This window comes from Solanum stenotomum, chromosome 1 (assembly GCF_019186545.1).
Source record: "Solanum stenotomum isolate F172 chromosome 1, ASM1918654v1, whole genome shotgun sequence".
Classification (NCBI taxonomy): Eukaryota; Viridiplantae; Streptophyta; class Magnoliopsida; order Solanales; family Solanaceae; genus Solanum; species Solanum stenotomum.
The window spans coordinates 66,700,372-66,772,460 of NC_064282.1; the positions used below are offsets into that span (position 1 = coordinate 66,700,372).

Sequence of the window (72,089 nt, forward strand, 5' to 3'; positions counted from 1 at the left end):
AAAGGTGAATCAATTATTCTATGAATAGTGAATATTATGAGGTAAATTAATATTTTCAATCAAACATATATTGTATATTCAAAGATGTCGTATATGTTTGGTTAAAAATATCTAAGTGTTTATTAAAGATAAAAATGACATTTAAATTATGATAGTGTGTCGTAGTATCTACCCAAAGGAGAATTACAATATACTTTTATCGTTTTACTAAATTTACATTATTTTCTGATTTGTGAGCATGTATATCTATGTTGCAATTATTCTTCTTTATTCGCATGCTTCACCTGTAACTATGTTCAATGAATTCAACTTCTAACTATGTTCAATGAATTCAACTTCTGAATGACATGAACAATATCTGTTTCACTTAGCTGTGATGGATCTTGACTTGGCTCTCCAGAATAACAAAACTGTTGTCATTACTGATAAGAGAAGTGATGATGAGAAGTTTTTTCATAAATCATGGAAGCTCTCTAACATATGAAGTCGTATGTTCATGCGAATGATTGTTGCTAAAAACATTAAGAGTACTATTCCATAAATAGAAAGTGTCAGGGAATATCTGAACTTTGTGGAAGAACATTTTCATTCTACTAATAAGTCTCTTGTTGGTACACTAATGACTAAACTCACTACCATGAAGTTTGATGGGTCGCGTAGTATGCAAAATCATATCAACGAGATGACTAGCATTGTAGCAAGACTTCAGACATTGGGAATGAAAGTGGATGAAACATTCTTGGTACAATTCTGAACTCATTGCTTCTTGAGTATGGACCATTCCAAATTAACTATAACACTATTAAAGATAAGTGGATGTTAGTGATTGTCGAGTATGCTTACTCAAGAAGAGTCAAGACTTGAGAAACAAAGATTTCATTCCATTAACCTCATGGGTCAAGGAGATGGTAAATGACTCAAAGTGAAGGCCAACAACTTTAAGAAAAAGAAAGCACCTGCTAAAGTTCCATAGGATGTTCATAAGGTACTCAAGGCTGGTGTGTGCCATTACTGTAGAAAGGAAGGCCACTATCAGAGAAACATAAAGATTGGTTTAAAAATAAAGTTACATTTAGTGCTTTTGTATGTTTCAAATCAAATTTAGTAGAAGTTCCTAATAATACTTGGTGGTTTGATAATGGTGCAACAACTCATATATCCACTATGTTGCAGGGATTTACTACAATTCAAACTACAAATCAACATAATGATTTCTTATTCATGGGAAATCGCATGAAGGCTCAAAATTGAAGGCATCAAGACCTATCAGTTGATCTTGGAGACTGGACATCACCTTGATCTATTACAGACTCTTTATGTTCCTTCAGTTTCTAGGAATTTGATTTCTCTTTCAAGACTTTATTTTTTAGATTTGATTTTATGTTTGGACATGGATGTTTCAATTTATATAAGAATATTGTTTTTTTATAGTTTTGGTGTTTTTATTGAGAGTTTATATAGGCTAAAACTCGATAATAATTTTTCTGAATCCCTTCTTACTATTCATCAAAATGTTCGAAGTCAACTTAGTTCACTAAATGAAAGTTCTGCTTATTTGTGGTATAGGCATTTGGTTCATGTATCCAAAGAAAGATTAAAAAGATTAGTAAAGAATGAGATTCTTCCGAATATGAATTTTTCTAATCTTAATATATGTTTGGATTGCATTAAAGGAAAGAAAAAGCATACAAAGAAAGGTGCCACAAGGAGCAATCAGTTTCTTGATATTATACACACTAATATTTGTGGGCCCTTTGATGAGAAAAATATTTCATTACCTTTATCGATGATTTTTCATGTTGTGGATTTATCTATTTTTTGGAAGAAAAATCTCAATAAGCGGACGCTCTCAAAGTGTATGTTAATGAGGTTGAAAGACAATTAGATAGGAAAGTGAAAATCATTAGGTCAGATAGATATGGTGAATATTATAGAAACTATAACAAATCAGGACAATATCCAGGTCCATTTGCAAAATTTCTCTAAGAACATGGCAATTCGCATATATGCACAATATATTATGTCATGAACACCTCAACAAAATGGTGTTGCAGAAAGGCATAATCGAACACTTATAGATATGGTTAGGAGTATGATGAGTAATTCCTCATTGCCCAAATTATTGTGTATGTATGCTCTTAAAACTATTGTATATTTTATTAAACAAGATTCCTAGTAAGGCAATTCCAAAGACCCCTTTTGAACTGTGGGCCGGAAGGAAACATAGTTTAAGACACCTGCATGTTTGGGGTTGTGCAGCTGAAGCTAGAGTTTATAATCCACATGAAAAGAAATTAGATTCTCGAACGGTAAGTGGTTACCTTATTGGTTATCCAGAGAAATCTAAAAGTTATATGTTTTACTGTACAAATCATAGTTCAAGAATTGTTGAAACTGGCAATGCAAGATTCATTGAGAATGGTGAAGTTAGTGAGAGTGTTGAACAACAAAGTGTGAAAACTAATGAGGTAAGGGTAATTATTCCATTGCCCATGAATGTACCTACTTCCATATCAATAACAAATGTTGTTTCTCTTGTTGAAGAACACTTTAATAATGTTAAACAACATTTGGGTGAAACGCTTCAAGGAAAAACTAACTCACAAGTATTTGACGCACATGAACCACAAACAGTATCATTAAGAAAATCTCAAAGAGAAAGAAAATCAACCATTTCAGATGATTATGTGATTTATTTGCAAGAGTCAGATTTTGACATTGGACTTAAGAAAGATCTGGTTTCATTTTCATAGGCCATAGAAAGCATTGAGTCTGATAAATGGATTAATTCCATAAATGAAAGTTAAAATTCATGGAATATAACAAAGTCTATGATCTCATTCAATTACCAAAAAGTTCAAAAAGAATCGGGTGTAGATGGGTCTTCAAGACCAAACGTGATTTAAATGGTAATATTGTATGATATAAAGCCAAACTTGTTGTTAAGGGATACACTCAAAAAGGATGCATTGATTATAAAGAGACTTTTTCGTTGGTCTCAAAGAAAGACTCATTAAGAATTATTTGGACTTTGGTAGCTCATTATGATTTAAAGTTACACCAAATGAATGTGAAAACTACATTTCTTAATGGATACCTCGAGGAGGAAGTTTATATAAACCAACCCGAGAGTTTTGAAATTAAAAGAAAAAATCAAATAGTGTGTAAGCTAAAGAAATCAATATATGGACTCAAACAAGTCTCACGGCAATGGTATATTAAGTTTGATGATGCCATAACATCTTTTGGATTAGGGAGATTACCATCGATTGTTGTATATACCAAAAGATCAGTGGGAGTAAGTTTGTATTTTTAGTCCTGTATGTTGACGAAATCTTACTTGCTACTAATGATTTAGGCTTATTACGTGAGACGGAAACCTTCTCTTTATGAACTTTGAAATTAAAGATATGAGTAAGATATCCTATGTGATAGGGATAGAAATATTCCGTGATAGATCACAAGGATTACTGGGACTGTCTCAAAAAGGCTATATCAAAAGAGTTCTAGAGAGATTTAACATGAACAACTATTCAGCAGGAATAGTTCTTAATCAAAAAGGGTACAAATTTAATCTCATGCAATGCACAAAGAATGATGTAGAACAAAAGAAAATGGAATTAATTCCCTACTCTTCTATTATTGGAACACAAGATCTCATATTAATTTTGCGGTTGGAACTCTAGGAAGATATCAAAGTAATCCTAGAATTGATCATTGGAAAGTTTCAAAGAAAGTCTTGAGGTACCTGAAAGGAATGAAGGATTACATGCTCATGTATAGGAGATGCAATCAGTTAGAAGTTACTGGATACTCGGATTCAAATTTTGCTAGATGTGTTGACACTAGAAAATTCACCTTTGGTTACTTATTTCTATTAGTTGAAGGAGTAATATCGTGGAAGAGTGTTAAACAATCTGCCATTGCTACATCCACAATGGAAGCAGAATTTGTGGCATGTTATGAAGCTGCAATTTATGCATTATGGTTGCGGAACTTCATATCAAGACTTGGTGTTGTCGACACCATTACCAAGCTGCTGAAATTTTATTGTCATAATACTGCAACAATATTCTTCTCCAAGAACGATATGTACTACAAATGGGCCAAACATATGGAATTAAAGTACTCGACTGTCAAGGAAGAAGTTCAGAAACAAAGAGTGTTACTTGAATATTAGAACAGATCTTATGATTCCAGATCTGTTAACAAAGGGCTTACAACCAAATATATGTAAAGATCATGTTCAAGGTCTTAGTTGTACTTATGATTAATATATTTATGATGTTATTACATTCTAAGCTCAATTGTATGTTTATGATATACATTAATGAATCTCTTATTTCTCATAATGGTGTATACATTATTGTTTTGAGATACTACAAGATAAGTCTCTATGAGACATTATTGTGGACCGTAATGTTATATGTTTTTATAGCTTATGAACCTAGTATGATAAGTTGATAATGTAGTAGTATATGAAATGAAGTATGTACCTTAAAATTTATGTACAACCGCCGTAACTCGCATAAGTAGTTTGTTATATTGTGGTATGTATGATGGGCATTATATAAGAGATTTATTGTATCCGCGACTAATGTTTATGAAATATTAATGTTATATGCTCATTGAGCCAAGTGGGAGAATGTAAGAATAGTTTTTACTTATGGCCCAAGTTTACTTGTGACCCAAGGAATACCATAAATAATTAATGAAGAATATATCTCGTTCGTACATCGGCTACTTGATGGACGTACCGGATTAAGTTATAACCTCTATGAATTGATCTTCCCTCCACCCATTAGGGTGGCTGTTGGAGAATAAAGAAAGAAGAAACAACGTATAAGAAGATAGAAGAAGAGTTGCAGAGAACTTTCACGTTATATTTCTAATATTAATAACGAAAATACATAAGACACTTTAAATAGGAATTAAGACTCAACCACCTAAGAGAAACATGACCCACTAACTTAACCACAACCTTATCCACTAAGCTAAATATTAGCAACTAACAGGAGATATGCTTTGACTGAACTAGGACTCCTAACAAACGTGTTACTCTGCCAACTAAATAGGAACCTCTAATTACTTTTGATCAATATTCAACACTCCCCCTTGATTCAAAATTACAAACTCCAAGTTTCTGCCGGAACTGATCATGCTTGGCTTGTGGGAGTGCCTTGGTGAGAACATCTGCAATTTGATCCCTTGTACCGCAAAACTTCAACTCTACATCACCTCTTGCTGTGTGGTCACGAATGAAATGATAACGGATGTCTATGTGCTTTGTTCTGCTGTGAAAAGCCGGATTCTTTGTCATTGCAATTGTTGCCTTGTTATCGCAAAATATTTTTATCGCACCCTCTTGCCGATAGAAAACATCAACTAACATTCTTCGTAACCATAAGGCTTGACAAGCTGCTGAAGTTACAGCAATATATTCTGCTTCCGATGATGATAATGCAACCACATCCTGCTTCTTTGAGCTCCAAGAGATCGCTCCAGATCCTAAATTGAACACATTTCCAGAAGTACTCTTTCTGTTATCTATACTTCCTGCCCAATCACTATCACTGTATCCTGTCAAGCTGAAATCAGCATCTTTGGAGTACCAAATCCCGAAGTCAACTGTCCCAGCAACATAACGCAAAACTCTTTTGGCAGCACCAAGATGTTGCTTGGTAGGACTATGCATATATCTAGACAACATACTAACAGAAAACATAATATCAGGACGAGTATGTGTTAGGTAGTTCAAACCTCCAATCAAGCTTCTATAGTGACTAGGATCAGCGAGATCTGTGCCATCTTCAAGCTGAAATTTTTCATTTGCATTCATGGGTGTGGCAGCCGCTTTACAATTATGCATACCGAACTTGAACAAGAGGTCTTTTGCATACTTCGTTTGAGAAACAAAAATACCATCTTCTACCTGTTTCACTTGAAGACCAAGAAAGTATTGCAAAACACCTAAATCTGACATTTCAAACTCCTTCATCATGCAAGATTTAAATTCAGCAACTAAAGTTTCACATGACCCCATATAGATCATGTCATCCACATAGAGAAAAACTACCAAAAAATCACTTGTACCTTTTTTCTTTACATACAACGTAGGCTCATTCTCGCTCCTTTCAAATCTATTCCTCAGGAAGTACGAGTCAATTTTGTTGTACCATGCCCGTGGTGCTTGTTTTAGCCCATAAAGAGCCTTCTTGAGCTTGTATACTTTGCTCTCATTGCCACCAACACCAAAACCCTCAGGTTGGGAAACATAAACTTCCTCTTCCAAATCCCCATTTAAGAATGCAGATTTAACATCAAATTGATAAACGGGCCAGCTCAATTTAGCAGCCAAAGATAAGAGTATTCTCACCGTTTCAAAGCGAGCGACAGGTGAAAACGTCTCATCATAATCAATACCTTGATGTTGTGCATATCCTTTAGCTACAAGCCTTGCTTTGTATCGCTGTATGCTCCCATCTGCATGACACTTGATTTTGAACACCCATTTGAGTCCAATGGGTTCCTTTCCTTTCGGTAGATTCACCAATTCCCATGTTTGATTCTGCTCAATTGCTTGCATCTCTTCTATCATTGCATTTTTCCATGCTTGACTTTCTACAGCTTCCTTGAAACAACTGGGTTCAGTAACATACAAAGCAAAAGAACAATTTTCATAAATCTCCATTAACGATCTGAATTTCGCTGATGGAGTCTCACTGAAAGAATCACTTGAAGACGAACTGCTGCCACTTCCTTGGGGGGTTAAGCTATGATCACTTGCTAGAGCAGAGGTTCTTGATTGATGAGTAGCACGGCTGCTACTTGATGGAGAAGAGCTAGATGTGTTCCCTGGAACAGAAACTGCTGCAGGTTCTTGCTGAAAAGCTTCATCAGTAGGCAGCAATTTAATATTTGAACTAACATTCTCAGAATCAAAGTTCCAGCTAGCATCTTCATTAAACATAACATTTCTACTGATCACAATTTTTCCACTCAGTGGATTATATAGCTTATAAGCTTTGGATTGTGTGCTATATCCAACAAAGATACATTTCTTTGATTTTTCATCAAGCTTATATCTAGCTTGGGAATTCACCAAAGAATAAGCTATACATCCAAAGACACGTAAGTGGCTTAGCTTGGGCTTGTTACCTCTCCATGCTTCATATGGTGTTTGATTAAGAACAGCCTTGGTGGGTGAAATGTTCAGCATGTAGACAGCGGTAGCAACAGCTTCAGCCCAGAAATATTTTGGTACACCTCTAGCTTGCATCATGCTTCTACCCATTTCAACGACTGTCCGATTCTTGCGTTCGGCAACACTATTCTGCTCTGGAGTATATGGTGTTGTGAGCTCTCTGTGAATACCATTTTCCTCACAATAGGTGTTGAATTCATTTGATATAAATTCACCACCTCTATATGTTCGAAGAGTCTTAATTCTACAGCCACTTTGTCTTTCAACAAAAGACTTATATTTCTTGAAATTCTCAAATGTTTCTGATTTAAATTTCAAGAAATATGCCCAACTCATTCGACTATAATCATCCGTAAAAAGCAGAAAATATCGACTTCCACCTAAGGACTCAACACTCATAGGACCACATAGATCAGCATGCACCAATTCAAGACAAACAGATGCTCTCCAAGACTTACCTATAGGAAATGAATTTCTAATTTGCTTCCCATACACACATCCTTCACAAAATTCAAGAGCATCAATTCTAGGCAAACCAAGAACCATATTTCTACGACCTAATAATTGTAACCCCTTTGCATTCAAGTGACCATATCGCAAATGCCACAAATTGGCTTCTGTATTGCCTTTGGTAATTAACGCAAAACTTTTAACATCAGAAACTTCAAGAGGAAACATTCTATTTTGAGTCATTTAAATGTCAACAATTTTGTGTCCTGAATTTTTATCTTGAATGCTACAAGAATTGTCATCAAACAAAATAGAATATCCACAATTCATCAGTTGCCCAACACTCAACAAGTTATGGGCCNCTAATGATTTAGGCTTATTACGTGAGACGGAAACCTTCTCTTTATGAACTTTGAAATTAAAGATATGAGTAAGATATCCTATGTGATAGGGATAGAAATATTCCGTGATAGATCACAAGGATTACTGGGACTGTCTCAAAAAGGCTATATCAAAAGAGTTCTAGAGAGATTTAACATGAACAACTATTCAGCAGGAATAGTTCTTAATCAAAAAGGGTACAAATTTAATCTCATGCAATGCACAAAGAATGATGTAGAACAAAAGAAAATGGAATTAATTCCCTACTCTTCTATTATTGGAACACAAGATCTCATATTAATTTTGCGGTTGGAACTCTAGGAAGATATCAAAGTAATCCTAGAATTGATCATTGGAAAGTTTCAAAGAAAGTCTTGAGGTACCTGAAAGGAATGAAAGATTACATGCTCATGTATAGGAGATGCAATCAGTTAGAAGTTACTGGATACTTGGATTCAAATTTTGCTAGATGTGTTGACATTAGAAAGTCCACCTTTGGTTACTTATTTCTATTAGTTGAAGGAGTAATATCGTGGAAGAGTGTTAAACAATCTGTCATTGCTACATCCACAATGGAAGCAGAATTTGTGGCATGTTATGAAGCTGCAATTCATGCATTATGGTTGCGGAACTTCATTTCAGGACTTGGTGTTGTCGACACCATTACCAAGCCGCTAAAATTTTATTGTCATAATACTGCAACAATATTCTTCTCCAAGAACGATATATACTCCAAATGGGCCAAACATATGGAATTAAAGTACTCAACTGTCAAGGAAGAAGTTCAGAAACAAAGAGTGTTACTTGAATATTAGAATAGATCTTATGATTGCAGATCCGTTAACAAAGGGCTTACAACCAAATATATGTAAAGAACATGTCCAAAGTCTTAGTTGTACTTATGATTAATATATTTATGATGTTATTACATTCTGAGCTCAATTATATGTTTACGATATACATTAATGAATCTCTTATTTCTCATAGTGGTGTATACATTATTGTTTTGAGATACTACAAGATAAGTCTCTATGAGACATTATTGACCGTAATGTTATATATTTTTATAGCTTATGAACCTAGTATGATAAGTTGATCATGTAGTAGTATATGAAATGAAGTATGTACCTTAAAATTTATGTACAACCGCCATAACTCGCATAAGTAGTTTGTTATATTGTGGTATGTATGATGGGCATTATATAAGAGATTTATTGTATCGCGACTAATGTTCGTTTATGAAATATTAATGTTATATGCTCATTGAGCCAAGTGGGAGAATGTAAGAATATTTTTTACTTATGGCCCAAGTTTACTTGTGACCCAAGGAATACCATAAATAATTAATGAAGAATAGATCTCGTCCGTACATCGGCCACTTGATGGACGTACCGGATTAAGTCATAACTTCTATGAATTGATCCTCCCTCCACCCATTAGGGTTGCCACATATTCTCAACATTATTTCCATCGCTAACGGTTGTGGTAACGTAAGGCTAGGGTAAGGAGGTAGAAACCAATTTACGACTAACGCTTCTGCTTTTCTCTGTGATGATGTCTTTCACATCAGGTATGTGTCCCTAACGATCTTTATATAAGATTATCATGTTCAAGATCTTGATGTATATTAAAGTATTAAATCTTACATGAAATTCTTAGCACTCGCACAACATCAAGAAAAAAACCAAAATCAAAGATGTCTGTGTAAAATGAAAACCCCCGATAGTAGGATACAAACTTAATTGTGATGGTGCAGCTTCTAAAAGTGTTGATAAGGGAGGTATAGGTGATGTGATACGAGCAGAACAATAGATAGTTGGCTTCATGGAAAATCTATACGAAACTAACATTTTAGAATCTTAATTATTGGCCTTACTATAGGGTTTAAAGCTCGCAGTCAAGTTTGGACTAACTTCTTTGGAGATAAATGTAGATTAGAAAGATCTCTTAAATTATATTGAACATGATGAACTAGCTTTCACTAATATTTTATTTGATTGCAGCAAAATGTTCCATTAGCTAGGGACCCCCCCCCCCTCTCCAGCATAGTTTTAGAGAGGAGAACCAAGTGGTAGACGTGTTAGCCAAGGAGGGTACTAGGATGCAATATGCTAACTCTTTTGGTGCACTGAATTGTTCCGTCATTATTTGCTTTGAGTAAAATAGAAGCAGTCAGAGTAGGAATTCTCTTTGTTAGGCTAAAAAAAATCATCTACTAAGTCAGATAATTGTAATTAGTACCATAGTTCCTACGGTATAACACCAACCCAAAATTCATTGTAACACTCTATCACTTAAGTAATATGAATATATTATCTAGTTTGCCTAAAAAAAAAAAGAATGGAGCTTTTATAATAACAATTAACATTTTGTCGACTTTCAAGGGAGTATTGTATTTCCAAAAGCAATGGTTGACATTCTACAAATATATTGATAAAATATCTGAAAACGACGGGCTTGAGAGATCACTTCAATAACTTGGAGATCGAGCATAAACCGGAGAACTAGAGAGAGATGAGGGTTTAAATGGTTTGATTGGCAACAATGAGAGAGAAGAAGGGCCTAAAGTATATTTTAATAAACTTGAAACATAACCCTAAACTCTTAAGAATTATAAAAGGGACCCCGATGAGCATTAAATCGATTTTTAAGTATTTATTGAGCCGAAAATAAATTGAAAAGAAAAGAATGTATAGTTTCTCCATTAAAGACATATCGAGTCCCTTCCGCTAATTTTTCTCGAGTTAGTTGCTACAATATGTTAAATACACTTCTAGTGAAAACATTATCAATGCTATCGTTGCATATGAGTAATGTTGGGGATATCACTACAACTACAATAAATTATATGCACATTAATAAAGAGTGTAAAAAGTATTTATCAACATTGATTAATCGTCATTAGACCCAATGTGACTATAAATTTTAGAGACATTTACAAAGAGTGTTATCTAAAAAATACATTTAGCAACAATTAAGTTATTATCATTAACTAATTAGTGCTAAAAATTATTTTTGGTATAGTGTATATTAGGGACCATATCATAGGTTACTGTATAGATTACGATTAGGGACCATAGTATAGGTTAGTGTATGAATCCCGTTGCACAAGGTCACAACCTAGGAAAAGTAGGTAATAGTATGGGACCACAGCATAAAATAGTTTTAGGTATTTAAGCAAAGCAATTGAATAAAATATGTTCTTGTTATTAGGGTAGTTTTCGTAGGATGGGATGAGATTTTCTTGTGGCCCATTCATTGGTTGTGTTGACGTGCTTTGCAAACTTGAAATTTGTCTAACCAAGACAAGATAGCAACCCAAATGGTAAGGTTTTACTCCATTCTTATTTCTTATCTTAGATGTGCAATTGTAGGGCTCACACTTTCAAGATTGACAAGATCATACATTTGTTGGTTGGTGAGTGATGTTGTTCATACCTAATATAAACCTAAGATAGTGTATTTCCTCTAACAATGTGCACTGCATAGTGAAGATTTTACTAGGGATCCATCCCAACTCCTATAAAAATATGACTATTTCTCTTTTTTATCACTACGATATGATTTATATATATAGAAGATCTATTACGATGCCAGTACACTATTTATAGTATCTTTAGCTCAATATCATGGCACTATTTGAGGAAAAGCGTTTTTCTAGATATATATATACTCCTAAAGTAACGAAGAGTTAAAATAAATAAATTTTTTCTACTTTATCGATTTTAACTTAGATGCAAATTCAAAATATAAATGTCCGACTAAAGCAAGGAAAATACTCCTTCTCAATTTATATCACCACATTTTCCTTTTTAATCTGCCCAAAAATAATGACATATTTTTATATTTAGTAACAATTTAACTTTAAAATATTTATTTTTACCTTTAATTGATGAAATAATTTGTAGTCACAGAAACATTTATAACTTTCTTTTACCACAACTAGTTTCAAAAGTTTTTCTTTATTTCTTAAAAATTTGATCAAGTCAAACTACATTACATAAACTAGAACAGAGGGAATAGCATTTAACGGAATGGGGGGTCAAGCCTTCAAAGAAGAAACAAGGTGATCAACTGAATTTTTGAAATCCTAATAATCATAAAGACTCTCGCTATCTCTCTCACATACTATATGCAGTGGCAAATTTAGAATTTTATACAAGTGTGCTTAATCAGTAAGTAGGAAATGATGGTGATAGCTGATAGTGTAAGCAGCGTCAAGCACAACAAATAATTTGCATGTTGCACTTTTATTTATTCTTTTTTGTTAATGATATAATATCAAAATGATTTTATTAATCACGACAATTTTTTTTATTTAACAAAGTTGAGAAAAAGAATAAGAATTTACAAAAAAAAAAAAAAAAACTATTCACGTTACTTTAAACTAAAATTAAAGTAAACTAAGAATTACTAGATATAATTTCATCGAAATTGCATTATTCAGCAAAAAAAAACTATGAAAGGAAGTACCAAAAATCAATTATAAAAAATAAAATGCTTTTTGGACTGAATTAAATAGATTTCAAAGTTTTATTGAATGTGAGTAAGAAAACAAAATATACAAGGTGAAATAAAGAAAATAAAATATAGGTGATAATTTCATCAATTCTTTTTATCATAGGTAAAATAATACCCAGATTGAACCAAAAGGCAAATGCATTTGATCGAGGAGATTTGAAGTCACATAGTGACCGCTAGTTTGAACCCACTCGACCATTGTCCAACAGCCACACTTTATTCAATTTGGCTTCAAGTGAGTAGTTATAATCGTATTTCACAATAATTCTTCTTATATAAACAAAATATTTTCCGACCAAGTGGGTTAAGTTAAATCCACTTGGCACCACGTGAGTCTATTATACTTTTTTCCTATCTAGAACAGGGGACTATATATTACTATTGATATAATTACTAGTTATTTATTTATCCTACGATAGTAAGGATTAAAGAAAAAATTAAATGAGGTCATTAGAATTGAATGAATCATCATTAGGAAGTCAAGTACTCTGTGGCTAACAAATCAACACGTCTAACCTTCTACTTTCTACGAGTTAGAAAACGTAACAATAGCTAAAGGAACTAGAAGCTAGAGAGAAATACTTATAACGAGTAATTAGGAATTAACAATTTCACTAAGTTTCAGATAAAATAGTATGAGTTGTAAAAGCATACAGTTATATAGAACTCACATTTAATTTGGCTGATTTCACTTCTTCACATTTTCTACTTAATTGTCTCAGTTACATCGATGCTAAACTACATGCATCCAAATATTTTTGTCCTTACTATTTCAGTTAATACATTGCTAAATTCAAGCAACTTCATACCACTCCATCCTTTTTACTCTATCCTTTATCTTCATTCATAGCTTGCTCTTATAAGTTGTATGTATTGTATGTATATAATGTTAAAAATGGCAAGCACAGTCGCAACAAGAAATAAAATTCTTAACGAGGACCTTTTCTCAATTGATGTTTGGGGTTAATAGAATTACAGACTATCATGCATATAAAAAGTGTTGTCTCATTAGGTTGGAGCAAATATTTATTAATCTTAATTCATACAGTATAATCATATTCAATGTTTTAAAAACCGGTTGCAAAGCGAGATATTTTAGAAATGAGGCGTAAGTCTCGAGATGTTGGATGTTAATCCCATAATTTTTTAATTTTAAAGTTAATAATAGTAAATATTAAAATAATGTAATCAAATAAAATAACATAGAATTAATTTTAAAAAGTAAAGAAAATATAAAACAGGTGAAAATGAATATTATAAATACTTATTCTTAAACCGCTTAGTAGAATAAACAATTGGCTTAAAATAATTAGATCCGTTTCATAAATAAAGTAACTACGTTTTAAAAGAAAATGAGTAAAATTTTATAAGGGAGCTTGATCAAGCAAAATAAGTTGAAAAGAAATAAAAGAAAAGGAAGAGGCTACATTCAAAAGTGTCAAATCATAGCAAATTATGGAGGATGAAACACTTTTGCTTTTTAGTGTGTAAATTGATTATATTTTCATTTAAGACTAAAAGAAATAATTAAAGTTAAAGGCTATGAATAAAAAAATCTTATCATTCTTTGTTTAATAATTTTTTTTTCAACTAAAAGCCCCAAAAGGCATTAATAAATAAAAAGGAAATACTACAAAAGTTATAGGCCTAAAAGTGAGGTATATTACCAAACAAAAACAGACTAAAAATTATTTTTAGAAATTTTTTAAAATTCTTTGTTTAATAATGTAATATCAAGTTGATTTTATATTTTTGGTACTAAATTAAGGACTTGTTGAGTAATTTTAATTTTCTTTATTTATATGTGCTTTTTTTTAAGAAATAAGAGGAACATATGTCCTAATGAAATGGGTCCCGACTAGCGTCCTTATATTCTCTCTCAACTCTCAAGTCTCAACCAAACACAAGTAGTACCTTTTTTTTCTCTCTAACTCGTATTCTATTACTCCCTTCCCACTTTATATGACTACTTTTCTTTTTAGGTTATCTAAAAAAAATAACATATTTTTATATTAAGTAATAATTTAATTTAAAATATTTATTTTATTTTTATAAAACAATTTATAGTCATACAAAGATTTATTATTTATTTTAGATCACAAGTTTCAAAAAAATTTCTTTATTTTCTAAACTTTAGTGTGAAATCAAACTATTATATAAAATGAAACAGGAGTAACATTTACAATGTTTTGTGAATTATTTCTCTCTTGGTCAATCATACATTTGAGTAATTTTTTTTTTGTCAAGAAGCCAAAATCCAAACATGTGTATTATTGACACCTGAAAATAAATGTAGTGTCTTGATGGAGATGACATTAATTATGAATCCATAGAATTATTTGTGTAAAGGGTGCTCCTATGATGACCAATTAAAGAGCTTATATTATTTAAGTTGGAAGATGGTAATAATGAGAGATCTCTTAATGAATCAATTCATTCTTCTCTCATGGGAATGAAAACACACCTAACTTGTAAGTGGGTCGATTCAGTTCGTGGAATAATGAAGGCCCTGCAATCACAACAGCAACTACCAGATGACAATAAGACATATGAAAAGAGTAATAATGAGGCTGCCATTTCAAACATTAAAGGTAAATTCATCATTATAGATTTTGGCTGTGTAAATTTATCTCATATACATCACATGCATATCAGGTGAAGTTGAAGTATTATATGATTGCATTAAGAAACTTAACTTACAGAGGAGGAAGCTTCTTAATGACCTCTTCGACTTGAAAGGTTAGTCACTTGTTCATTCAAATTTCAAATGCAGCATACCAAATTATTATTATCATTTCGTATCGCAGTTTTATACTTTAAAAGTTACATTTAGAAAAAAACACTAGTGTTTCAGGTAATATTCGAGTATTTTGTCGGATAAGACCCATAAGCATTGGCAATCAAAAGTCAGTTGAAGCTTTGGATTCAAATGAAATGATCATAAATTTGGTTGACAACAAGTCCAAAATTTATAGCTTTGACAAGGTTTTCCATCCTTCTTCCTCACAAGGTACTCTCTTTTAATTACATTTATATCAACTAAACTGAAACCTCTTTCTCAATTCGATTGTTCCATCACCATACTTTCTTTCGTTGCATCTTTTTTTAATTTACCACCTCCTACTTCGGTAATATAAATCATTTTTATTTTAAAATAAAAACATTCTCTGTAGCAACTATATAGAGTTCATTACTAAATAAATTGTCATTTAATTATACAAAAATACCTTATAAAGTTATAATTCTTTTATTTGTAATAGAAAATTTACTTAATTATGCATAAACTACTTAGTGTCTGATTCTCTCTCAACCCATTTTTTATTTTATTTTTTAAAATAACACCATTTATTATAGCAATATGCTCTTTGTAAAATTACTCCTATATTTAACAATCCTCTTCAAATATTTGTCTGATAATATTTTGTATAGCAATAGAATATTAAAATATTTATCATAATCATCATTAATGTCATACACATAATAAATTTCATGTTAGGAATACATAAAGGTAAATATTTTGTTTAAATAATTTCCATTACTGATGGACTTATGGTCATAACTTCACGAAAAAGACAATTGGTATTTCCATTTTTTACATTCATACTCTTTCTATTTTATTTTTTTTGGTTAAATTGGTCAAAAAAAATTTTCTTTGTACACAGAATCATGAAACTATTCTTTTGTTTATACAATTAGCTAAATGACATCTAAACATCAAATATCAATATACATATATAATAACACCCCACTATAACCACCAAAATTTTCAAACAAATATTGCCACCATTAAAAAGTTAAACTGTATTTGAGAATGCACTTAGATTTTATTTGTGCTTAAATCAATTTTGTCTCCTCCATATTAGATGCAATAGTTTTTTTTGAGGATGTTGTTACTGACAATCCTCATTGTCTTTCTATTTCTCTGATTTACAAAATAATTTTGATAGAAAATGTGAAATTCAAAATAGTGACAAAATTTTTAGTCTCATCTACGTTCTTCTAGGTGAAATCACAAATCCTAGGAACATAAATTATGACCATTAAAAAATTCGAGCCAATTTAAACTAAAATTAATGTTAGAATCTCAAAATCACACAAAGCACAGAAAACAAATCACACAATTAGGTTACGGACAAAAGCAAAATCACACTTAGAAAGTTAATGAACTTATATTGAAGGTAAACGTGTATGCTGCAGCAAGATAAAAGAAACCCCAAAATGCAAATAATCTACTAGTTTAATAGATTAAAGATAAAAAATAAAAAAATAAAAAGGATGAAGACTCCTAGAATTACTTGGATGGTATTGTTTGACTATTCCTTAGCATCCTTTTGAATCATGACATTGAAGGGATGAACATTCCTAGAATAAGACAGTTTTTTCCTTCATTTGAAGTTGGGGACAAGTGCTCTTAATTGTTTTAAATTAAAAAATCCTTCATTTAGCTATGTTACTGAGCTAGTATTCAATTCTCTGTGGAAAAGAAAAACGAAATATTGCTTTCAATTTAATGAACCAATCCAGGACATAGACAAGGTGTCATAGTCTCTTCAATACTGATGATTAAAGAAACTGAATATCACAACTAACACAAAATGCAGATAGCTTCTCTGGTTCATTATGCAAACCTGGTTGTTGGTTTCTTATGGCAGGTGAGGTGTTTTCAGAAATAGAACCAATTATCAAGTCCGCGCTGGATGGTTATAACGCCTGCATATTTGCTTATGGACAGACCGGCACAGGGAAAACATTCACAATGGTATATCCTCAACTACTTAACAAGCAAAGCAAAACATCTTATCAAAAATATATTACTTATACCATGTTTGGTTTTCAGAAATCAGAATAAACCACTAATATAATCTTAAGTTATGCGGAGTTTAATTTCAGAAACCAAATGTTATATTACTTTATACCATATAGAGTGTGGAATATGATACATCAATCAGAGCACCTACAAACAAGAATGCCCTTAACTACTAAGGGTAAACAAGAAATTCTGCATTAGTATTCACTGCATAACAACACTACACAAACAACTCATACATTATAATATAACCAAATTGAATACGCAAACGGTTTATTAGGATTACTCAACTAACAGCACAGAGTTAAATGGAAACCGGTCAGGAAAATTAGCAGGTGATATCTAGAGTCTCTACTATAAAATTTTGGAAAGCATTTTGTTGCATTATCTAAGTACAATGTTTTCGGTAACTATACCTGCCAGGAAGGCACAGAGGAGTTTCCAGGGGTTGTGCCCCGTGCGATTGAGGCACTTTTTAAGCACGCTGAGGACAATAACCATGCATTCCTCTTCAGTTTCAGTATGCTGGAGATATACATGGGCTATTTAAAAGATCTCCTCACCCCACATAGTCAGACTACAAAGTCAATCTTTCCTTTACCACCATGGTAAGTCACAGAACTAACTTGTTAATTTGTTGTTTGATTGCATAGCTTGCATGCTTTACTGACACTGAAGGCCACTGTTGCTAGTGTTTATTGTTGAGACAAATAGCAAGCTGATGCAAGTTCTTGCATCAACTTGCCATTCTTGTCAAATGAACCTAGTCAACTGTAAATCATACTTAATTCTGTACGATCAATACTTAATTCTGGTCAACTTCCTACTTTCTCGACGAGGTTAGCTACGTTCTCATGTAAATCATAATTTTTGCATGCAGTCTATCAATACAAACACATCCCAATGGAGAAACCGAGATTGAAAACCTTGTGACCATCCATGTATATGACTTGAACCAAGCCATGAGACTGTACAAGTTAGGATGTGGTTTCAGATCCACTGCTTCCACAAATTCCAACCGAACATCAAGCAGATCTCATTGGTAAATCAATTCATTTTTTATACAAAAATGAATAGTAGAAAGGTTTTTAACTTTTATCAAGTCCAGCTACATGACTATTGTTGAAGTGTGCAACTATCTCATCTAAAAGCTTAAGCTGTTAGAGAGAGCACACATTTATTATTTAATTGTATTCTCAACATGCTCCCTCACGTGCGGGTCTGATTCTGTTTAATGGGTCAAGCGCGTGAAAATTCTTTTTGATATGGGTGGCGGTGAGATTCGGTCACAGGATCTCTGTCTACTCTAATATCATATTGAATTAGGTCTTGGGCCTAACTCACACCCCAAAAACTAGCGCAAAGAGAGGAGGATTATTGTTTTGTTTTTTTTTCTTGTACATCAGAAATTTTGAACTAGTTTTCCACAATGCTTGCCATTCAGTTATAAATTCTCAAACTGCACTAGGTGGCAATAATCAGTTCTATAGACCTAATTTTACATGGTATCAGAGCAGGACTTGTTTCACCCAATGTTGGGCCCTCGAAATTAAAATTGTCCATGCACCAAATGCTAAGCACTGGGCGTGAGGTAGGGTATTGAAGAATGACAAAAGTCTTGCAGTGATGGTTATTGCGATGGGTGGACTCCTAATAAGACTTGGGCAATCCTCCTCCCTTTGAGCTAGCTTTTGGGGTGTGAGTTAGGCCCTAGACCTAATTCAACAACTATGATTAGAAACACGAACCTGATAAAGAGATGTCTATGCAGCTATCTTGAATCTGTTCCAGGTTTTGAAGGATAATTCTGAACAATATAGATCACAGATCTCAAAGGTGTCAAAACTCTAAACAAATTCCCTGTCTGCTCCATACAGCATGATTCGCATATCAATTTCCAGCGTTAGTGCTAGTAAACGGAGAAGGTTAACAAACAAACTGTGGATGGTCGACCTTGGTGGAAGTGAACGTGTCCTAAAAACAAAAGCACTGGGGAGAAGATTTGAAGAGGGAAAAGCAATTAATCTCTCACTTTCTTCCCTTGGAGATGTCATCCATGCCCTCCAAAGCAAAAAGCGCCACATACCTTACAGGTAACTCAACAAATCTGGCATTAGATACCAGTACCTGACTCAAGGAATCAAGTGGATGAGAATCCAAGACAAATAATTATAGAAGTTTCACCATTAACTTAAGGCTCATCCTGATCCTAATGTTTACTGTTGACAGGAATAGCAAGCTGACGCAAGTTCTTAAAGATTCCCTAGGTAAGCATGCATCTTAGCTGAATGTTTATATGTCAAACTGTTTGACCTATGCTTAGAGCCTATGTTTATTTGCATGTTAAATATCATATTCTGCAAGTTGGGGTTAAAGATGAAACTGAAATGGGTACACTACCTTACACTGTTACACATTAGTTTCTTCAAGTAAAAGATATTGATGGCTTAATATAACATTTTCGTTCGAATTCTTCATTGACAAAAACAGAACACTTAAATTGCTGGTCCCACATCCAGTGGTGCTTATGGTAGAAACTTAACATGAAATAACCTAAACAAAAAAGGAAGTACAGAAAACTTTGATGGCAAACAGAGAGGCAAACTCGAGTGGATCGTATGCTGAAGTGAAGGAAAGCGAAGAATTCAAATGAAGTGAGTTTGAATATGCTACTGGAGGAGTGGAAAAAATGTAAACAGATTTTACATTTAATTAAGCTGCATAATGAATGTCAAACTGAAACAGGAGACCTACTTTAGTTCGAGCTTCTTCACCATCGATCTCTGAAGCAGCACAATAGAAGCTCTGACATATAGCTAGAGTCAAACAATACCCTGCATTAACGGACTGAAACAAGAACGACATCACGCTCTGAAGTAAAGCACATCAAAGATTCTACAAATATTCACAATTAGACTTCTTCATACGTCTAGCGTAACTTAGGTAGTACGACTAAGACTTACTTTATGGGAGTTGTTTAATCGATCTCCTGGCCTTTCTTGTGCACATCATTTTCCTAGACAGTGAGAGAAAAGGAAAGAACTAAAGTGCTGAGAATGAATTAGAAATGGGACAAAGGAGAGAGCGATAACTGAACACTTTCAGTGATTTGCGTTTTTTTCCCAGCTGTTTTAGACTTTTAGCGAGCTTAAGGAATTCCACAATGTGGATTAAAATACTAGGATTAAACATAGGCTTGGTATGCAATACCATCCTCTATCACATAACCGATTCAATCAAAAGAATTGTAAAACCATACCTTTTCTCAATCTAACCTTGCTGTAAGTGCAGCTCGTAGGATGGCAAAGAGCTAAGTGGAAAACTCAACGTTCAATCTTAGAGGACGGAGAGATTGAAATGCTTGTACATACATATGTCTACATATGTTCTTGTTGGTCTTCTTTGCATATTAGAAGCAGAAACCAGTAGCATGAGCCTAAGAAGGGAGACCTATGGACCAGCATCAGTCAGTAGGTTAAAATATCATTGAGAGATGTATAACGCGTGGAAATAGAACACCCCAATTTCTTTGATGTTCCTGGTTGTTCTAGTAACTTGAACTAAGCAAGTTCTTATCTTGTTAAATATTTTTCATACTCATTGGACTGTCAACAAATGTTTTCATATGCAGCATTTAGAAATTATGCTTGTGAGTCACATTCTCATGGACACTTTCCATTTATCACTTAACATGCAAAATCTAGACTAGTAGAAAATTTCACATTTTCTTCACACCAATAAACTTCCCGTTTATCACTTAACATGCAAAATCTAGACAAGTAGATGACATTTTCTTCACTCCTTTTTAGTATAGTCACACAAATAATGCCAGAATTTCATGTGCTTTCTTAATATCCAGGTGATGATTCCAAAACACTAATGCTGGTTCATGTTAGTCCCCATGAAGAAGATTTGTGCGAGACATTGTGTACATTAAATTTTGCAACACGAGCCAAACGGGTTCAATTAAGAAATGAAGAATCAACAGTAAGTCACTGAAACAATCAACTGAGCCTAGTACTGGAAATCATGCAACTACTTACATTATTATGACATACAACATATATCTTTTTTTTTGAGAATGACACACAACATATCTCTTTTCATTTCTTGTCATGTAATTGATTGGTTATAACTAGTTCAATATGTTGTCCTGATTGTCCAAAAGTACTGGAAAAATCCAATATGGTGTACATCAACTTCAATACAAAAATACTTGCTGAAATCACAACCACAAACAACCTTAGTAGGAATGTGAAATATAGGCCATTATATATGGCATGGAGTCATCAATACAAATAAGATCTTGTACTGATTCAAATTTCAACCACGGAAGTGAGTAGACTAACATCTTCATAATCCATATGCATACTGTGAGGACATTTGGCTCAACCTGATCTAATACTGAAACTGCTACACAGGGAAGATGCTTATTTGATTATTTTATGTTTTCAGTACACCCTTTTTTTCTGGGCTAAGTTATTTTTCTAAGACCTTAAGGCCTATAGAACATTTGAGTAAGGTGAGATGATAAATTTAACAGGAATTGAACAGTCCATTAGGAAACAGATGGTTAGGAGCTAATGTTAGTTGAAATGAGAGATACCCAAGTTAAAGTTGAACTGAAGGCACTTTGATTTGGTATTTAACTTGTATGAAAGTTAAGTTGCAGTCTCACTAATAGCCTCAGCTTCTAGATTGGACGGACCTACATGATTCAAAAGTGTTGCATAAACATACGAGGAAAAACCATTCGGCATGTATATGGTCCTAACAAATTGAAGTTATTAAGACAAAGCCTTTTACGGAGAAATAGGGAGATGATTAAAATTAGAGATAATTTAACAATCTTTGTGCTAATGAATATTATGTTGCCATTCTCAAAAACAAAAAAAATTAGTGATTATACAACAACAATTCAGTTAAGAAATTTTGATTTTATTTTTATTTTTTTGCCATAATAATGTTCTAAGCTTCAAGCAGGAAAGTAGAAAAATATACACGCTCATGACACGAACACAAGAGGAATTTCCTGATATACATAAAGGATTAACTCTTTATACATGATATGCCATTATGAAGACATAATTAACATTTAACGGCTTGTTCATCCAAAAGATAAGGAATTGGCTGTCTTACCTCGGAATCCAGATGCAAACACTTCCTGCTCTCCCATCACTGCTTCTCTATTTTTACAATGATATGTTCAATTACAGGAAGTTAAGGCAGAAAAGGAAGTTGCAATAAATAATCTGCTGCAGAAGATGAACCGAATTGAGTACAACCGCAATGATGTCACACAGGAAATCAAGAAGCTGCATGAGAAACTAGGAAAGCTTACAATAATATCGCCACCCTCTTTAACTGAACTAGTGGATCTCTCAGATGTATGCATTGAAGGGTTAGGGTCTAACATGAGATTTCAAAAAGATAGTTTCACATCTACCCCTTTAGCAGACTTCCCCAGATTCATGAGGCCTACTGTTTGTAGCCGAAGTAAATCAGGAAATGCTGGAGTAGAATCCCAAGCATTAAAAAGTAGATCCTCGCTTCCTCCTGGAAAAGGGAAAGGATCCACTCACTGTGCCAATTCTGTGGGTTTCCCTATAGAAGGAACATCAGAATGCTACTCAGACAGCAGTGTTTCCAGAACTAGCTGCCTTATCAGTCCAACTACGAAATTCAGTGCGGATAATGAGACAGAATTCAGCGAAGAAACATCTGATAGTGACACTAAGGCGGCAGTTTTTACAAAACATCTATCAGAAAGAGATTCAATACACAAAAAGTTTAATTTGAGACTCAGCAAAAAGAATCATGCAAATACAATGCAAAGAGTATCAACCCAAAACCACTCAAAGGTTGAAAATTGGCTTCAACTGCACAAATGTGCATCAAATATAAACAATTCCACTCATAAGAACAAAAGAATTCTTGCGATACCAATTCCAGAGAATAAAGCAAGGGTCAGGGGCAGAATTGTGGCAGATTTTCATGATGAAAAGGTCCAAGGAATGGAGTTGAGAAAAAGAAACACGAAGCATAGAGATGAAAAATCAGTTGATATGGAGAATCATTTGAGCTCCGAGTTAGAAGAAGAAGTTAATGTGTCTCATGCAGTTTTGAAGCACTTTATCGCTTATGAGAAGTCATATTCTGCATGTCCGGCCTGCAATATTGATGCAATAACTCTGAATGGAACACAAGGTCAAGTACTCGATTCAATTGAGGTCAGTGAATGCAGAAGTTTTAGTGGACCTGCTGATTTGAATGATCTTAAACTGATCATGCCAGACATTGCATATCAAGAGACATATGATATCTCAGCATCTAAGGTCAACAGCCTTAGCATAGGCCTGATAGGGAGTCCCTCTAGCTCAAAGAAGAAACTAAACTATGAAGAAATGCATGAAATGGAAGAAAGTAACATAGAGAATATGCATGTCCTTGGATGTGTTAGAGAAGGAACAAAGCCCTGCCACTATGACTTAAGATCTCCCAGTGCTTTGTCTATTTGCAAATCAAATCAAATGGATTATTACCTTGTTCCCAAATCACTAGACAACACCAGAACTGGAGGTAAGATTTTTGAGAAACCATCTTTAGTTGTTCAACGAGTCAGTATAAGTCTTTTTGCGATAAACAAGAAAAAGGAGACATTGCCTTCTTTTGTTTTTATCTTCAGCATAAACTAAGTCTATGCTCACTGTCTTATGAATTTTTCAAATTGCATCTTCACAGGGTTCCTTAGTCTTTTGAAACCAAAAGTACACATCTTATATAGCAGTGCTCTTGTCGCATTGGGATTTGCAAGCCTAGGTCTTGGGAATGACTTCTTCTATGCTTTGACTCTCTAAACAACTTGCCTATGACATGCCAGACATGATGCACATTTGGAGTTTTCCTTTCAAAAACTAGGTACCAAGTGATGATGTACTTTATCCAAGAGATAAAGATAGATGTTAATCGGCTGCTTGGCAACTGTGAGAGGCTATAATCACATTCCCAAGCTCAAATTGTTGATAATGCAGGAATTACATATGGAAGGGAACAAGGGCTCAACATGTGTAGTGGTGATTCTTTTAAGTGCCATCTCATGACTCTCCAAATCAGGGTGAAAGGTCACCATATGTACATGCACCAAATATTTAATCCCATGAGTTAAACAGTAAATTCAACGCTTTAGAACGTTAGATGTTGTCCGAGATGCACCTTACTATTTTGTTTTTGTATTCTCTAAGTGTCATAAGCTACCAAAAAGAAAAGAAAAAAGTCCTAAATTGTTCCTCAACTAGTTACTTTTGTTTTATTATACCTCCATTAGAAGTTGGGAACAAAAATCCCTCGTCGTTACCCAGATGTAACGTATACACCCTTATTCTGTATGATAGTTCTAGTTTGCTAATATTAACAAAGCTGGAGCTGCATAACTACCAGGTGTGAGGACATGTGGAAAACAATACTCGTTGACCCTTACATGAATTTCACCTAAATCTCGAAAAGAAATCTAGCCTAAGGTAGACCAAATCTTCTATTAACCTTAAATTATGCATTCAACAACAAGCTATGTGCATCCAATTAGATAATGCATACTAGAGTTTCATGAAATTAAGGTGAACTATTTTTTTTTTGAGAAAGGTAACATTACTTCTATATATCCACAGGTATACTACACCAACATGTATAGTTCCCCCAACAAAAGTAATACAACTTACATCTTGTGGTTCAACTTATCCTTACAAAAAGTCTAAAACATCAAAAATATCTTCTGTTTGAGCTAATAGTTTTTGCTCACACCAAAAATAAAATAGGCCTAAGCAATTCATCTTAAGAATCTGTAAGCTGCTTTGTGTACTCCTTCAAAACACCTCTTTTTCCTCTCGATACAGACTGACCACCAAATACAAGCCGGGACAATCTTCCATCTCTCCTCCTTCTTACTTACCATGCCATCCTTGTTCCAGCATCTAAGGGCACCTGCTACGCTTCCAGGTTTCACCCATCTGATCCCTTTTAGGCATATAAACATCNCCGTGAGAGGTTATAATCTCATTCCCAAGCTCAAATTGTTGATAATGCAGGAACTACATATGGAAGGGAACAAGGGCTCAACATGTGTAGTGGTGGTTCTTTTAAGTGCCATCTCATGACTCTCCAAATCAGGGTGAAAGGTCACCATATGTACATGTACCAAATATTTAATCCCATGAGTTCAACAGTAAATTCAACTCTTTAGAACGTTAGATGTTGTCTGAGATGCACCTTACTATTTGTTTTAGTATTCTTAAAGTATCGTAAGATACCAAAAAGAAGGGAAAAAAGTCCTAATTTGTCCCTCAACTAATTACTTTTGTTTTATTATACCTCCATTAGAAGTTGGCAACAAAAACCCCTCGTCGTTACCCAGATGTAACGTATACACCCTTATTCTGTAAGGTAGTTCTAGTTTGCTAATATTATCAATGCTGGAGCTGCATAACTACCAGGTGTGAGGACATGTGGAAAAAAATAGTCGTTGACCCTTTCATGAATTTCACCTAAATCTCGAAAAGAAATCTAGCCTAATGTAAACCAAATCTTTTATTAACCTTAAATTATGCATTCAACAACAAGCTAAGTGCATCCAACTAGATAATGCAAACTAGAGTTTCATGAAATTAAGGTAAACTATAACAGTGCAGAAGCAGTAATTAACAGAGATCAGCAAGTTGTGTATACGAAAAATTTAAGCAAAAGTAACAAGAATTGCAGACAAGAAAATAGTGCTTGGGACAAGAGACATATCAAGGACTGCATTAGGTTTGTTCAATCTGAGTCACTGAGAAGTGCTAATGACTTGTTCCTGACCATACCCAAAAACTGGGAAGGTTGAAAATGGGAAGCTCGCTCCTTTAATGGACAAATACATAGACAGCCCCTTAAAGTTGTCATCTCTTTTCATGTAGACACCTCAATTGAAGTATTCGCCTATTAGACACTTCAGCCTCAGCCAATGTGTGCATATTAAACACAGTGTGCTGATATGGCATGCTGCATGTTTTACCCCTTTTTGTAGTGCACTAAGGGTCTGTTTGGATGGGCTTATAAAGTAACATATACGCCAAAAGTTAAAAAGTCATAAGTAGATGTGTTATGGACGGCGAAAGGCGACAAGGTTCTACCTCGCCATAAGGCGACGTGAGCGGCGAGGCGCTCGCCTTTTTGAAGTGTGGTGCCAATTAATACCAAAATTTAAAATATTTAATTGGACATATAAATAATCAAATCTCAATAGCAATAACAAATTAGCCAATATTTCAATTCAAAAACTGAAATAGATAGTACATACTAAAAGTCTTGAACTTGAATGAAAAAAAACAGAACAAAAGTCAAAACACCGAGAAAAAACAAGGTAGAAGTACTCTGAAGTCTGAAAAAGAAGAAGGTAAAAGAAACAGAGGAAGAAGAAATCTGAAGAAGAGAAGAAGAAGAAGAAGAAATTAGAAGAAGAAAAGAAGAAATGCATATTGATTGGACTTTGGAGTCGCCGAAAAAGACTGGCTGGTCGTCGAAGAAGTCTAGTTGAGTCGACTGGTTGGAGCCATAGTTGTAGTCTATGAGTGCAACTGAGCAAAATTAGAAAGAAAATCCTAGAATTACCTTTTAACTTTTAAAACCCTAAATTGGTCGCCCTTTTTAAAGAAAATACAAAAGGTGATGCCTTTGTTGCCTTTATCGCCTCTCGCCTTTGTCGCCATGGCATCGCCTTTTGAAGTTCGCCTCACCACAAAGCTAATAGGCGATGAAGGTTTGCCTCACCTCACCTCTCGTCATTGACAATGAGGCGATCGCCTTTCACAACACATGTAGATGGTACCCTACTTTCGACTTTTGACTTATTTTTAAATTTTTTTTGCCTAAAGTGGGAGCTTAAATGTACTTTATAACCTTTCCAACCACCTCCAAAACAAAAAAAAAAAACTACTTATAAGTCAAAAGCACCCAAAAATAAGTTAATCCAAACAGGCACTAAATGACTTTTTAGATTCTAGGTTTCATTTTTACTTGAGGTTAGTTCTGTTTTCTGTCACCAGATTCTCATTGGAAATTTCCAAAGCACCATAGACTGTTTCCAACTGATTATCTCCCAAGAAAGACGACATTCTTATTATTGGATTAGAATTATCATTGACACAAAACATCACACTTTTACATCATTCTTCCTATGCCCTTTAACCATAAAAGTAAAATGGAAATTTCGACTAAGTATTGACAATAATAAAATTACAAACCAATCTTCACAAAATCCTAGGTTTCTCTAGACATCTCAAGATGTCAGTTTCTGCATTTGCAACTACACAAATATGACCATGGAAAAACTCAATATTCATTCCAGACCCCTCGAAACTCCATGGATTCTTCCGGTGAAAACCTTGTTAAAACCCTTTTAAGAAACCCATCGATTCACTGCTGGAAAAGATGCGGCTCTATTTCACCATTAATCATGGTGATTTCTGTTGTAACTTTAAGGGTTCTGCTATATATTGGGCTGTCTGTAATCTTTATCTTCTGCTACTCAACATGGTATGTGGGTGATAGTTCAGATGGATGGACTACTAAATCTGGGGGGTACCAATTAAAAGAGTGGTAAAGAGGGATAAGATCCATAATGATTACTATTAATGCTGAAGTGATGAATATTCTTGGGGTTCTTTGCGCTGTACTAGAGTATTTGTCAAAGGAAATTTCCATTTCAGGGAGATTGTTCAGTGAAACCAGAGATGGGCATCATTCACTCTAGAGAAATGTGTCCGCTGAAGTGGCTCTTAAAATTACATGTGTCAGCGGAAGTGGATAGTGGTGAAAAGCAATGAGGATCCATCTGCTAAGCTGAGGAAATGGAGCAAATACAATACAAAGGAATAATGCCTAGAGTATTTGGTTGGAAGTCAATATTTAGGGGGGAAATTTGAACTTTTGCCAGAAAACTGCAAATGTAGTTTATATATCAGTTTAATCAAAAATGATAACTAGAGCACTAAGGGAAAGGAAACCAAAAAAGGAAGACCCATGGACAACAGCTTCACTGGATTTAGAAGGAATATTCACTTTCACAGCACACAAAATGCATTGGGAAATACTTCCTGCCACTGTAACCCAAGAAAATTCAACAACCAGTTGGAACTTAATTCAAAAAAAAAAAAAAAAAAGAAGCTAATTTGTAACCTTCAAGCATGATTTGTCACTAACGTAGTGAATCTAGCTAACTTGGTCAATTAGGTACCAGTCACCAATAGAAGATTCGAAGTGGGGGCTCGGAACGGAAGAAGCAAGATGGTATTAATCTGATTTACATAATACATCCGGTTTTTTCTAATGTCAAGTGCTATGAAGAATCTTAAACTGTGCTATTTTGAAGTCCTACTTACTTCACATGCAGGTAAATTTAAAGCTGCTCAACGTTAGTTGAGTTATTTTCTGAAGCTTAAGGTCCTTGAAACAATCAGTCAAGTTATGCAAAATCCTACCCCTTGTCTTATAAGTGTGATAGCATCCAAGGAAGCTCTACTCCATTGAAGGACAAGGATGAAGCTTTAGAAACTCCAAGGAGGCCCATAACAAGATCTCAAACCAAGGAGTTCAATGATAAGCTCAATGGGCTTCAATCGCTGATCCAAAGGTGTCTTATTGGGGAAGAAGAGTTCAAGCCCAAGGGAGAGGAATTGTCTAAATGCTATAATTATTTGGTGGCCCAAATTCAAGCCCAAGATGAGGAATTTTAAGGGCCATTTTCGTGCAAATAAGGTCAAGAAGAGTCCAAGAATCAGCCACAACAAGAGTTGCTTTCTGCCCAAGTTTTGAGAGAAGACTAGTCAAACTTTCCAAGATTGTCAAGATTCTTCTCCTAGTTGGGATTTACCTTATTTCTTTATTTATATATAGGTTATTAATATTTTCCTTAGTCTATTTATGGTCTCCTAAGTACCATTTAATGCTTTCCTAGAAATACTAAAAATTTGTTCTTAGTTAGGTTACTTTATTTCCTTTCTAGAGTAGGATTCCTTGTAATTGTTTTTTTAGGGTTTGGCTTCTTGGACGTTTTTCCCTTCTCCTATATATAGGAGTCCTTTTCATTCATTAAAGACAATTTAGATTGATATTAATAATATTTGAGAGAGTTCTTTGAACCTTTGTGACTTGTTCTTTGAGAATTTATCTTTAAACCTTTACTAGTTTCATAGTTTAAGGTATAAAGTAACTTCTTCTTGTGATATCTTTGGTTTCTTTTTGGTATTCTTTAGAAGGTGATTAGTTTCTACATACTAATTATTGTCTTTAGTTACTCATAAAGCGGTCAAGATCCGAATCTATCGTTTTGATTCGTTTTCTCAAGTAAAGGCGTTAGATTTCTTCCATAAATCTATACGTTGTTACTTGGATCTTTTCAAGGCCTTAGAACATCTAATCTTTGGAAATTCATGGATCTTTCCTTCGAATTTCCCATATCTTTATTTAGTTTTTTTGTTTCTTTTCTTTGTGCTTCCGCATTCTAATATTTAATTCTCTATTTGTGATCTCCCTTAACCTTGCTGTTATCAGTGGTCCTCTTGAGGGCTATCAGCATCAAGCAGCTCTACATATCCCCAATATTCATGCAGTACCGTCTTTGACACCCTGTTTAAGTGTGATAGAACTCTGTATATTCTTTCACATTGAGGATGTGATCTGTCTCCTGAATAGAAATAATAAACTTTATCTTTCATTTTGATGAAGCTACCGCCTGGCAACTTTTGGACTCCTGTGTCCCTCATGGTCTTTCTTGCTACCCTAGCTTCACTCCACCTACCAAGAGCAGCATATGTATTGGACACAAGGGAATAATTCCCACTATTATGTGGTTCAACTTCAGTTAGATGCTGCAGAGCTTGCTCCCCAAGTTCAACATGACCTTGGTTCCTGGCTGCAGCAAGAAGTGATCCCCAAATCGCTGCATTTGCTTCAAATGGCATCATTTTAACCATATTTGCAGCCTCATCGAGGTAACCAGCACGCCCAAAAAGATCAACCATGCAACCATAGTGTCTGATGTCAGGACTAATACCATTTTTTTCTTCCATTGTCTTAAAATACAATCTGCCTTCCTCCACGAGTCCTGCATGGCTACATGCAGATAATAGTGCTATATAGGTGACACTGTTTGGCCTAATTCCAACCATTTCCATCCGAGAAAACATGTTAATTGCTTCTCTTCCATATCCATTGACAGCCAATGCAGAAATCACTGTTGACCAAGTAACAACACTCCTAGTTTCCATGCTCTCAAACAACTCTACTGCCTTCTTTACATTACCCGATTTTGCATACATATCAATAAGTGTATTGTTAAGAGACACAGATCTACGTAAGCTGTGTTTTATAATATAACTATGGATCCATTCACCCAACTCATGCTCACCCAAGTGGGCACAAGCTGAAAGTGCAGCTAACATGGTTACTTCATCAGGCTTAGCACTAACCTCCACACTCATCATTTTCCTGAACACACCTATAGACTGAGAAAACTGATTCCCCTGAGCGTACCCCGCAATGATGGTAGTCCAAGAAACCACATTCTTCTCCAGCATATTATCAAACAGGTACTTGGCAGTGTCCATATCATGAGCCTTAACATAACCCGCTATCATGGCATTCCACAAGCCCACATCTTTGTTACACACTTCATCAAACACCTTACGTGCATCAGAAATGCACCCAAAAGAAGAATATATGCGTACAACCGACGTTGCTACATGTACATCATTGTTCAATCCAGTTAAAATAGCTTCACAATGAATTTGCCTGGAGGTGATGAGACAAGTTACAGCATTCAACACAAAAGGGATAGAGTAAGTATCATGATATAAGCCAATGACTCGAGCTTGTTTATAAAGGCAAATTGCATCCTTAGATAAATGTTGTTGTCGAGAGAAAATACTGATCAAAGTAGTGTAAAGATATATGTTTGGATTTGGGTTAGAAGTGAAAATAGAATATGCATAGCTGACAAAGCCAAGGGCGGAACATGTGTGAAAGAATTGGCTGAGAATGAAGTTGTCTTCATCTAAAGCACGATGTACCATGAAGCCATGAGTTTGATAAATGTGATTTTCATTGGAACATTTTTTAAGCAAAGGTAAAAATGTGTCTTGTAGTTGAAGACTGGATTTGTGGTAGTTGTAATGGAAGTGATTGGAATTGGGTTTAAATAGAGAATGAACAAGTTTAGAGGATTGCCTAGAAAATGGCCGCAACATTTGCTTCTTGGAAAAAATGTGTCAACAATTATTTTGTCAAAGAAGGTCAATAATGGGCTCACCGGGTGTGATATTATATGTAGAAAGAACTTATACTCTCTCTCGTTTTTAAGTTGAAATAGTTTACTTTTTGAGTGACAAATGATACTCCTTCGGTCCTTAATTGCTTGTTCATTTTTCCTTTTTTAGTTATTCCTAATTAGTTGTTCATTTTGACAAATCAAGAAAGGATAAACTTTTTTCTCTATTATACCCTCAATTTATTACTTTGAAAAAGAGGAAAGCCATAATGTTACCACTAAAATAGTTCCGAATTTTCATAAAGACACATTAACTTAGAGGGCGTCCTATTACCCCACAAAAGTATTGAATATCTTTGTAAAAGGACCATTTTGACCCATTTTCTCTACTGTGAACAGATGCGTGATGCTCACTCTTTTTATTAATTTAATTAAATTAATTTCTTCAAATCCAATCCGACCCAAATCGTTTCAAAAAAGAGAACACTTATTTTCCATTTAGTTTCTCTCATCATTTTCTTCAATCATGGGCATTGCTGAAGATCATCTCCTACAATTTTGATGTTTGTTGGTCAAATTTCTTGGAGAACTAGCGGAGTAAACAATGAATTGAAAATTCTCAAGTTAGAATAGTAACAATAGCAAATCGCTGCAAACTAAAACCCTCATCGGCATGTATATCAAAAAAGCTGCTTGTGGTTTCAATGGCGAAGAATAATTCGTTGAAATCGATAATAGTGGTATTTGGAGCCACGTCTTTTGAGTGGCTGGCAATTGGGCTTGTCTTCAAACCATGGCTTGATAAAGCTTCAATGGACAAGTCTCGAAAACATCTTGCGACCCCGCCACTGCCGCCAATCAAAGTTCAAAAGCTAGCAAGTCTCAGGTCGATGTTGATCCTCCGAAAAAAATAACTGATTTGAGAGTTTGATTTGATTTTTGGGTTCTCAAAACTAAATGAAATTAAGAAGAAATGAAACCTCAGACAACTTTAAATTAGCTTTTTCAATTGAAATTAAAACGAATTCCTACCTTATTGAGTTGATTTCATCAATTCATCATAGAGTACCTGTGACTCTTTTGTTGGGGAAGATGATGAAGTTGAATGGAGTAAATAATTAATAAAGAAAATAACTTAAATGTGGCAGCTTTTAGTTGGTTTTTGGCATTAAAAACAGACTTTCACGCACATCATTTGTGTGTTCACAAACATAATGAGAAAATGGGTCAAAATGGTCATTTTACAAAAATATTCAATACTTTTGTGGGGTGATAGGACGTCCTCAAAGTTAATGTGTCTTTTTAAAAATTTGAAACAACTTCAATGGTGATTTTATGTCTTTTCTCCTTTGAAAAATGTAGAATTTTTTTGAAAATTTTAAATTTTTAATTCATCCACTTCATAATTAATAGGAGTAAAATAGTAAACTCACTATATCAATTATTGTTTTCTTAATAAGTGTGTCACTTCAAAAGTTGACAAGTAATTAGGGAAAGAGGGAGTGACATTTGACTAACATTTTAAAAGGTTGAACCCATTGATGGCCTCCTAAAGTTGGCACTAACTTTCACTTAGACACTTCAACTAGGCTTTGTCATTTTAGACACCTCATGTCATGTTTCGGTGTGTCATTTTGACACATTTTTTATGATCAGCCAAATGTGTAAGGTGTGTGTAACACACTCACTGCGAATTACATAAAGACATGTGGCATATATTGAAAATAATTTTAAATTAATGAATTTTGAGTAACAAAAAAGGCCAATGTGACAATTTTATCTAAATAATTTTTTAAAAAAAACTAGCCGCTCGCACAACTCATCCTATGTTGTCTTCTCCACCACCCCCACCTTCCGATCCTCAACCTCTCCCCCACCAGATTGTATTCTCTACAGTCCACAACCCCCTACCCCTCCCACACTTAAATCATCTTCTCCACCACCTACCACCTACCCCACGAATCCCAACTTCTCCCCAATCTAGATTATCTTTATCCAAAATACTTCCATAGTAATTTAAGTATTTGAAAAAAAAATATTTGGGAAGAACTGACGCTTGATCTCGGCCTTAAACTAATCTCATGTGCTAATAGTGCACAAACCTCTCTCAACATCAGTCGATTTACGTCTCCACCATAGCATGATTGTTTTTTATAAGTACAACATGCGGTGTTGATCTTGGTATCATCGTCCCTTACATTTCCATGTCGGAAATAGTTCTCCAAGTGCCAAGGAAAGTTCTCTACTTCTTGTGCATCACAAACCCCTTTGAACAATGCATGGTGGCTTGGGAGCCTCGATTTTTACCTTCTTTATCACGATAATATTTCTGGCGGTCTAAGTCACACCATCATTGACCTACTTTTCGAGTGCCTCGATCTTTGTCTTCATGGCATCAATAGTGCTCAACACCTCCATGAGCCATGCACTCTAAGGTAGTGATGGTCTGCCTCATCTCTATCTCAGTTTGTGTAGATCCATCCAAGTCACTTTGGATGCTCTCGATCCCCTCAAGACTATGTCTCTCAAGAACGCTTAGAGTGCCCTCTACCTTCCTCAAGTGTTGACCAAATATCTCGACATCATCCATCCTCATATTAACCTTCGTGAACCACTCTCTACTGAGCGAGAGTTCCTTGGATAGTACCTCCACATCATCCTTGCTCGCCTTAGTAGTAAAAGGTTCTTGGGATGTATGCCCTTCATTTGGCTTAACCTCGAGCAGTACCTCTTGTTTCTTGTTGGCGACATTCCTCTTTTTGCCATGACCCTTCTTGCCGGTGGCATTCTGGGTGACGTTTGCTTGGGTGTTAGTAGCGTTGATTTCTCTGTTGTTTGTTATTTTCTTAGTTGCACCCTGCTCTGATACCACTTTATCATGTCCTTAGTCTTTTACTAAGCATACGTGCGACACTTGAAAACCTTGCTCACACTCTTGCACCACTTGCTCTCGATCTTGCCATGTAAAGTCAGCGTAGGAATCGCCTAGAGAATGGAAGAAAGAACACAGAAGGATTGTTAGGAAGAATATAGAGAACTTTGATTGATTTTTGTTTGATTAATTAACAAATAGATGTCCCTCTATTTATACTACTAACTTTGAGGCTAAAGTGTAAATAATAATTATAACATAAGTCCCAACATATTTACAAAGTAGTCTTTTTCTTAAAACTCTTTACATGCCTAGAATTTTCTAAAGACCTTCCATGTAAATTCTATGATATTCTAGGTTCTACCATGAGAAATTCTTCCATTTAAGGACTAACCTTCTTCCTATGTAAGTGCCTCCACATGGGCAACTTTGTGCCATGTGGAATTTACGTGGTGCTTATGTGGTGTGATGACATGGCAGACTGTCACACGCTGTCCATCATTTTTTACTCCATGGGTTTTGAGCTCTTTTTAGTAGTGAGAACATCAAACTTATATATATGAGTTATCTTAGTTTATTTATGTATTATAACATCTCCTTTGTCCATTTCATTATCATTATTGTAATAATTTAGTACGCGGCTTATGATATAATTGAAGATATATCTACTTCATGGTGTTTTTGGAATATGATGAAAGAAATAATAGCTTTCTTGACTGATTTAGACCACCGCTGATTGTATCTTTTCATGTCTGATCAATAGATATAACGCCTAATACTTATTTGGCTATGAATAAGTGAGTTTTCACATTTGATGAAACAACTTAGAGAAGAGATTTCTTAATGATAATAATTACTTAGAGACTAATACAGTGATGGAAATATTGAAATACATAGTAACAAGCAAACCTTTATGAGATGACATAGAAATGAAAATAAAATAAAATTGTGAACTATTATGACTTAAAAATATGCTAATGCACGGTACGGAACGCGAGCATATTTACTAGTACTTAAATAGAACTAGAGCATTGTGTCTGAAATTGAAGGCAGCCTTCTAAAGAAATTCAAAGCCGGGGAAGGCATTCTATCCCTAAATATGGGATGGCGGAGGTAGTAGAAACCAAAGGCCATAGACACCATTTTAGATGGTACCAAGTATAAAATGAATGCCACGACAAAGCACAGCCCAATAAATATCCCTGTGGCTTGAGGGTCACGCCAAGTTACCAATGCTTGCACTCTCTCCCCCTGTGTTGCGAAATCTCCCAAGATTGTCTGAACCCGTGCCCCAAGCATGCGNCTGCTGGAAAAGATGCGGCTCTATTTCACCATTAATCATGGTGATTTCTGTTGTAACTTTAAGGGTTCTGCTATATATTGGGCTGTCTGTAATCTTTATCTTCTGCTACTCAACATGGTATGTGGGTGATAGTTCAGATGGATGGACTACTAAATCTGGGGGGTACCAATTAAAAGAGTGGTAAAGAGGGATAAGATCCATAATGATTACTATTAATGCTGAAGTGATGAATATTCTTGGGGTTCTTTGCGCTGTACTAGAGTATTTGTCAAAGGAAATTTCCATTTCAGGGAGATTGTTCAGTGAAACCAGAGATGGGCATCATTCACTCTAGAGAAATGTGTCCGCTGAAGTGGCTCTTAAAATTACATGTGTCAGCGGAAGTGGATAGTGGTGAAAAGCAATGAGGATCCATCTGCTAAGCTGGAGAAATGGTGCAAATACAATACAAAGGAATAATGGCTAGAGTATTTGGTAGGAAGTAAATATTAAGGGGGGAAATTTGAACTTTTGCCAGAAAATGGCAATGTAGTTTATATACCATTTTAATAAAAAATGATAACTAGAGCACTAAGAGAAAGAAAACCAAAAAAGGAAGACCCATGGACAACATCTTCACTGGATTTAGAAGGAATATTCACTTTGAGAGCTCACAAAATGTATTGGGAAATACTTCCTGCCACTGTAAACGAAGAAATTCAACAACCAGTTGGAACTTAATTCAAAAAAAAAAAGAAGCTAATTTGTAACCTTCAAGCATGATTTGTCACTAGCTTAGTGAATCTAGCTAACTTGGTCAATTAGGTACCAGTCACCAATAGAAGATTTGAAGTGGGGGCTCAGAACAGAAGAAGCAAGAATAAAGGTATTAATCTGATTTACATAATACATCATTTTTTTCTAATGTCAAGTGCTATGAAGAATCTTAAACTGTGCTATTTTTAAGTCCTACTTACTTCACATGCAGGTAAACTTAAACTGCTCAACGTTAGTTGAGTTATTTTCTGAAGCTTAAGATCCTTGAAACAATCAGTCAAGTTATGCAAAATCCTACCTCTTGTCTTATAAGAGGTCCTCTTGAGGGCTATCAGCATCAAGCAGCTCTACATATCCCCAATATTCATGCAGTGCCGTCTTTGACACCCTGTTTAAGTGTGATAGAACTCTGTATATTCTCTCACATTGAGGATGTGATCTGTCTCCTGAATAGAAATAATAAACTTTATATTTCATTTTGATGAAGCTACTGCCTGGCAACTTTTGGACTCCTGTGTCCTTCATGATCTTTCTTGCTACCCTAGCTTCACTCCACCTACCAAGAGCAGCATATGTATTGGACACAAGGGAATAATTCCCACTATTATGTGGTTCAACTTCAGTTAGATGCTGCAGAGCTTGCTCCCCAAGTTCAACATGACCTTGGTTCCTGGCTGCAGCAAGAAGTGATCCCCAAATCGCTGCATTTGCTTCAAATGGCATCATTTTAACCATATTTGCAGCCTCATCGAGGTAACCAGCACGCCCAAAAAGATCAACCATGCAACCATAGTGTCTGATGTCAGGACTAATACCATGTTTTTCTTCCATTGTCTTAAAATACAATCTGCCTTCCTCCACGAGTCCAGCGTGGCTACATGCAGATAATAGTGCTATAAAGGTGACACTGTTTGGCCTAATTCCAACCATTTCCATTCGAGAAAACATGTTAATTGCTTCTCTTCCATATCCATTGACAGCCAATGCAGAAATCACTGTTGACCATGTAACAACACTCCTTGTTTCCATGCTCTCAAACAATTCTACTGCCTTCTTTACATTGCCCGATTTTGCATACATATCAATAAGTGTATTGTTAAGAGACACAGTTCTACGTAACCTGTGTTTTATAATATAACTATGGATCCATTCACCCAACTCATGCTCACCCAAGTGGGCACAAGCTGAAAGTGTAGCTAACATGGTTACTTCATCAGGCTTAGCACTAACCTCCACACTCATCATTTTCCTGAACACACCTATAGCCTGAGAAAACTGATTCCCCTGAGCGTAGCCCGCAATGATGGTAGTCCAAGAAACCACATTCTTCTCCAGCATATTATCAAACAGGTACTTGGCGGTGTCCATATCATGAGCCTTAACATAACCCACTATCATGGCATTCCACAAGCCCACATCTTTGTTACGCATTTCATCAAACACCTTACGTGCATCAGAAATGCACCCAAAAGAAGAATACATCCGTACAAGGGACGTTGCTACATGTACATCATTGTTCAATCCAGTTAAAATAGCTTCACAGTGAATTTGCCTAGAGGTGGTGAGACAGGTTACAGCATTCAACACAAAAGGGATAGAGTAAGTATCATGATATAAGCCAATGGCTCGAGCTTGTTTATAAAGGTAAATTGCATCCTTAGATAAATGTTGTTGTCTTGAGAAAATACTGATCAAAGTATTGTAAAGATATATGTTTGGATTTGGGTTTGAAGTGAAAATTGAATATGCATAGCTGACAAAGCCAAGGGAGGAACATGTGTGGAAGAATTGGCTGAAAATAAAGTTGTCTTGATCTAAAGCACGATGTACCATGAAGCCATGAGTTTGATAAATGTGATTTTCGTTGGAACATTTTTTAAGCAAAGGTAAAAATGTGTCTTGTAGTTGAAGACTAGATTTGTGGTAGTTGTAATGGGGGTGATTGGAGTTGGGTTTTAGTAGAGTATGAACAAGTTTAGAGGATGGCCTAGAAAATAGCCGCAACATTTGCTTCTTGGAAAAAGTGTGCCCAATGAGGACTCCTCAAGAATTATATTGTCAAAGAAGGTCAATAATGGGGTCACCCATTATAGGTGTGATATTTGTAGAAATAACTTATACTCCCTCTCGTATTTAAGTTGTCATAATTTTCATTTTAGAATCAAACAATATCAACTTTGATTAATATTTTAGGATGTTTTTTTTTATCAAATTGATGTGAAAAGATTGCAACTTTTTGTACTTTTCATATAGTTTTTAAACATCTAATTTTTATTTTATAATTTCAAATTATTATAATCTGATTTAGCTTTAAAAGTTAGTCAAATTGACTTTCAAAAAACGCAACATGATAACTAAAATAGGACAGATGGAGTACATTTTAAATGAAGAAAGGCCTAAATAAAATCCCTTCAACTATTTGAATTGGTATAAAACTATTAATCATTCACCTTTCAGCCCCCAAATACCTCAACGTCAATGTCACGATCCAGGGGTACACCTTAGATGTAACATGGCGTACTTGACCCCAAATGGGTCTCATACAAGCCCTTAGCATATCATAACATAAGCTAATAGAAAAGTACAGAAATTTTAAAAACTTTAATCATATAATTAGCGTCTTTTATAAAAGCAAGCGGAAGTCTTTTCTAAACTTTGTCTCAAACCATCTAATACAACTTGAATAAAACTCTTGGGACACAGCCTGTACAATAGTCTCAAAACATGAATATAAAAGGCATAAAAGAAATAGTGGGTTTGTCCTCGAAGCTATGAGGACTCACCAAATCTTCAACTCCTTTGCTCCTTAGAAACGTAGCTTCAAGAATGGAACTCAATCTCCAAAACCCTACATTTGATTAGAATGTAGGCAAAGTATGCGTTAGTACAAAATATACTAAATATGTAAGCTAGCATAACACTATAAGAACATGAGATAAGGGTTAGTCAATATATACTTAATCCAAAATCATATGAAATACTTCATGAAACATAAACTATAAGCATAAGAGACAATATCATAGTAATAAGCAAAGTCTCCAACATAAGCATTATTCAACTCTTAGTCATCTATACCATAATAGAACTACTCTCAAGTAACCTAAAAGCATACTTGTGCAATGCATGCATAGCATCCCATAATACCACCCAAGCTAAGTATCCCTTTTTGGTCATCTTAAGCATAGTTTATATATATGGTCAAGTCTTGGCTTTCATATAATAAGAGCACTATACTCCTAGGTAGCCTCAAAGCATACTTGTGCAATGCATGAAAGGCATCCCATAATACCATCTACACTAAGCATAACCTTGAAGTCACCATATGCATACTTACCACTCATTGGTCTTATTCTTAGCTTACTTCATAACCAAGGGAATCTCTCACCTTTAGTCAATCATAACATAACAAGGAAGGTAAATATAGCACAATCATATCTAAGCATACATCATATAAGAGAAACACTTCATGAGTCACCTTATGGCAAGCTTGTTCCATGCATGAACAAGACCTCATAATCCTACCCATGCTAAGCTAGACACTTTAGGTTCATCATTCATGTTTATCATCTCTTAACATCATAAAGACAAAGGGAGTCACCACTAGTCATGCATGTATTTGAGGGCCTCTAAAGCTACAATCCAAACTAGTCATGCTCATATTCATGAATGCAAGGGGGAGTCACCTCAAGGCATACATGTTTAGTTCATCAAGAAGGACAAGGGGAGTCACCTCAGGCCACACATATCATGGAATCATAATGACAAGGGTAATCACCTCTAGTCGTACATACTAATGAATCATAAGGACAAGGGCAATCACCTCTAGTCATACAAACTAATGAATCATAGGTATTCGCCTCCATGTTCATTATTAATGGAATATAGGTATTCACCTCCATATTCATTTTAATGTGTAATGTAGGTATTCGCCTCCACATCATCACATAAGGATCATAGGTAATCGCCTCCATGATCAACCTAAAGACTAATGGGTAATCATCGCTTACCTTGGGAGTCACACATATATAAAGGGTAATCACTTCACACTCCCCATGATTAACTAATTAGGAATAAGGGAACTCACCTCACATTCCTATCATGTAAAGGTCTTTTAGGGGAATCACCACAAGCCTCATCACATCTCATAGTCCTAGGACTTAAGATTCATTTTAGGTGAGAATAGACTTTCAACCTAGAATCACTCTATGTGAGAGAACCTTTCATGTCATATCATATTCATGCATAATACCATATCTAGAATTCTACATTAGACATGGATATCATCATGACTTAAGTGATTCTATAACTTCATACATTCAAGCATTCATGAGGTAGATTAGGTAGGTAAAGGTCTTCCACCATAACTCTATCCATTAAGCTTCTAATCTCATACAGACTTTACTCTCAAAGCCTTAACATGCTTAGTTCATCAAATTGGTTTTACTCTCAAAACCCTAATGATCAACCTTCATGACTACAAGCCTTACACTCAAAGCTTTACTTCTTACTATCATTACTCATACCTAAATTTCAAGGTATTCTAACCACATTATTCATTATTAGGTGATTCTAGTCATAATTCATCCTAAAGGTTCAACTTTAACCTTACTAGTCAAGATCCATCATATTCACATTATTCTAATTCAATTGATGTCTCTATGTTTGTATTCTTAATCAATTACTACTCATAGCACTAACTAGAGAAGATCACCTAAGAATCATCAAGTTCACCTTTCATGGCATAAACCCACATAATACCAAATTCATCAATTAGGCTAGGGTTAATCATGGAAATCACATAAATTCATCATAATATCACAATTCAATACTAAATCAACCATAATTAAGTATTATCCACTTGATTGGAGTCATACTTCAACACTACCCACAATGTAGGAAGAAACCCTAACTAGATTGGGGTTTTTCTTCACAATTGGGGGAAACCTAGGGGGTTCTATGGGTGAAAGAACCCATAGATGAATAAGATAAAATACCTTGGGTGAAGATTATCCATGAATTTGAGTAGAAAAAGGCAGCCCCTTCAACCCTAGACTTCACCTTCTTCTTCTTCTTCTTCTTCTTCTATGGAGTTTTAGAGAGAATTATTTGAGGGAGAGTTAGTTATGATTTTTGGGTTGGGGATTTATGAATTTTAAAGGGTTAGTTAATAGCTTAATAACCCTTATATAAGTCTACTAAATCAATATAAACCGGCCCTACAATAAACTAACTAAAATAGGAATTACCTAAACTAACCCTCACCTTGGCCGAAACTTGGCAGATTTGCAGACCATGACTCACGCCCATGACCTATGGTCCGTAGGTTGGCCTACTGGCCATCCTGCAGGTCCGTAGGTCATGACCTGCAGCTCATATTTAAGGGCCTGACCCACGACCCCCACCTACAAGGCAGGGGTCCACCTATTGGCCGTAGGTGCCATCCGTAGGTGGCCCTCTTTTGGGCAGTTTTGGCAGATTTGGGGACTCTTAGGGGTTAGGCTTTAGGGTCATCCTCAAGGACCCTTGGTTGGTCCTTGGTGGTCGTACCTTGACGTTTAACCCCTAAACCCCTCATTCTAAGCTTGGGAAACCATTTTACACTTCTAAACCCCATATCAAACTCAAAAACTCTCACGTAAGGCCCTAGTTTCACCTACTAGTTTTCGAGGTGTTACAGTCAACCTTTTGGCTCTTTGGCTCATGTTTGCCCTTATTCTTAATAGCTTTCTAAAAGTAAAATTATTAAATATTTATTTATTATGTTTCTTAATCTAATTGGTTCAAATTTAAATCCTTCTAAAATAAATAATAAAAAGCACATGTAATTCACATTTTGTTTTAATACGCTTGTAATTTTATCTGTCACATAAATTGGGACAAAGGGAGTAACATACATTATGTGAAAATTACGTAAAAAGTATTATAAATCACAATAATTAGCAACTTAAAATATCTATAAAAAGAACATAAACAAAATTTTGAACTCTCGAAATTCTGTCTCGTCTATAAATTGGAACAAAAGGAGTAACGTATATTATTTGAAAGTTCATTAAGAATACTATAAATCACAATTACTAACAACTTAAAATATCTAAAAAGTTGACTCCAAATTTCATCTTGTTCGCAACAAATTTCCGTAAGCTCTGAAAATTAACTGTAAGCAAAATAAATAAAAGAAAAATGTGATTTTTATTGATGAATCTTGTGAGTACAATTTTGTTGTTCTCTTGATTCTTCTCTCCTAATTTCTCTATGATTTCAGGATTGTCAATAGAATATTTCTCAAACGTAGGATGATGTAGACCTCCTTGAGATGTGTTTGATCTCTGAAAACATAGAGAAGCAATTCATTGTTTCAAGTCGATCTCCGGGAAGAACTCCATTGACCATTCCTTGAAGAGCTAGTGTTTGATCTCCAGAAACATAGGGAAGCAAGTCGTAGTTTCAAGTCGATCTTTGGGAAGAACTCCGTTGACCACTCCTTCGAAGAGCTATGTAGATGATGTTGTAGCTTTTCTCCAATGCTTGTTGAAATCTTTTGTAGAATTCCCTTCATAATGTCATGTCCATCACGTATTTATAGTTGTAGGGGGTGAAGATGATTGCTTATGATTGGCCAAAGGATGACAATTTGACACTTGACAGATTGTGATAGGTTCTTGCATTTGACTGGGACTACCACCTCATTTGGGCATGTGGCGTCACTTGTTGTCTTGGATGCCTAGTCACTCTGACACGTAGCATGGGTTTGGGCTTCAAGATGAAATGCACCTTGGACTTGAATTTATTAAAAATGGACTTATTTATTTGTAAAGCCTAAATTAATCATTCAATCCAAATAAACATGGATTTAATCCAAATTAATTATGAATTAAATCCAATAAAAATTGTGTCTCTATAGATGGCCCCTACTTCAAGCCTTGTTGAAGTGTAGGTTTGCCAACACTTGATTGCGATACTTGAAGTATTACGAATTCAACAAAATCACTCTTAAGACATTTGCTTGACTCGGTTTCTTGCAATGAAACAAGTTGTATGGTAAGGGCATGTGCAACTCCATTTCGATGTGCTCCTAAGGACTTTTATTATTTCAATCCACCCGAGGGACGATATGGAGGACTCTCGAAAGAGGGATAAACAAATCAATGTGACAAAGTTATATGACTTTTAAGTTCAAATAAACTTTCACCATAGACTTGAATACAAATTTGGACACCAACACTTAGAGTGCCACACAAGTCCCCAAAGTTGAATTTTAAATTAAATAAGAGCATAACTTGATTTGCTTCTTTTTTGCAAACCTTCAACTTGGAAATAATTGGTAATTTAATAATTACACCAAAATTTCTTTCCTATGCTTGATTTTATAAGAATCATTCTGAAAATCTTAAGACTTATTGTTTTACTTTTGAGTGCTAGCAACTTCCATTTAGATGGGGAAGAATTGATTTGATTTGTTTCTTCCTATTTTACCACAACTTTCCTTGTACAAAGAATGAGAATTGTTCATTGGAACCTCTGTATAAACATATTTCATACACAACGGATTCATCAAGGCCAAACACATATGTAGACCCTTAAACTTGTCCCTAAATTTCATTTTGGCACTCCAACTCAACCTTGTTCCATTTTAACCCTTCAACTCCAATTTTTATGTTCCATTTTGGCACTTCTAAGTGATGTGGCAGAGTGTGTGCATCACACTTTCTCTTAAGAGAGTGAAAGACAAAAAAAAATAATTTAAAAATAAATAAAAGATTACCCTTCAACTCTATTTTTTTATGTACCATTTAACAGAAAATCAATTTTATGATTTCTTTATTTCTATATATGTTATTCAACTGCAATTTTGCATTTTAAAAATCGACGTTCATCCGTTAGTTATTGTAAAAAATTAAAATTGACGGATGATCATTGATTTTTTTTAAAAGTAACAATTTCTTTTTAAGATTTTCCCTATATTTTTGCGTGAAAAATAACCGACGAAAGTGCGTCGATTTTCTTTCTTAAGAAAATCTATGACAACCCAACGGAGTCTATCGAGTTTCAACATTTTTTTGTAGTGTTATTAATTAGCAATGAACATGAGTTTTTTTACTCATATTTAGTTGAATGAAAAATTAGAAAGCTCATATATGAGTTAGTCCAAATAGACTAGATATGAAAAAAAATATGGTGTTATTTAATTTAATTAATTATTTTAAAAAGAAAACCAACACACTTTCGTCGATTATTTTTTCACACAATAATGTACAGAAACTCCAAATTTTTTTATTTTTTTAAAAATGATGTTCATCCATTGTTATTAATTTTTATTTTTTAAAAAAAGCTATGATGTTGATTTATAAAATTAAAAAGTGGAAATGAAGAACATAAATAAAAATAAAGAAATCATAAATTTAGTATTTTGTGTTTAAATGATACTATAAAAATTAGAGTTGAAGGATTAAAATGGAACAAAGCTAAGTTAGAGGAGTTGTGTATGTGTTTTATGTGTTTTTAATTGGTTTTTGTGTCATGTCATGGCATGTGAAGTACACACATCCCACTTTGTTGATTCTTTGGAAAGAAGTGTCAAAACGGAACATAAAAATTGGAGTTGAAGGATTAAAATGGAACAAGGTTGAGTTGAAGTATCAAAATGAAATTTACGGAAAAGTTTAAGGGTCTACATATGTGTTTATCCTTTTGAATTGATAGTAAAATATTTTTGAAGTAGAACTCCATATTTGGTGTGTTCTTTCTATATTTCGTGCAGTCCCACCAAAATGTTATTCTCTTAGTGTAGGATTATCCAAATGCCGAGCAGTTTTTTTTGAAGAAACAAGACTTGTATTACTATGACATATAAAAAAATCAACATCAGATACTTTTTGGATTGACAGGAGTTGATTTTTGAAAACTTGCAGTTTTTCACGCAGTTATGTGCAATCTCACTAAAATATCCTTTTCTTGGTGTAGGAGCATTCAAACGACGAAGGCTTGATTCTGAAAAAACTAAACTTTTAGTACTACGAGATATCCAAAAATCAATATTAAAAATAATTTGTATTGACGGGAAATGATTTTTGAAATTGGACCCCAAATTTGGAAGTTCTCCTCACATGTATGTGTAATCTCGCCAAAACGTCATTTTCTTGAGGTAAGAGCATTCAAACGACGAGCGGCTTGATGCTGGAGAAACTAGACTTTTAGTACCACAACATATCCAAAAATAACATAAAAAAAATTTCGTATTGACAGGAATCATTTTTTGAAGTTGGTCCCTAAATTTGGAAGTTCTCTTCACAGTTATGGCTAATTTGAAGCAATATCCACAATGAAGCATGCATTGTGTTTCTTGGCAGTACGGCATAATGTTGATTTGAACCTTCATGTTATTGAGGACAACCAAGAGTTGAATCTTGTAGAATCGAGAAGCTTAGGCAGTTACTACCATGTGCTTCATTACTTTTTTTTCTTTTTTTTGCAGGTTCACAAAGGAGCGCTGATGAGTCCACGATTTGAACTCATTTAGGGCTTTATTTGGATAGATTTAATATCCTCAAAAGCTTATTTTGTGCCAATAACTGATGTAAAATCCTTCCAGGTATTTGGATTGAGGAACAAAGCATGGACACTAATGGGCAAAAAAGAATAAGACAGCTGAAGGAGCGAAGAAAAGAAGGCATGTTGATCACCTAATCCATTGGGTGAGTCGTTGAATGGCTATTATCTCGCATAAAGTTATAGTGTGCCAAGCCCTGAAGGTAAAAATCAAGTCAGCGATAGAAAGGAGCAGTCGGCGTGTCGCCGAGTGGTTCCGCGATGCAGTGTTGGATCACCTAAAGTTACAGAACTTGAGGATGCTGAAGGCCAAAGAAAAAAGGCGATGGAACTGACCAAAGGGCGGATTGCTGAATTGATCGACAACCCCGACTTACTACGTCGAATGGTCCTTCGCAGCGTATTTTTGGCGACTATAAATACATTTTTGAATATTTAGTTTAGTATCAGTTTTCATAATATAGAATTTATCAGTTTTTGAGTTGGAACTCTAAGTTTGGAGACAAACTTTTTCTTAGCTTTGAAGAATTAAAGTTTTCCATTTTTGAGAAATTGGAAGTGTGTCTTTGAGATTCTTCAATTTGGACCTTTGTAAAGACGAAATTAATCTTACCTAGTTGATGGAAACACAATTTGGTAACGATATCTATCTTTTTATGGCCTCCATTCTGGGCATGATTCAGACAACTCTCGTTGATGTTGTGACACCCTTAAGTGCTACCATTGATGCCCTTACGGCTAGGTTAGTAGTGTGTGAGTGTGGCCAAGGGGCCACTGAGGAGGTGACGACTCTAAAGGCCGCTATTAATGTGCTGAAGAAAGATGTGGACCAGCTGAAGTCCACCGATATTTGTATGATCTTCGGGATGGTGGAGATCCCAGATATGCCAGTTGAGCCTGACATGCCTCCGGCTACCACCGAAGACGATGTTCTAAGTAAGGAGGAAGCTAATCTCGAGTCTGAGGCAGAGACGGATGAGGAGATGTTTGGGGTTGCTAAAGAGGCTTTTTACGAGGGCCTTTCGGAGATTGAAGAGGCCATGGTAGATACAGTTGTGCAGGCTTCCTGGGAAGATAAACCCTTGCTGACCCTAGTGGAGTGGGTACTGTTGATGTGACTCCGGGCACTAATGCCCAGGTTTAGCGCACTACACCCAACATTGTTGCCTCGACAGATGAAGCGATTGTGTAGACATGATCTCTCTTTACCTCCCTCTCTGTCTTGTCTTATTTTATTGACTTTTGGATATTTTATTGCATTTGAGGAAAATTTGCTTTTGTTTTGTGGTGGGGTGAGGCCCACCTTTTGTGACTATTGTTCTTTCTATATATTTGGGTTTTGTGCTATTGATTGTGTTTTCGCACTGTATTTTGTGGATGTTTAAGCTAGTGGCTCCTTATTTAAAATGTAAAGAATTTTTTTCCACCTCTTAATTATGTTTAAATGTGGTTGTTCTCTTGCAAATTTAAGTATCGGTCTTGATCAATACCGATGACTTGAATAGTCTTCATAATCGAACAAAAATGAATGTGAGGCTACGATGAGGCCAAATGAAGTTGCATAGACAATATGTGAATTTTTTGCATCTCGTTGTGATTAGCCGGTTATCGAATGAGTCTCTTGTGATGATCATTACACACTAGCAAAAGTGTGGAGTCTTGTTCGATATTGGTGTCAATCCCTTGTGTGATGAGCTTACTGTGAACCATGTGTGATGACACATAGAATTTGTCCCGTTGGTTCGGTTGACTAAGTGATGCAATCTCTTGTAATGATCTTAGGCAACTTTGAAGAGTGTGAAACAATTTGACATTATACCTCTTTTGTGGCCAACCTTGTTAGTGTGTGATCTTTGCTTGAACACCCTTTGAGTCTTACCCTTTTTATTGGAAGAAACTTGATGCAAATTGTGACCTTTCTTTATTCCTTCACCCTTAATCCTCATGAGATGTGGTTGATTTGAATATCCAACTTAGGCCAAAAACCTAAGTTGGGGGTGTGGTGAAAAGAGAAGGTAAATCAAGAAGTACAAAGAAGCCCCCCTTGATCCATGATTGGAAAAGATGAAACCCATCCATACAAAAAAAGATAAAAGAGAAAAAGAAGAGAAAGATGAAAAAAATTGAAAAAGTTAATGGAATAAAGTTGTCAAAATGCAAAAAGAGAAAAAAATAGGTGTCCAATAGTCCATGGAAAGTGAATAATGGAGTGACTTTTGAGCATGAGTGAAAAATGATGAAGAAAGGGGAAGAACGAATTGTTATACCGCATTTCATGAGGATAGCAGTCACTGAGCCTAAATGACCATACCTTTACACTCACCCCCGTTACAAGCCTTGAAAAGACCTTTTTGATCTTGAGTAAGCTGAAACAATTGTTGGGTGGAAAATAAGGGCAAACCTATGGGTGAAATCATGCATTGTGTTCCTCTTTGTGAGTGTGAGTGTTGTATTTGATTCCGGAGCTATAAGTTGTTGAACCATTGTGTGGGAATATGGAATCGTTCTTTGTGTGGGGGCATTTGAGTACCTTTGTTGAGCTTGAACTTGCATTTGAAGTAAGTATTGTGGAATCTTTGATAATGGTGAGTCACAACTTGAATCTTTGAGTGCACAATTGCTCCTAGAATGAGTAAGTTGAGTCTTTTTGTGTGCATTTATGATTGAGTCTTGTGTAGCACTGTTTGAGACATCCTTTTTGAATTGCTGAACTTGAATTTTACTTGATGACAAGCAAAAGTTTAAGTAATGGTGTTGATGAGTCCACGATTTGGACTCATTTAGGGCTTTATTTGGATAGATTAGTATCCTCAAATGCTTATTTTGTGCCAATAACTGATGTAAAATCCTTGATTTCCAAGTATTTGGATTGAGAAACAAAGCATGGACACTAATGGGCAAAACGGAACAAGTCAGCTAAAAACCAAGAAAAGATGGCATATTGATCGCCTAATGGCTATTATCTCACCTAAAGTTCCAGTGTGCCAAGCCCTGAAGGTAAAAATCAAGTCAGCGATAGAAAGGAGCAGTCGACGTGTCGCTGAGTAGTTCCGCGATGTAGTGTTGGATCCCCCAAAATTACAGAACTTGAGGATGCTGAAGGCCAAAGTAAAAAGGCGATGGAACTGACCAAAGGGCGGATCGCTGAATTGATCGACGATCCCAACTTACTGGGCCGAATGGTCATTCGCAGCATATTTTTGGCAACTATAAATACATTTTTCAATATTTAGTTTAGTATCAGTTTTCATAATATAGAATTTATCAATTTTTGAGTTGGAACTCTGAGTTTGGAGACAAACTTTTCCTTAGCTTTGAAGAATTGAAGTTTTCCATTTTTGAGAAATTGGAAGTGGGTCTTTGAGATTCTTCAATTTGGACCTTTGTAAAGATGAAATTAATCTTACCTAGTTGATGGAAACACAATTTGGTAACGATTTCTATCTTTTTATGATGTCTAGCTAAAACCCTAATTCTTGGGGTGTGATTATGTGTTTATGGGTTGATTTAGCTTATGGGTTTTGCTAATTGATAGTTTAAATGTTGTTTAGAAGTGATTTCAATCAGTAATGGTGGTTTAATTTAAAGGGTTGCAATTGCAAATGCAACTCTACCTTCGTCTTTTTTGCTTGCTCGAGAGAGAGGTTTTAAAACCAAGATTACTGAATTGATGGTCTGTGGGTATTGGGTTGTCAATGGTTCAGCTACAGACGTTGCGTACTTGACCCCGAAGGGGTTCCACACAAGCCCTTAGCATAATCATAGCATAAGACATAGTAATGATGTTTAAAACTTTTACAATAGAAGTCTTTTTCATAAGAGAAAATCATAATAATCTAGACCTTGTCTAATACACCATCTAAAACCATAGAATACAATCTTAGGGACATAGCCCTTTACAACATAGTCTTGAATATAGAATGTACAATGGAAACTAGAAATGAATAATCCGTCCTCAAACGTGAGGACTCACCAAGCTTAGGGAATAGTCAACCCAAGCTTCACTTGAAAGGAAAAGTGCATCTCAACGACCGGAACTTACACTTATAAGAAAATGTAGAGAATATGAGTTAGCACAATTAATTGTACCAAGTATGGAGCCATGCACAAAAATCCTTAAAACATGCATAAAAGGGACATTTAGTTGAAATCATGCATTTATTGAGTTTAAAAGTCATCATGCACATTTAGAGTCATCACATAGTCAAATCATATCTTAGGCAACACTAGGCAACCATAATCATGCATAACATACCTTGATCTCATCTATAGTCAACATTCATAGACAAAGAAACATTCATGATCATGGTTCATAATAAGGAAAGTCACTTTTAACATCAATTCATATCATGCATACTTAGATTCATACATCTTCATGTCATAAGGAAACCACATCATAACTACTTTATAAGTCTACTTGTGAAATGTACAAGTGAAGTCTCATACCCCCACTCACACTAAGTAAAAGCTCATTAAGAATTCATAGATATAGCTAATATTCATGTTCATGTTCATATTCATGGTTAATGGTTCATATTCATATAAAACATACATTTACTCATAAAGAGTCATGTCATCAAGCACATACCACAATCACTATCAAAGCTTACTTGTGCAATGCATAAGTGAAGTCTCATACCCTCACTCACACTAAGAAAACCCCCTTAAGTAATCATAGCACCTAACTCATGTTCTTGTTCATAGTTCATATTCTTGTTCTTGTCATGTAGGGAAATATAGCCTTAACCGACATAGACCATGTGAGCTACATGGAATCCGGTGTCATGACCCACACTGAAAAGAGGTGTTCTACTTGCCTAAGGTAAAACTAACATGTTTAGCTTATAGGTGGATCCACTAGCTAAGAACCTACATGGGCACATAGTTATGAGATAGGGAGATTTCTACTATAAACTCGGACTAACTGAGATAAAAGGTTTACATCTCATGTTCCTATCTACTCGGTGCTAAGCTTAATTCCCTTTAATAATCATGTTAAGTCTTTACTTAAGTTCATGTTTATGGAAAGGTGACTTAACACTCAATCCAATACAACATCATGGTAGCTCATGGATTCATTAGGTGAGAATGACCTTTCAACTTTAGAATCATTAATATGTGAGTAAACCTTTCACATCATGTTCATAGTGTTTCATAAGAATGACCTTTCAATCAATACAACAATAGTATCATATTCATAGTCCTTTCATGCATAGTCATGTGTAAGGGTATAGGGGAGAAGGATCTTGCAACAACACCACAATTCCAGAATAGTCATAGGATCATTACCATCTAGGTGAATCATGAGTTCATATGCAATCCTCATCAACATGTATAAACCCTAGCAAGTTTCCCTTCAAGGCTATAAATCAAGATTAACCCTACCTTCTAGATTTACCAAATTAGATAGAGGGATAACATGATTCAACAACATAATACATGTAAATATAATCAATTGTCAAGCTTCCGTGATCAATCTAGTCACACCTTAATTCACAATTTAGGAAAATGGGGAAATCATGCATCCATAGGAGATTTTCATCAAACTTCATCAATACTCCATTAATCCAACCATAAATCATCATAATCAATCATAATAAACCATAATTAAACAATTGAAATCGTTTTGGAAGAAGACCCATCACTAGATTGAAACCTTAGGTTTTTGAAGTCTTAAAAACATAGTTTGAAGGGGCTCATTGGGTGATAGCTACCCAAGAATGAAAAGCATCCATACCTTAGGTTGATTTCCACAAGAAATTGGAGAAGAAAGGCTGGTTCTTGAACCCCTAGCTTGACCTTGACCTTGCTTTTCAATGGAGTCTTAGAGAGAGAATTTTTGGAGAGGAGAGGTAGTTACTAGTTTAAGTCTTGAGAGTTATGAGGTGTTTAAGATGTGGTTACTAGTTAATATATACTTATATATGTCATAACAACTAATATAAAATGTCCCCAGCCTTAAATAATTAAAATAGGAATTAATTAAAATGGTAGTACCTTGGCCGAATTAAAGCATCCTTTGTAGACCCCATTCACGACCTCCCACCTACGGGGCATGGATGGACACATGGACCGTACTGGTCACTCGTGGGCTGGGTCTGTGGCATGCCTTTTGACCTTGGTCCAGGCCTCACTCACGAGCCCCCACTTATGGGGAGTGAGTTGGTCCACGGACCATACTGGATGGTCGTGGTTTCCTTCAAAGACTAGGAGATTTGGGGGAGTTTTAGGAAGACTAAGTCTTGCCTCACGACCCCCACCTATGGGGCGTGAGTCCAACCACGAGGCGTGGGTGCCCATTTCGTGAGTCAAGTTTTTTTGACAGCTTTTTGGGGCAATCCCTTGACCCTCCTCAAGGACCCTTGGGGGGTCCTTGGGGGGCCATGCCTTGACGTTTAGGCACTAGGACCTTAGTACTAACTTAGGGAAGTTATTTTAGGACTCAAATCGTCATGTTAATCCTATTTAGGCTACTAGTTTACATGTTAGGCTCTAGCTTAGGTCATTAGATTTTCGGGATGTTACATTATCTCCCCCTTGGGGATATTCGTCCTCGAATGATGATCTAGACACCAAACTAAGTTAGAAACTCTAGACTAGCATCCCATCATGCATGAAACATCACAAATGTGCAAAACTTACAAATGAACTATTCACTTCATGTAATTCAAAAGGAGGAAACTTCAACTCCCTTTTCCAACATGGTTCATGCAATACAAAAGAGTAGGAACTACATCTACCAACTCATTATGCATGAAATACAACATATATCATGTTAATAGGAGGAATTACCTTCTCCAACAAAAATCAAGCTCACACAACATCATGGAGCCAACATGTCATTTCATCATAACATAACTAAGCATGTTCATCAATTCACCTCATGAAGTCAAAAATGCAATCTTCATACTAAGATTCAAATCAACATGAGGAACATATAAATCATGAAACCTTGATTTATGCTTAAACATGAATTCTCACTAGAACATGCACAATATAAAGAGAATCATGAAAAACTCATACAATACACATGACTCCCAAAACACTAAAACTTAAGAGGAACTACTTCCCTCAAGCTTGAATAGGAGTAGAAGGTAAAAGATGAGGATAATGGGACTTCATATCGGCCTCGACCTCGCATGTAGCACCCTCAACTAAGTGATTCCTCCATAGAAACTTAACGGAAGCCACTTCCTTGTTTCTCAACCTTTTGACTTGCCGGTCTAAAATCTCTATCGGAACCTCTTCATAAGAAAGACTCTCATCAACTCCTAAACCCTCTAAATGAAGAATGGATACCGGATCACCAATGCACTTCTTAAGCATGGAAACATGAAACACCCGGTGAACTGGAGCCAACTCATTTGGCAAGTCTAATTCATATGCAACTTTCCCAACACGTTTTAAGATTTGGTATGGGCCCACATATCGGGACTGAGTTTCCCCTTCTTACCAAACCTCATTACACATTTCATAGGTGAGATTTTCAAGTAGACCCAATCACCAATCTCAAATTCAACATCCCTCTTTCTAACATCAGCATAAGATTTTTGCCAACTTTGGGCCATTTTCAACCTCTCTCTAATGGGTCGAACATTTTCAATGGCATCATAAACTAGTTTGGGACCAATTAGAGAAAACTCACCTACTTCAAACCAACCCACCAGAGATCTACACCTCTTACCATATAGTGCTTCAAACGGAGCCATGACAATGCTTGAGTGGTAACTATTGTTGTAGGCAAATTCTATCAAGGGAAGATGGTCGTCCCAACTACCCTTGAAATCTATCACACACGCCCTCAACATGTCCTCTAAGGTTTGAATGGTGCGTTCAGCTTGACCATCCGTTTAAGGGTGGAAAGTGGTACTAAGTTTAACATTTGTACCAAGCCCTTGTTAGAATGTCTTCCGAAAATATGAAGTAAATTGAGTACCCCGATCCGAAATGATAGACAAGGTAACCCCGTTCAACTTCACTACTTCCTTGATGTACAACTTGGCATAGTCTTCCGCAAAAAAGTAACCTTAACGGGAATGAAGTTGGTTGATTTAGTCATCCTATCAACAATGACCCAAATAGAATCATATTGCCTTCGAGTATGAGGCAAACCCACAACAAATTCCATATTCACCTCCTCCCACTTCCAAGTGGGAATATCTATATCTTGGAACAAACCTCCCAGTTTTAGGTGTTCGGCCTTGACTTGTTGACAATTCGGACATTTGGCCACAAAACTCGCTATATCCTTTTTCATACCATTCCACCAATAGACTTCCCGTAGATCACGGTACATCTTAGTGGCTCCCAGATGAATAGAATGTCGCGAACCATGAGCCTCTTCTAAAATTTGCTTTCTTAGGCCGTCAACATCTGGAACACATAATCTACCTTAGTACCTAAGCACCCCATCTCCCCCTTGGGAGAAAGCCTCAATGGACTTGTTGAGTACCGATTCTTTCAACTCCATTAATATAGGATCAAGGTGTTGCTTAGAATTCACATCAATCACAAAGGATGATTCGAAACTATGATGGACCATAACTCCACCCTTGGTGGAATCCACTAGTTGGACACCTAATCGGGCCAACCTATGCACATCACGAACCAATTTCGTCTTCTCATCTTCTAGATGAGCCACACTACCCCTGGACAATCTACTTAAGGCATCCGCAACTACATTAGCTTTGCCAGGGTGGTAAAGGACACTCATGTCATAATCTTTTAAAAGTTCTAACCACCTCCTTTGTCGGAGATTCAAGTCTTTTTAGCAAAATACATATTGAAGACTCTTGTGGTCGGTAAACATATCTACATGGACCCCATATAAGTAATGTCTCCATATTTTCAAAAAACAACCGCCGCTAATTCAAGGTCATGAGTCGGATAATTCTTCTCAGGACCTTGAGTTGCCTTGAAGCATAGGCAATCACTTTACCATGTTGGATAAGGACACATCCCAAACCCACTTGAGAAGCGTCACAATATACCATAAATCCATCGGTACCCTTTGATAAGGTCAACACCGCAACGGAAGTAAGTCTATCTTTCAACTCTTGGAAGCTTTTCTCACAAGCCTCTGACCACACAAATTTAGCTTTCTTTTGAGTCAAGGTCGTCAATGAGAAGCAATGGAGGAGAAAACCTCAACAAATCTCCTATAATAACCGGCCAAACCCAAAAAGCTTCTAATATCGATAGGAGTTAGAGGTCTAGGCCAACTCTTGGCCTCATCCGTCTTCTTAGGATCAACCTCAATACCTATGCCCGACACAATATGACCAAGGAAGGCAACCGACCTTAGCCAAAACTCACACTTACTAAACTTAGCATATAATTGGTGGTTTTTAAGGACTTGCAATACAATCCTCAAATACTTCATATGATCACCCTTAATCCTTGAATATATCAAAATATCGTCAATAAAAACGATCACAAACAAATCAAGATATTGCCTAAATACCCTATTCATTAGATCCATGAATGCCACCGGGGAATTTGTTAGATCAAAAGACATGACTAGGAATTCATAGTGACCATATCTTGTTTGGAAGGCCGTTTTAGGAATGTCAACCCCTCTCACCCTTAGTTGGTGATAGCCCGACCTTAGGTCAATCTTCGAAAAGTAACTCATCCCTTGGAGTTGGTCAAACAAATCGTCAATTCTAGGGAGAGGGTACCTATTCTTTATAGTGACCTTGTTCAATTGGCGGTAATCAATACACATCCTAAGGGACCCATCTTTATTCTTTACGAACAATACCGGAGCACCCCCTGGAGATATGCTTGGTTGAATAAAACCCTTGTCTAACAAGTCTTGGAGTTGTTCCTTCAATTCTTTCAATTCGGCCGGAGCCATCCGATAACGGGGAATAGATATGGGTTGTGTATCCGGCAAGAGATCAATGTCAAAGTCTATTTCCTGTTCGGGAGGAATGCCGGGTAAGTCATTAGGAAAGACCTCTGGAAACTCACTCGCCACAGGGACCGACTCTAAAGAAGGAGTCTCGAACTCAACGTCCATAACCCTAACAATGTGGTAAATGCACCCCTTTGAGATCATTTTTCTAGCTTTTAGACATGAAAAAATGACCCTTAGGGATTGAATTTTCCCCTTTCCATTCTAAAGTAGGCTCATTTGGAAATTGAAACTTAACCACCTGGGTTCTACAATCAATGGACGCAAAACATGCATGCAACTAATCTATCCCCAAGATGACATCAAAGTCCAACATATCTAATTCTACTAAATCAACCAAAGTGACTTTATGAGACAAAGAAATAAGAAAACTCCTATATACTCTTTTAGCTACAACCGAGTCACCCACTGGGGTAGACACCGAAAAAGGTTCATCTAACACATCGGGGAGTACTTCAAATTTTCATAGACACAAAAGGTGTAACAAATGATAAAGTGGCACCCGGGACTAATAATGCATAAACATCAATGGAAAATACTTGCAACATACCAGTAACAACATTCGGGGAACCCTCTTGATCTTTTCGGGATTGGAGGGCATATAAGCGGTTCTTCTTGGGAGCATCAGAATTTGAACCACTAGGAAGGGCTTGATTTCCCTCTCCTCCTTGAACCTTTAGCATGGGACAATCTCTTACCATATGACCACTCTTCCCACAATTAAAGCAACCATTCGTTCCAACAAGACACTTGCCCTCATGTTTCTTGCCACACTTGGCACAAGTAGGCCTTGTCATCGAAGATCCACCACTATTGCCTCCTTGAGTCTTAGGGTTAGACACCCTATCTTTCTTGACCCTTGGAGTGCTAGAGGATTCTTGGTTGGAGAACCTTCTCTTGAACCTTGGTTTACCTTGACTCTCAAATTTACTCTTGGAAGAATTCCCATCATTGGTCCTTGCTCTGTTCACCTCCCTATTCTTTTTCCTAAGTTTTGTCCCCTCAACTTTTTGAGCATAAACCATTAGACGTGAAGTATCCATATCACTATGTAGCATTGCGGCACGACATTCTTCTTCAATCAACTCGGACACTCCGATCACAAACCGACTCATCTCATCTCTTGGATTTGCCACCAAAGATGGAGCATATTTGGACAACTTAGTGAATTTTAGAGAATATTCTTGAGCACTCATACCTCCTTGACGAAGGTTGATAAATTCCTCCACCTTTTCTTCCTTCTTTTCTCGTTGAAAGAACTTATCAAGGAATGCTTTCTTGAACACTTCCCAACTTTTGGGACCCGCTCTTATAGGCCTATTATCCTTTTATTGAGTATACCATACTTGGGCCACATCCTTCAATTAATAGGCGGCTAGTTCAGATTTCTAACTAGAAGTCACCCCTATAGTATCAACTATCTTCTAGATCTCTTCCACAAACTCTTGTGGGTCTTCATCCACTTTGGAACCAAAGAACGTAGAAGGGTTCATTCTTATGAGGTCTCTCAACCTTGAAGCCATGCTACTCACATTTGGGTTCACCCGGGGCCCAACATCTCGGTTGGCTTGGGCCGTTATAGCTTGGGCTTGAGTGGTGATGGATTGAGTTTGAACCGTCATGAGTTGAGTCAATGTTTGGATAGCCGCCCTTATTTCCACATTAGTAATAGCCCCTTCATCATTAGGAGCTTGAGGCTCTTGAGGACCTTGGGGAGGAACTTCCTCATTCTCAATCTCCTATTCCATCCTTCTTATGGCGCCCTTCTTGTACTCATATCCTATATACACAAGAAAAAGGATAGGAAAAGGACTTCATAGAGTTAAAATCTAAGGCACGACTAAAGAGTAATCAAAGAAATGAAAGTTCCTAAGCATCTTATAGCCCCTCATTAATAAGTGTGTCGCGCTTCACACTTATGAACAAGACTCTACTAGACGTGGTTTATGAGACATCATCCTAGAATCATTCTAAACCTTATGCTCTAATTACCAATTTTGTCACGACCCAGGGGTACCCTCTAGACGTAACATGGCGTACTTGACCCCGAAGGGGTCTCATAAAAGCCCTTAGCATAATCATAACATAAGACATAGTAATGATACGGAAAAAATTAAAACTTTTACAATAGAAGTTTTTTTCATAAAAGAAAATCATAAGAGTCTAGACCTTGTCTCATACGCCATCTAAAACCATAGAATACAATCTTAGGGACATAGCCCTTTACAACATAGTCTTGAATATAGAAAGTACAATGGAAACTAGAAATGAATAATCCGTCCATGAACTTGAATACTCACTAAGCTTAGGGAATAGTCAACCCAAGCTTCACTTGAAAGGAGAAGTGTGTCTTAACGACCGGAACCTACACTTATAAGAAAATGTAGAGAATATGGGTTAGCACAATTAATTATACTAAGTATGGAGCCATGCACAAGAAATCCTTAAAACATACATAAAAGGGACATTTAGTTGAAATCGTGCATTTATTGAGTTTAAAAGCCACCATGCACATTTAGAGTCATCACATAGTCAAATCATATCATAGGCAACCCTAGGCAACCATAATCATGCATAACATACCTTGATCTCATCCATAGTCAACATTCATAGACAAAGAGACATTCATGTTCATGGTTCATAATAAGGAAAGTCACTTTAAACATCAATTCATATCATGCATACTTAGATTCATACATTTTCATGTCATAAGGAAACCACATCATAACTACTTTATAAGTCTACTTGTTCAATATACAAGTGAAGTCCCATACCCCTACCCACACTAAGTAAAGCTCATTAGGAGTCATAGATATAGCTCATATTCATGCTCATGTTCATATTCATATAAAACATACATTTACTCATAAAGAATCATGTCATCAAGCATATACCACATCACTATCAAAGCTTACTTGTGAAATGCATAAGTGAAGTCCCATACCTCCACTCACACTAAGCAAAACCACTTAAGTAATCATAGCACATAACTCATGTTCTTGTTCATAGTTCATATTCTTGTTCTTGTCATGTAGGGAAATATAGCCTTAACCGACATAGACCATGTGAGCTACATGGAATCCGGTGTCATGAACCCACACCGAAAAGAGGTGTTCTACTTGCCTAAGGTAGAAATAGCATGTTCAACTTATAGGTGGATCCACTAGCTAAGAACCTATGTGGGCACATAGTTATGGGATAGGGAGATTGCTGCTAGAAACGCAGACTAACTGAGGTAAAAGGTTTCAATCTCATGTTCTTATCTACTCGGTGCTAAGCTTAATTCCCTTTAATAATCATGTGAAGTCTTTACTTAAGTTCATGTTTATGAAAAGGTGACTTAACACTCAATCCAATACAACATCATGGTAGCTCATGGATTCATTGGTGAGAATGGCCTTTCAACCTTAGAATCATTAATATGTGAGTAAACCTTTCACACCATGTTCATAGTGTTTCATGAGAATGACCGTTCAATCAACACAACAATAGTATCATAATCATAGTCCATTCATGCATAGTCATGTGTAAGGGTATAGGGGAGAAGGATCTTGCAACGACACCACAATTCCACAATAGTCATAGGATCATTACCATCTAGGTGAATCATGAGTTCATATGCAATCCTCATCAACATGTATAAGCCCTAGCAAGTTTCCCTTCAAGGCTATAAATCAAGATTAACCCTAAATTCTTGAATTACAACATTATATAGAGGGATAATATGATTCAACAACATAATACATGTTAACATAATCAATTGTCAAGCTTCCATGATCAATCAAGGCACACCTTAATTCACAATTTAGTAAGAATGGGAAATCATGAGTTCATATGATATTTTCATCAAAATTCGTCAATACTCCGTTAATACAACCATAAATCATCATAGTCAATCATAATAAACCATAATTAAACAATTGAAATCGTTTTGGAAGAAGCCCCATGACTAGATTGAAACCCTAGGTTTTTGAAGTCTTAAAAACATAGTTTAAAGGGGCTCCTTGGGTGATAGCTACCCAAGAATGAAAATAATCCATACCTTAGGTTCATTTTCACAAGAAATTGGAGAAGAAAGGCTGGTTCTTGAACTCCTAACTTGACCTTGACCCTGTTCTTCAATGGAGTCTTAGAGAGAGAATTTTTGGAGAGGAGAGGTAGTTTCTAGTTTAAGTCTTGAGAGTTATGAGGTGTAAAAGAGGTGGTTACTAGTTAATATATATTTATATATGCCTAAATAACTAATATAAAACGTCCCCACCGTTAAATAATTAAAATAGGAATTAATTAAAATGGTACACCCTTGGCCGAATTGAGGCAACTTTTGCACACCCCATCCACGACCCCCCAGCTACGTGGTGTGGATGGAACCACGGACCGTTCTGGTCACTTGTGGGTTGGGTATGTGGCTTGTCTTTTGGCCTTGGTCCAAGCCTCACTCACGAGCCCCTACCTACGGGGAGTGAGTTGGTCCACGAACCGTACTGCATGGTCGTGGTTTCCTTTAGAGACTAGGAGATTTGGTGGAGTTTGGGGAAGGCTAAATCTTGACTCACGACCCCCACCTACTGGGAGTGAGTCCACCCACGAGGCGTGGGTGCCCATTTCGTGAGTCAAACTGTTTTGATAGCTTTTTGGGGCAGTCCCTTGGCCTTCCTCAAGGACCCTTGGGGGGGTCCTTGTGGGGCCATGCCTTGACGTTTAGGCACTAGGACCTTAGTACTAACTTAGGGAAATTATTTTAGGACTCAAATCTTCATGTTAATCCTATTTAGGCAACTAGTTTACATGTTCGGCTCTAGCTTAAGTCATTAGATTTTCGGGATGTTACACCTTTTCCACACATTCAGCTCTAGATTATGAATGGACCAAAGCGTAGGCTGTTCTTATTTGTTGCTTGTTGGTGTTCGAGAGAAACCAACTTGATTTGGGGTAAATTATTTGAGAGAAAGTTTATCCCCACTAAAGTCTAGCTTATTCACTGATTAACAACTATTTACTAACAATTGCAATTACCCATTTGTCTACCTTAGCCTATAATCCAATCACATCCAAGAACCCGTCTCATTACTTGTTAATTCGTGTTATTTGTTGTTGTTGTAGCTGATAGTTAAAATGAAAACCCACTTATTTGACACTTGTGTCACCCTTTAATTTGAATTATGCTTTTATTCGTAAATGTCTATTCCTATGATTGACTTGAACATATTCGTACTTTGCTATTAAATCTTAAACACGTACCACCCCCTGTGGGATTCGACTCCAACTCATTTAGTTGGGTTATATTACTAACTAACGATCGTTGATGCTTAGAATTGGATGAAGTGTCTTTGAAACATTATTAATCAAGCGCCAACAATTTCGGAATGTTATCAAGAAGATTTAAATAATACTCGTAATTGGAAAGAAACACGTGATGTACCTACACTTCTGATTGTAGCTTTTGCAGATAACAATTTAGTGTGGCATCTACCTTTTCAATCGAGGATTTGGCAAACAATCATTTGGTGCTTAACCTTAAACCCTCATTGCGGAGTTAGTTAAGACAACATATGCTTTAGATTTCATTGGAGACTTGGCGAGATACCACTTGGAGAATCCACCTTTCTTGTGGCATTGGCGGAATCTATTTGTCACTTTGAATCCAGCTCATAATTTTATCTTGCTTGAATCTTCAGCTCCGCGCGTATGTAGTACAAAATTCATAACTCGAAGTAGCAGTGTTGAAATCATGAGTTTCTGATTTTGTTGGAAATATGACTCAAAGAACTACTATATATGTGAAAGTCACAGTCAAACACTTATACACATATTACTTCGAAGTCAGCTCACAATTTTGTCTAACTCGGATCTTCAGCTTCGCGCGTCTATAGTAGAAAATTCATAACTCAAAGTAGGAGTACCAAAATTGTGAGTTTATTTTTCCATTATAAAGAGGACTCAAATAACTACGATATGTGTAAAAACCACAGTCAAAGACTTTACGGATTGGTACAAATGTTGCTTCGAAGTCAGCTCACAATTCTATCTTTCTCGATTCTTCAGTTTCGCGCATCTGTGGTAGAAAATTCATAACTCAAAGTACGAGTATTGAAATCATGATTTTATTTTTCCGTTGGAAAGACAACTATAATAGCTATAACATGTGTAAAAATCACATCCAAAAGCTTTATGGATTTTTATATACATTGCTTCAAAGTCAGTCCATAATTCTACCTTGCTCAGTTCTTCATTTTTACACTCCTGTGGCAAGAAAATCATATTTTGAAATATGAGTTCCTGAATTACGAGCTTCTTTTTTGCTCATCTGTGGCAAATTTGAACTCACGTGCTAGCTATATAATTTTAAAGAGCTAGTATGATGATCACGCAATGCCAGAAAACCTTTTTTTTACTCTTGTGACTGAGCTTAGAGTGATTACTCCAAGCACCTACGTACCTTGGTGAAGAGGATCAAGTCATATTGTAGTTCAAGATGATGAGTTTTTTAAAAAATTTTGGATCGTAAACAATTTATACTCTTGCAGGCCAAGACTAACATGCAGTATATGCTTATACCTTAAGGAGTGTTGTAAGTTGCAGTTTAGGCTTATGAATCGAGGAGCATTTCAACTTGCAGTTTAGGATCGTACGTCAAGGAGCGTTTCAACTTGTAGTTTAGGCTCATACGTCAATGAGCATTTCAACTTGCAATTTAGGCTCATATGTGAATGAGCATTTCAACTTGTAGTTTAGGCTCATATGTCAAGGAGCGTTTCAACTTTTAGTTTAGGCTCGTACGTTGAGGAGCGTTGTAACTACAGTTTAAGCTCGTGCATCGAGAAGCATTTCAACTTGTATTTTAAGCACGTGCATCGAAGAGTGTTTCAACTTGTAGTGTAGGATCGTTCATTGAGGAGCATTTCAACTTGCAGTTCAGACTCGTGCATCGAGGAATGTTGTAAATTGTAGTTTAGGCTCGTACGTCAAGGCGCATTTCAGGGAAGAATTCCATCAATGAAAATGTCCTTATAACCATTTGTGATGAAGCATTCATGTATTTCGGAAATAGCGAGAAGCAATTCATCATTTCAAGTCGATCTCCGGGAACTCTGTTGAACACTCCTTTGAAGAGCTAGTGTTTGATCTCCGAAAACGTCAGGAAGCAATTCCTCATTTCAAGTCGATCTCCGGGAAGAACTACATTGATCACTCCTTCGAAGAGTTGTGTATATGATGTTGTAGCTTTCTCCAATGCTTGTTGAAGTCTTTTGTAGAATTCCCTTCAGAATGTCATGTACATCCCGTATTTATAGTTGCAGGGGGTGGACAAGGTTGCTTATGATTGTCCAAAGGATGTCGCTTTGACACTTGGCGGATTGTGATTGATTCTTGCATTTGACTGGGACTACCACTTCATTTGGACACGTGGCATCACTTTGTTGTCTTGGATGCCTAGTCGCTCTGACGCGTGGTGTGGGTTTGGGCTTCAAGGTGAAATGGACCTTGGACTTGAATTTATTAAAAATGAACTTATTTATTTATAAAGCCCAAATTAGTCATTCAACCCAAATAAATATGGATTTAATCCAAATTTCGTATGAATTAAATCCAATAAAATATGTATGCCTATACATCTATGTCACCTAAATTATAACAAAAGAAGTAATTTATATTGGGCTCATGCTTGTACAGGCTCTATATCTAATATAATAAGAGGGAGTTTCAAGTGTCAATATGTCTGCTTTGGTAGTTCAAGGAAAGTTTGGTAATTTTTATGTGAATTTTTCATTTTTGTTTATTTATATATTTATTTTATTTTATTAGTCTTTTATATATGGGAAAAGGGTCAAAAATACCCCTCAAGTTTGTTTTATTGGTTAACTATGTCTTTATCGTTAAAATGAAGTTATTTTTACCCCCACCGTTACTAATTACATCATTTGTGCCCCTCAATTGGATGGAAAGTCCCAAGTCAACTAAAATTACCCAATTTTAACCCGATCCGACTCACTTAATCATATAACCCATTTCTTTTACCCAAATCAACTTTGTTTTCCACCACTAACACCTCCACTTATACCACTACCAAAACCACCACCCTCTTTGAGATCTCCTTCACCACCATCGTTGAAACAACCACCTATCCCACTACACTACCTCCTCCAAGTGTGTTGGCATTGCTTTGAATATTGAAATTTGAAATTCACCATTAACAATTTGATATTTTTACCATTGTTGCTAAGTTTAAAGGGACTTTTAGGGGAGAAAAGTAGTCACCATCTTTGTGACCCCTTTGTCTCTCTCTAAAGGTTGTATCTTTTTTTAATTTTTTGGTGAATTTGTATGATGGGTGGTCGTTGTTCTAATTTATGTTTCTGTTTATGGCCTTCAAATATCAAGTCTCATGCTTTATATTCCATGAATATAGATAAGATTTTTTTTATTAAATGGGAGTTTGAAGAATCAATTTTGATGTATGTACTAATCTTGTTCAGAAAATGGGCGGAGAATGAGCAGTTGAATTTGCCAGCATTTAAAGAATATGGTTTGGAGGAGTTGAAAGTTGCTACCTCAAATTTCTCCGGTAATAATATTGTCTTTGAACATGGAGAGAAAACCCCCAATGTTGTGTTTAAAGGTCGGCTTAATGGCAATGGTCGTTGCATATCTATTAAGCGTTTTCAGTCATCAGCATGGCCGTGGTTTCGGTGATGGTGGTGGAGGAGATCTCGGAGAGGGTGATGGCTTTGGTGGTGGTTTAAGTGGAGGTGTTGGTGGTGGAAAACAAAATTGATTTGGGTAAAAGAAATGTGTTATATGATTAAGTGGATCAGATCAAATTAAAATTGGGTAATTTTAGTTGATTTGGGGATTTCCATCCAATTGAGGTCCATAAATTATGAAATTAGCAACGATAGGGGTAAAAATAACTTCATTTTAATGGTAACGGCATAGTCAACCAATAAAACAAAGTTTAAGGGTATTTTTTTTTTACCATTTTCTCTTTATATATTTGAAAATTACATAAAAAGATACTATAAATCACAATAATTAATAACTTACAATATTTAAAAGACATATAAAAAAATCAATTGATTTTTGAAATTCTGTCGGTGTCACATAAAAATGGGACAGAGGAAGTAAGATGTATTATTTGAAAATAACGTAAAAAGTACTATAAATCTCAATAATTATCAGCTTGAAATATTTTAAAAACATATAAAAAAATTGAGTGAATCTTGAAATCCTACAATTCAAGTTTAATTTTCTAAATTTCAATTTCATAAATATACTACTCTATTGTTCTAAAGTTCAGTCTTATAATTAAATTGATAAATCCTACTATTTAAGTTTTCTAAAGTTCAATCTAAGTTCATAAATCTTACAATTTAAGTTTTCTATAGTTCAAAAACTAAGATACAAAACATATAATTCATGTTTTATAAAGATCAAGTTTATAAGTTGATAAATCTTACAATTCAAGATTTCTAAAGTAGCTTAGTTCATAAAGAATACAATCCATCGAGATTTCTAAAGTTCACAAACTAAGTTTAAAAAATCATACAATTCAATTTTTCTAAGTTCAAGTTCAAAAATCCTATATATAGTTAAAGTATTTGTAAATTAGTTCAAGTTCATGGCATTCAAGTTCTAACTTCTAATTAGTTTTAAAGTTTAAAAATCATAAAATCCTATAATTTTTCTACTTTCAAGTTCAAAAATCTCAAGAAAGTATATTTTTAAAGTTGCAAGTTCATGACATTCAAGTTTTAAGTTCTAATTAGTTCTATAGTTCAAAATTCATAAAAACCAATACTTTTTGGGAAAATGCATAAGTACCCCCCCAGCTTNATTTTTTTCAAGGATAGTGCCACGTAGGCCGAAAAGGGGTAGAATATTATAGATAAATTAAGTTCGGGGGAGGGGGGGTAATAGGACCTTAGTAAAGGTTAGGTGTGTCTCTGGGATTTCGGGCATAGGCTGGGGGGTACTTATGGATTTTCCCATACTTTTTCTATAAGTTCAAGCTAGAAAATCCTAAAATTCAAGTATTCTAAAGTTCAAGTATGACATTGAAGTTCTAACTTCTAATTAGTTTTTAAGTTCAAAAATCATGCAAACTAATAATTTTTCTAAGTTCAAGTTCAAAAATCCTAAATTTTGAGTATTCCAAATTAAAGTTCAAGTTCATGACATTGAAGTTCTAACTTCTAAGTTATAATCAATTCTTAAGTTCAAGAATCATACAATTTTTCTAAGTTGAAGTTCAAAATTTCCAAAGTTCAAGTATTCTAAAAGTTAAAGTTCATGACATTCAAGTTCTAACTTCTAATTAGTTCTAAATTTCTCAAATTCAAGAATCATACATAAATCAATAGTTTTTCCAAATTTAAATTCAAACATCCTAAAATTCTAGTATTCTAAAGTTCATGACTTCAAGTTCTAAGTTCTAACTTCTAATTAGTTCTGAAATTCTAAACTTCAAAAATACTTCAATTCAAACTCAATTTTTTTTAATTCACAATCTAATTTTTTAAAAATCAAAATTATATGTTCATAAACTAATCCACAATCAAATTTACAAACTAACAATGTTAATAACACAAATTGGACAAAATAGATACAATAAACTAACATAGAAACAAAAAATTACTCAAATTAAAAATAATAATCATAAAATTCAAAATCCTAACCACAATAATTAGTTGAGAGAGTAGGAGTTTGGAGGGAGGAGGTCGGCAACGCGCTAGAGGTGGGCTATTGGTGGCGAGGTGAACGGAGGCGAGAGAGTCGACAATGGTGGTGGGGAGGGGGTGGTGAGAGTTAGAGAGAAGAAGAGAGGAGAAAAAAGAAAAATGGGTGTCTGCCCGTGTAAAGTGTTTGATCAATATTTTGACCAAAAGCAATGGACAAAGCAATGTTGTTCGTGGCTTTTTTTTAAAATAATAACTAATAATTAAATATTAATTATAAATGATAGACGATGTCATTATAATGTAATAAATTCATTATATGTTTAATTAGAAACAACGAACAATGACTTAATTGATACTCCCTCAGTCGCATTTTATGTGAGGTAGTTTGACTCGGCACGGAGTTTAAGAAAAAAAAGAAGACTTTTAAAACTTGTGGTCCAAAATGAATGATAGAAATTTGTGTGGCTGTAAATCATTTCATTAGGGGTAAAATAGACATTTTATAGTGAAATTGTTACTTAATATATAAATGTGTCATTCTTTTTGGGACTGACTAAAAAGNGTTATGGTTCGTCGTATGCTAAAAGTTTTTTTAAAGAAATCAAAACGACGAACATCGTCACAAATTGGGTCGCTTTTTTAAGAGATGATGTGTCACATCCTTAGTCTTCTACTAAGCACACGTCCGACACTTGGCAACTTGCTCACGTTCTTGCACCACTTGCTAATGATTTTGTTATGCCAAGTCAGCCTAAGATTCTAGGAATCACTGAGAGAATGAAAGAAAGAACACAAGAGAATTGTTAAGAAGAATTGTGCAGAGAACTTTGATTGTTTTTTGCTTGATGAATTTAGAGAAAATGATCAAATGAGCCCCCAACCTATTACCGGATTTTCAACTACACACTTATACTTCACGGGGGTCCTATTACCCCCCTAAACTAATTAAAAGTTTGTTACAATAGCTTCAAAATGGTATTTCAATGGAGTTTTAATGACTATTAGTTGATTTTGAAAATGGGTGTAAAGTAATTTACTTAATAGTTTTTTATTATGGAGAGTGGGAAGGAGATTTCTATCTATGATTTGTGGTGGTGATTTCTAGATCGTGATGGTGAAATTTAATGGCTGACATGGATGCTCTACTAAGTTGCTAAGAAGAATAAAAGAAATTAGAGATGAGATATTTGTCTTGGATGAAATTTATCCAAGCTTTTTGTGCTATTTCTATGGCAGATCTATGATGATGGGAGCTATATAACTGACAATTTCATAGGAGTTTCAAGTTTGGTGTGATTGAGGTTAGCTTCAACTATGTACCTCGATTTTTCGGCATCAATGCGACAACGTTGGACCGTCGCTTGGAGCTCCGAGGAAGAAAGGAGCTTAGTTTACAAATTGGTTTTTTGTTTTGATTTTGTTTGTTTTGATTTTTCAATTACTTTGGGTGTTTTAATTTGACTTCCTTTTTAAAATTAAAAAAAAAAAAACAAATTAAGGGGAAAAAAATGAAAACAATTTTAAAAATAAAGTTTTAATATTTATTTTTGGTCTTCACTCTCTCAAAGAGAGTGAAATACACTCACTTTGCCACGTAGGCATTTAGGGAGGTAATAATTTCAATTTTAAATAGTTCAGAGGGGTAATAGGACCCCCGTAAAGTATAAGTGTATAGTTGGGAATTCGGTAATAGGTTGGGGGGCTCATTTAGCCATTTTCTCATGAATTTACAAATGAATGTCCCTCTATTTATACTATTAACTTTGGGGCTAAAGTAAAAATAATAATTATTACACAAGTCCCTACATATTTACTAAATAATCATTTATCTAGAACTCTCTACATGCTGTTAACACCCAATTTTGTCTCTCAACATGTAACTAAAATAATAATAAAATATATATGTCATGAAAGTTTTATAGGGATACGAATTTTTATTTTATTTTTAATTGATAAATTTATTTCATAAATGTTATTTCTTATAAAAATTAAATATATTATATTACTACTTACTTTCTCATTTTTAAATAAGTGTCGTTCTTAAGAATTGAGTCTATTTTTTTGTTCAAATATAATTTCTTTTGTCGCAATAGATATATTTCGTACATTGCTTAAAATTAGAAAGCTTAATTAATTAATGAGTTACTAATTTATATTAATTTAATTTTAAGAGTGACTAATTTTATCAAATAAGCTAGTTTTGCAAAATAATTATTTTTAATTTAATAAATTATAGTTAGTTAATAAAGAAGAGGTCATAATTTAAATGAATTTAATTTGAACAAAAGTTGGCAATCCAAGTCCCCTTAAACCAGCCAATCCGTGTGTGCCACGTTGGCGAGCACATGGATTGTGCTTCTTAACTTTTAATCTCAACCCTCTATTTTAATCCAACAACCTTAAATTCATCTTTTTATTAATATATATATTGTTATTATTAAACATATTTTTAAAACCTTTTATTTTTTATTAACCGTCTGATCAAGCGATCAGACGGTCCAAAAATAACCAAGACTTTTTACTTTTCCCAAAACAGACTCCACCGCCCTATACTCTGTTTTTGCCCAGAATTCACATTCTTCTTCCCCAGATAGAACGTTTCTCCATCAACCACCCATGCCTCTTCCTCTTCCCCAAAAACCAACGTCCCAACCTCCTCTCCCATGGTCCCATCACCGCCCCACGTGATCCCCCAGCCCCTTCTTCAGAAACGGCTCTGACTGCTGGAAAAATGTCAATTCCGGCAGATCCTTGCCCCATCTATCACTCACCCTTTTCAATCAATTCGGAAAAAGTAAGATATGTCAATGTTTTCTTCTCCTTCATAATGGTGTTTCTGTTTGCTCTGAGATGGGCGGTTTCCAAGAATTCAAAATTTGAATTCTTGGAGCCCAAATTAGCTATAAAAGAGAACCATTTGGTTCTCATAAAAAGATCATCCGATGAACATTCAGAAATCATCCAAAAACAATCCGGAAATCCAAAAAAGAATCCAAGGAAACAAACAAGGATCCGAAAATCTTTTGTTCTCTGTTTTCGTTCTTCTTCGAGTTCGAAGTTGAAATTTTTTGACGTTGAAGCTTTTGTTTGTTGCTCTATACAAGGTCAGTAATATCCCCTATTTTTAGTTTTTTGTTTCATGAATCAATTATGGTTGTTTAAATGTCCCCATCTTTGATTTAGTTTGGTTTTGTTTTGTTTTTTTATCTTTTTTTTTGTGTTTCTAGAATCTTTCCTCAATTTAGCTTGATTTGAAAATTAGTCTGTGAATAGTTGGTAAAATGTTGTGATACTTGTATCTTGTTAGAATTCAGAATTCAAAAAAAAAAAAAAAAGAGATGACTAAGGGTCTTGTCTTCAACACAATATTCTGTTAACAAATCACTGCCCAAAGTTGTCAATATAAACTACTGGATTTTTGAGAAGGCTATATAACGTGTTAAATGAAACTAAACAAATATGGACATAACCATTCCTCTTTCGTTTGAGCCTAACTAGGCTAGTGACTGATCTACTCGTTTCGTTGCAGGCGTTTAGTTATGAAGTGTTATGATGTTAACCTGTTGTTAAAATTCTCAAACCAGTACTTTCGATGATCTCCTTAGCTTTATTCCCTCGTCAAAAATAAAAAATAAATAAAATTTGTTCTTGCAATGTTATTAGATTAATTTGCCATATGACCAGATGTCCTTATTTTTCTATTAAAGCATGGTGTGATTAAGGATACCAATACCCTTCTGTTAAAAATCATGTTGGAGGGCGAATAACCTGGTTACCTACCTTATTTACATGATTTCACTAAGTGTCGAGCTTTGTTAGGAAAGCGTTATCATGTCTAACTTGAATCCCTGTTACGTCCCATTTGTTCGCACTAACAATTCAGACGTCTTATTTATAGAATCTCATTAAGTTTAAAATGACTATGCTATTTCGAGTGGTTAATCATGTTAGATATTTTGCAGTCCTGTTAGCATAAGCTTTTGTCCTCTGTTAAAGTTCTCCGTTAAGAGACCAATGTGAAGTCCTCTCCTCTCCATTTTATTTCCGTCGTTGATGTTTAATACTTGAAATTCTTTCTTCTCTGTCTTGACTTTGTAATGCATATCTACTAAGCATTGTCAGAACTCATACAAACCAATTGGATTAACTCTTACTCTATGATAATCGATTTTGATCTATTTTTCCTCATCGTGTTTCATATTTTCTGAGGAATATTTTGCTTCTGCATCATAAATGGTGTTAGTCAGGTTGTTATTCGCCATGTCTAAACATCCATAGCTCTTCCTTGTTTTTGCTTATGCCTATTTTGGGTGATTAACTCGGCTGAACTTACACTTGACTCTTTTGTCACAACGTGTGTGATTATTAAATTCAAGCATATAAAGTAGTTGATATGGATCAGGATCCTTGCTCATGTATGTCACAATGTGTGTGTTTAAATGCCATATATGGGTAGGAGGACATCTTTATGTCTTAAAATTGAGACAAAATTTACCTTGATTATCTAATGGATATTCTAGTGTTTGTTTGCAATTTTTTGAAGCCTAAAGTGCAACATTTGCTTGCTGGAAATCTGCCTACAAGCAGATCTTTGAATCCCCTCTTTTATACCCGAAAATAATAGAATACCTTCGAATCTTATATAGTATTATGAACTAGTAAGGGATGATTGTTGGTTTATCATTGAGTTCTTCATGTATTAACAAGGATTAAAGCTTTAAAATCTTGAATCGTATATCCTTAAGTCCCTTTGATCAAAGATACGACTATAAGAGAATGAAATGCTAAATGAACCTAAATACGTTGATACTAGGCTGCTGCACGTATCTGTTTATAGACGATTGTTTCTTTTATCTTATGAATTAGATAGATGAAGTTTACTTTAGCCTAACTTAATAACCGGTAGAAGTAGTTATAGTGTCCTCTCTTTATTTTGTATAAACCATGTAAATATTTGTTGCACCATTCTTCAGAGACCATTTGTGTTTGCCCCTTTCTGTTCGCCTCAAAAGAATGTGTATATATATATTTTTATGCTCCAACAGGCAATTCCAGACATACTTAAAGCTCACTTCATGGTGTGGAAAATACATTTAACAATTACGTACTCCAAATCTAACTTACGAAAAGAGGTTGATCTGTAAAATATCATGTCTAATTAGAATGTGATTGCTAGTACAAGTTAACTCAAATTTGGGTTAACAAATGACTATGTGAAATTCATTTTGATTTGCTTCTCATAAGGTCATTTGCTAATTTTTCTTTTTTTTTCTTATTTTTTGTACATGTACACTTGGGAGCACATTTTAAATTGTGATACGACTTTATTCATCTGTCCAAATCAGATTTGTGCTCGCC

The 72,089-nt window shown here is 35.3% G+C and overlaps 3 protein-coding genes and 1 long non-coding RNA gene across 7 annotated transcripts; 1 reads left to right on the plus strand and 3 right to left on the minus strand.

The window, feature by feature from the left end:
• The first annotated feature begins 14,846 nt into the window (after positions 1-14,846).
• Positions 14,847-25,387, plus strand: LOC125853642 (kinesin-like protein KIN-14T). Its single transcript, XM_049533367.1, has 11 exons — positions 14,847-15,147; positions 15,212-15,295; positions 15,411-15,566; positions 17,209-17,315; positions 17,787-17,971; positions 18,244-18,405; positions 19,241-19,456; positions 19,593-19,630; positions 21,223-21,350; positions 22,580-23,942; positions 24,105-25,387. The coding sequence occupies exons 1-11, from the start codon at positions 15,003-15,005 to the stop codon at positions 24,218-24,220; spliced, it is 2,700 nt and encodes an 899-aa protein (XP_049389324.1). The 5' UTR covers positions 14,847-15,002; the 3' UTR covers positions 24,221-25,387.
• Positions 19,991-22,832, minus strand: LOC125853643 (uncharacterized). 4 transcript variants are annotated; one of them, XR_007445195.1, is made up of 6 exons: positions 22,705-22,832; positions 22,503-22,618; positions 21,970-22,071; positions 20,623-20,813; positions 20,327-20,379; positions 19,991-20,210 (listed from the first exon to the last, which is right to left on the minus strand). It is a non-coding gene; the product is annotated as an uncharacterized LOC125853643 (long non-coding RNA). The 4 variants fall into 4 exon arrangements; XR_007445196.1 differs by having other exon boundaries at positions 22,503-22,615; positions 22,705-22,831; XR_007445193.1 differs by lacking the exon at positions 22,705-22,832 and having other exon boundaries at positions 22,503-22,693.
• A 4,551-nt stretch (positions 25,388-29,938) lies between the features above and the next one.
• LOC125853324 (pentatricopeptide repeat-containing protein At5g56310-like) lies at positions 29,939-31,562 on the minus strand. The gene has a single exon (XM_049532995.1). It carries the CDS (start codon positions 31,460-31,462, stop codon positions 29,939-29,941), a length of 1,524 nt encoding a protein of 507 aa, XP_049388952.1. The 5' UTR covers positions 31,463-31,562.
• Positions 31,563-35,842: 4,280 nt separating this feature from the next.
• On the minus strand, positions 35,843-38,612 carry LOC125853323 (pentatricopeptide repeat-containing protein At5g56310-like). Its single transcript, XM_049532994.1, has 2 exons — positions 36,886-38,612; positions 35,843-36,513 (listed from the first exon to the last, which is right to left on the minus strand). Exon 1 carries the CDS (start codon positions 38,592-38,594, stop codon positions 36,894-36,896), a length of 1,701 nt encoding a protein of 566 aa, XP_049388951.1. The 5' UTR covers positions 38,595-38,612; the 3' UTR covers positions 35,843-36,513; positions 36,886-36,893.
• Positions 38,613-72,089: the final 33,477 nt, after the last annotated feature.

What these genes read in the sequence shown, in the direction of transcription:
- LOC125853642 (XM_049533367.1), top strand. Translation starts at nt 15,003, where the DNA reads ATGGGAATGAAAACACACCTAACTTGTAAGTGGGTCGATTCAGTTCGT. An exon ending in TGCCATTTCAAACATTAAAG is followed by an intron (nt 15,148 to 15,211) that starts GTAAATTCATCA and finishes CATGCATATCAG; the next exon opens with GTGAAGTTGAAGTATTATAT. An exon ending in AGTTCTTAAAGATTCCCTAG is followed by an intron (nt 19,631 to 21,222) that starts GTAAGCATGCAT and finishes CTTAATATCCAG; the next exon opens with GTGATGATTCCAAAACACTA.
- LOC125853323 (XM_049532994.1), bottom strand. Translation starts at nt 38,594, where the DNA reads ATGTTGCGGCTATTTTCTAGGCCATCCTCTAAACTTGTTCATACTCTA.
- LOC125853324 (XM_049532995.1), bottom strand. Translation starts at nt 31,462, where the DNA reads ATGGTACATCGTGCTTTAGATGAAGACAACTTCATTCTCAGCCAATTC.